Source organism: Electrona antarctica (assembly GCF_951216825.1).
Source record: "Electrona antarctica genome assembly, chromosome: 11".
NCBI lineage: Eukaryota > Metazoa > Chordata > Actinopteri > Myctophiformes > Myctophidae > Electrona > Electrona antarctica.
This window is the reverse complement of record NC_136792.1, coordinates 4274336-4346424: the sequence shown is the minus strand read 5'-3', so window position 1 is coordinate 4346424 and position 72089 is coordinate 4274336. Positions and strand designations below refer to the sequence as shown.

At 43.0% G+C, this 72089-nt stretch overlaps 1 protein-coding gene and 1 long non-coding RNA gene across 3 annotated transcripts in view; both read left to right on the top strand.

Moving 5' to 3' along the window:
• The window catches only part of LOC306932997 (high-affinity choline transporter 1-like), a gene marked incomplete at its 3' end in the record, with an annotated part of 27411 nt that extends 18370 nt beyond the window's left edge, over positions 1-9041 (top strand). Inside the window, exons 5-9 of the mRNA XM_079514967.1 lie at positions 767-915; positions 1957-2109; positions 6079-6232; positions 7518-7735; positions 8517-9041. Of these exons, the coding sequence (XP_079371093.1) occupies positions 767-915; positions 1957-2109; positions 6079-6232; positions 7518-7735; positions 8517-9041 (1199 nt within the window). The remainder of the gene's footprint in view (positions 1-766; positions 916-1956; positions 2110-6078; positions 6233-7517; positions 7736-8516) is intronic.
• Positions 9042-25146: 16105 nt separating this feature from the next.
• On the top strand, positions 25147-47947 carry LOC306932466. Of its 2 annotated transcripts, none has more exons than XR_013791106.1 (5): positions 25147-25446; positions 28769-28834; positions 42634-42924; positions 43889-44179; positions 44765-47947. It is a non-coding gene; the product is annotated as an uncharacterized lncRNA (long non-coding RNA). The 2 variants fall into 2 exon arrangements; XR_013791107.1 differs by having other exon boundaries at positions 25147-25454; positions 28792-28834.
• Positions 47948-72089: the final 24142 nt, after the last annotated feature.

The window sequence follows — 72089 nt, the reverse complement described above, 5'->3', positions numbered from 1 at the left end:
TCTGTTCATCATTGCATCTGTCAGTGCTACCTATAGAGCGTCGCAGTCCCGCCTCCTACCCTGGACCAGGAAATGAAACCCAATGCATTTTTCCCATAGACATTTCTTAAAGTATTTATTTAAAGACGGTTACGCCGCGGACAAAGCCAACTCGAGTCGTGACAACTCATGACAACACAAACAATATTTTGGACCAAAAAATAATTACAAAGAAGAAAAACAACAAAAAAAGTGTTGTAACCTGCCGTTTTTTTCTTCTTTCTAATTATTTGTTTGGTCCAAAATATTGTTTGTGTTGTCATGAGTTGTCACGACTCGAGTTGGCTTTGTCCGCTGCGTAACCGTCTTTAAATAAATACTTTAAGAAATGTCTATGAGGAAAATGCATTGGGTTTCATTTCCTGGTCCAGGGTAGGAGGCGGGACTGCGACGCTCAATAGGGCTCCGAACAGGTTTGAGGAGCAGAAACAAAAACAATGAACCAAAGGATATTTAACTAGGAGCAGAAACCAAAATGGAAACATCATAATCTTTAATTGTTCCAAATCCAAACTGAAATGACTGATTAAATAATGTTATGTTTTCTTTCCTACAATATCTTAACAACTACAAAAGTGTGGAAGGCATGTGAGCTTGTAAATCTGATATCTTCGCTGAAAGATAGCATATGGTTCACCTAGAGGATGACATGTGCAGAGGAGGGACACTAGGGTTCAATTGGCTTATAGACACGTGTTCATTGAGTGTATATTGTGTGTTTCTGCAGGCGGGACAGTCAGTGTGATCCTTGACCTTCATTCGTCCTACGCCATCGTCCTGTCTGCAGGGGTTGCCATCACCTACACACTGCTGGGAGGCCTGTACTCTGTGGCCTACACTGATGTCATCCAGCTGTTGATCATCTTCATCAGTCTGGTGAGAGCAGACGTGAATGGGTCAGGGGTGGCATAGCCTCACAAACCGAAGGGGAGGCGGGCTCATAGGTTGGTCAACCAATAAGGAAGTCGGTGTCGGTTTCCAGCGCTAGTTTGTTCTGCCTCTCTAATATCCACAGGCTCTTTCAGGATATATGGTGGCATAGCTTAATGGGTAGAGAGCATAGAGTATAAAGAAGGATAGAGACCGAACTGGAGCGTTAGCCCCGCCCCCCCGCTATTCATTTCAGTGGAAGTTGCTCAGTGGCGTTTTGAAGCACCCGGAAGACTTCCGGAAGTATAATTATTAACTCAATGGCTCGAGCGAGCGGATGTTTAGCCTAGCCCAGCCCCGGACCTCAATTTTGAGGTCCGGGCTTTTGCACGTGACGTCATGAACGTCCCCGTCCACTTCCATTAAAGTGCTGCAATTCCACATTTCGCCAGTAGGTAGTGGCATCTTCAACGTTGGATAGCCATGGTAGAGAGCCTGGCTGGGAAGCAGAGGGTCTCGGTTTATTTTCCCGTCGAGGTGCCCTGAGTAAGATTATTCACTCGGAACTCGGAACTATTTTCCCCATTTTTTTATTTTTTATCTTGGAAATATTATGGAAAATGTTGATTTTTATTTTATTTTTTCTTTCTTTTAACGAGTGTGGCAAGTTTTGATACATTTTGAGGAGGGAGTGGTTAATGCAAACTCCATCCCCCCCCCACCCCTGATAGCATTAGCGACTGTGGCTCAGGAGGTAGAGCAGGTGGTCCAATGATCAATGGGTCGGCGGTTCGAATCCCGGCTCCTCCTGTCTACAGTGTCATTGGGCAAGACACTGAACCCCAAATTGCTCCCGATGTGCTGGTTGGTGGTGCCTTGCATGGCTTCTGCTGCAATCGGTGTGTGAATGGGTGAATGTAAAGCAGGCGCTATATAAATGCACCATTTACCATTTTATTTACCATTAGCTATTAGCACTGGCGGTGAATATTATTTATGTTTCTGTTGACCCATTTCCTTGTTCTGTTGTATCTTGCCCTTCCCCAGTGGCTGTGTGTTCCCTTTGTAATTCTCCACCCATCATCATCATTATCATCATCATCTAATGTGACTCTCACACCTCTACACTCACCGCCCGCCTGGCTGGGGGAGCTCAAGACGGAGGATGTTGGAAAATGGATCGATGAATTCCTCTTATTGGTTAGTTGTTGTTTCCCGCCAAATCCTATAGAGGGTATGCGCGTGACATCATCATCAAACCCGGAAGTTATGCAGGAATGCCTACGTAGTGGCAAAAAACTACTTTCTGGCCTTGACAGCCCATACATCCAAACATAAAAGTCCTGTCTGATTGCATTAAACAACGTTAAACAATGTTAAACTCACATTTGCATGTTGCTTTGCCACTCGATTTGCCACTCGATGTGCCATTCACTTTAAGCATGCGCATACCCTCTATTCATGTACAGTATGCATCTGTGTTTACATATCTGCATTGTCAGGCAGAAACCTTCAATGTCCATCTTTTTATGTTTTTCTCTATTAACTGGCTGCCCTATTCAATACTTTGTGAAAGGACCCTCTGATAGAGGACAGTCCTCCCAGGGACTGCAGTGCCTCAGAATAGCCTTATGGTTTATGTGGGAACAAGAGCTTAATAACTGCATTGAATCCATTGGATCACAGGTTCTTTTTTCCATTAAAAGTAAATAGTTACAAGCTATAGTTACAAGCTTTCTGCACAAAAGCTGAAATGTGTGGGCGGCGGGCACGCACACGTCAGGGCGTCTGTGCGTGCATGTCTTTAAGAGTAATGGGTTGCATCAGCTGCAGCTGTTTATGCTGTGCTCATGGATGGCTAAATGGCATGAACTTTCCACCTTCCGTCATGTACAACCGGACCCAGCTGAGGCCTGATGGCAGTGACACCTCCAGGCGACCAGTGAACGGACATCCAGAGGATGCACGGCCCCGGGGTGCGTACGTTTGTTAGACATACTAACAGTCCGTCAGGCATTAGTTCGACAACATCGTTGCTCCCGAGTCGTCCCGACATGCACTGTCGGTTACATCTAACGGTACTAACCTGTGCGCGTGCTACGGGTTAAAACTCACCCATGGCTCCATGTGCAGCAGGTTAAAACTAACCCGTGGCGGGTGGCTCAGGGGTAGAGTGGCTGGATTGCAACCGCAAGGTTGCCAGTTCGAACCCGGGCTCCCCCAGAGTTAGTGTCGAAGTGTCCTTGAGCAAGATACTGAACCCCTAATTTCTCCTGATGTGCTGGTTGGTGCCTTGCATGGTTTCCGCCGCCATCGGTGTATGAATGTGTGCGTGAGTGGGTGAATGTAATGCACAATCTATGTAAAGCGCCTTGGATAAAGACGCTATATAAATGCACCATTTACCATTTTAAATCTAACCTGTGGCTCCCGACATGCGTGGCAGATTACAACTAACCCGTGGCAGATTAAAACTAACCCGTGGCTTCCTGTGAGGTTAGGTTTATGGTTGGGTTTTGGGTAGGGTGTCGGGCTCATGACCGTAGGACTGTTAGTAAGTAGGACCAAACACATGCACCCCCACGGCCCCAGTCGTCGCTGCCACCCAGCGGGGGACACCCAACCATAGACATGAAAATGTAGACGCCTCCTTCAGCTCTGGGGCTTGTGTATCTCCAGAGGAGGCAAGCATTTGCGGAAACATTGCGGAAGCTTGCCAAGCTTCTGCGTGCGTCGCGGAAGGGGACGTTCGGTAGGCCAATCAGACGGGCAATGTTAAACGTTTGCTTTCTCATGCCAATAAAGCTCCTTTGGATTTAATTGATAAGTCCCGGAACAGACACACTGTGATTGGCCAGTAGTCACTTGAGTGGCAGCAACGTAGCGTGCCGTGGAGACGCATGGCTCCAACGAACTGCAGCGGTCAATGAGGCATCTATTTCATTTTGTTTTATATCTATGCACCCAACGGCCACGGCAACCCGGAGAGGATCCCCGGCTCCAGACAGGTCTGCAACTATGTCCTACAGCAGTCCTACAACTATGTCCTACAGCAGTCCTACAACTATGTCCTACAGCAGTCCTACAACTATGTCCTACAGCAGTCCTACAACTATGTCCTACAGCAGTCCTACAACTATGTCCTACAGCAGTCCAACTATGTCCTACAGCAGTCCTACAACTATGTCCTACAGCAGTCCAACTATGTCCTACAGCAGTCCTACAACTATGTCCTACAGCAGTCCAACTATGTCCTATAGCAGTCCTACAACTATGTCCTACAGCAGTCCAACTATGTCCTACAGCAGTCCTACAACTATGTCCTACAGCAGTCCAACTATGTCCTACAGCAGTCCAACTATGTCCTACAGCAGTCCAACTATGTCCTACAGCAGTCCTACAACTATGTCCTACAGCAGTCCTACAACTATGTCCTACAGCAGTCCAACTATGTCCTACAGCAGTCCAACTATGTCCTACAGCAGTCCTACAACTATGTCCTACAGCAGTCCAACTATGTCCTACAGCAGTCCTACAACTATGTCCTACAGCAGTCCAACTATGTCCTACAGCAGTCCAACTATGTCCTACTAGGACAGCAGTCCAACTATGTCCTACAGCAGTCCAACTATGTCCTACAGCAGTCCAACTATGTCCTACAGCAGTCCAACTATGTCCTACAGCAGTCCGCGACCGGCTGCCACCCAGCACGGGCCACCCAACCGCCACAGCAACCTGGAGCCTCACAGCCTCCCCGAGAGGCTGCTCGACCCCGACCCGGCCGCAGGTGGGTCGGCGCCTACGACCTGCGGCTGTCAACCAAGTCAGATTACAAGGCAACATTCAGTAAAAAGGTCTGCACTTTTTACACAATTCTAACTCATTCGCCGTGCAGAAGGTTGATGCATTCTGAGATGTGCAAAGGCCACAGGCCTGGATGGTATAGCTCCTCGGGTGGTAAGCGACACTATGTTTCCCATACACGTGCCCCACTGTTATATCGCTTTGTATGCATGTCCTCATCGCCACTCTATCTGACAGGCTTCTAGGATCGGAGCCGGACACGGAGAAGCGAGGTGGAAGAGAGGCGGAAGAGGACGCCACCCACTCCTCGTCCCCCTGCCGCTAGTGAGAGAGAGAGAGACAGCGGGGACCCCTTGCCACCTCGGATCGACACCGCCTAAAACAAGGTCGTAAGAGAAACCTTACCACTGTTCACATATTCATTCACCTGACGAGTCAAGAGGAGCCTTTAAAGGCGAAGACTCCGCTCAGGCTATATATTGCCACGGATGGGAAGCTAGCGAGACCCTTTGGGTTGAAGCGGGGAGCACACCTGTATGATCATCATACCTGAGACCCTTTGGGTTGAAGCGGGGAGCACACCTGTATGATCATCATACCTGAGCGACACAACACCTGTCCCGGGGACCCGGCAGGAAGAAGAGGACGTAGCTAACGAACTGTGTTATTCTATGTTAGACCACCTGCCTGTATTTACCCGGACTCACCGGTGGAGCCGTTGTTTGCCGTAGAACCTAGAGGGCCGAAGAGAAGAGAAGCCTGTTTATTGTACCTCACTGTCATGGCCGCCTCGCCAGAGTGGCCTCGGGCCGGGAGACAGTGTTTAGCCCGAAGAGGAGGATTTATGTTAGATAGTTTTCTGTTGTTTATAAAAGACTAACTTCTGTCTCAAATCGCAGATACCGTCGAGGGACCTTTGACGCTACCGTGTGGCCAACGGACTGTGATTCACCTTCCAATTCCCTGGACTGTTATGATTTCCCCTCATAAATAAAAGAGGCTGCGCACCTCAATCGTGAAATTTCTCCACTGTCTCCGTCTCCCACTTCAGTCCGTCACACTAAATAGAACAACCTAAACAAACTTCTGAAGTCTAACAGACTTCAAGGTAAAACTAAAATCGGAATACATAGCAGCAAAATCATCAATGCAATACCTGGGTTGCATTTTGTAGGGTAAGTTAGACGGCCGACAAGCACATACACACCGCTAAATCCTGTGTGTGTGTGTGTGTGTGTGTGTGTGTGTGTGTGTGTGTGTGTGTGTGTGTGTGTGTGTGTGTGTGTGTGTGTGTGTGTGTGTGTGTGTGTGTGTGTGTGTGTGTGCGTGTGTGCGCGCGCGTGCGTGCGTGCGTGCATGCTGCAGTCCCTCGGAGGCCTGTCCTACCAGGCGTTCTACCAGAGGGTCCTTTCTGCTGCATCACCTGCTCAGGCCCAAATCACGTGCTTTGCATCAATGATCCTCTCCGTCATCTTGGGCATTCCCTCAGTCATTATAGGAGCGGTGGCTGTTTCTGCAGGTACTTCACACACACACACACACCTTGCGCGGGTTCATGTGTTTGGTCTGACGGAGCATTGGTCCGAACGACAACCTACCTCAAACCCTCACCCTAACCCTAACCTCCCCTAGGGGAAGCACACCTAAACCCAACCCTCTCCCGACCCCCAACGCACCTCGGACCAATGCTCCTTCCAACCAATGCTCCGTCGGACCATAGCTCCGTCGGACCATAGTATGCCTCCCACCTTGCGCACACTGCTAAAGCTGCAATGTGCAATCCACAACTCTTGTCCTTACCCACGGTTCGGACCCCGGACTCCGAATTTCTACCGGTGTGCTAAGACATAGAGCGTCGCAGTCCCTCCCCCTTTCAGAACGACGAGGGAACCAGAAGAGAATTCCTCCATTCATTTGTCCCATAGACTTTTCAAAAAGTATTTATTTAAAGACATGTATGCCTCGTACAAAGCCAACAGCCGAGTTTACAAATCATGACATAGACAATAAACGCATATTTTGGGGCCGAACAAATCATTAAGGCTCATGCATAGTCTGGCACCACCGAACTACAACATGACGTCACTGAGGTGACCACCGAACTACAACATGACGTCACTGAGGTGACCACCGAACTACAACATGACGTCACTGAGGTGACCACCGAACTACAACATGATGTCACTGAGGTGACCACCGAACTACAACATGACGTCACTGAGGTGACCACCGAACTACAACATGACGTCACGAGCCGCGGTGAAGAGCAAACCACCGCCCCAGCCCTTCTTTCTGTTTTTACTCACCACCGCTCAGCGTTATTTCAGCTCCGGTGGTCAGCTCACCACCGGAGCGGTGGTCAGCTCACCACCGGAGCGGTGGTCAGCTCACCACCGGAGCGGTGGTCACCTCACCACCGAAAATCCAGACTATGAATGAGCCTTTAGAAAGAAGAAAAAAAGGGCAGTGTACAACACCTTTTTAACCGTTTTTCTTCTTCTTCTAAATAAATACATTTTATATACATCTATGGAATTCTATGGAATTCTCTTCCGGTGACCTTCCGGAGACGTTCTGTGTTTGCATGGCCAGGGTGAATATTGCCCTTATGAGCTTCCAGGCAGTACCACTTGTCAACCAGTAGGGGTCCTACCTGACACCTGGGTCTACAAGAGTGATGGAAGAGTAGACATCCTCCAACCACAGCAGATGTACTATAGTTATAAACATACTATTGTTTCAAATGATGTCCACACGTTCTCGATTGCAGCTTTAAACTCACAGTAGGACTTTCCCCCTCTCAGACTGGAACCAAACAGAGTATGGTCTTCCACCTCCGTTTGAGCGCGGGGAGGCAGGGAATGTGCTTCCACTGGCCCTGCAGAACCTCGCCCCGTCCTGGGTGTCGGTGTTGGGCATCGGGGCATTGGCTGCAGCCGTCATGTCCTCCGTGGACTCTGCCATGCTTTCTTCTGCGTCCATGTTCACTCAGAATATCTACAAGAGCTACCTCAGGAAACAGGTTGGAAACCTTTCTGTATGTGCATGTGTTCAAGAAGTGCATGCACATCCAAGAAAATTCAACAGGTGCTCGAACAAAAGAGATAAACTGAAGAGAAGGAGGAAGTCTGCACACCTTTTTTGAATGCTCCCAAAATAATGTATTACCAAACAGCGGTAAAACAAAACAACGTTTTGGCCTACGTGGCCTTCAGTCAGGTATACTGAATAGCAGTGCATAAGACGGGTACAGGCAGATAAGTGGGCAGATACACATAATCACTGAGTTAGCACACCCGGGAGGCGGGGACATCGCCTCGATATGGGATTGAACTTGGCAATGACAGTCGACAAATAAGGCAGCCATTAGTGTCCCTGTGTATCCACCAGGAGAGAAAAAGCACAAATACCGTATACAGTGTGCAGAGCTTCTTCTTTCTGTTTTTTTGCTTTTGATCTTTGGTCGTTTTGAGTACCTGCTCACCTGCCTTGCTGGAAGGTTTGTCGATGTGTGTGACTTGACTTCTTTTGATCTCGTTCGAATCCCGGGTATTATATGTAAGTTATGTATTGCAACTTTATTGAATTAAATAAATACATTTGGGACCTTATCAGTGACCGAGTATAAACACTTCTGAGACCATAGTCTTAAAGCCTGATGTATACTTTGTGGCATGATGGTGTTATGCAACGCATTATGAGCTTGTAGATTTGCTATTTTCGGCATGTGACACCGTCTCAGGCACAAGAAGGAGATCACACGGCCATTCTGTAATAACGAGTCTTTTCCACTCTCTCTCAAGGCATCAGAGGTGGAGTGTGCATGGGTGATCCGGCTAAGTGTGCTGTTAGTGGGCTTGGCTGGCACCGGCCTGGCCTTCACTGGGGAAGGCGTCATGGCGTTCTGGCTGATGAGTTCAGACCTGCTGTACTGCATGATCTTCCCGCAGATCATCTGTGTCGTGCATTGTCCCTTCGCTAACGGATACGGTGCGAGCGCTGGCCTCTTCCTGGGGACCTTTCTGAGATTTCTGAGCGGGGAGCCTCTACTCCACATCCCCCCTGTCCTGATGTTTCCCGGTTGGAGGGAGGATGAGTTAACGGGGGACATCCACCAGTATTTTCCCTTCAGGTCTTTCATAATGTTGCTCACCGTACTCATCATTCCCTCTGCCTCCTTGCTGGCACGTCTGGTGTTCACCCGCCACATGCTGCCTCCTTCCTGGGACGTCTTTGGTGTCTTGAGGGAGACTGGGAATGCTGTAACGGGTGTAAATGGAGCGGGGAGAGCAGATGCTGCTGCTACTGAGACTACTGAGATCTACTGATCTCCTAGCACCTCCAGCTGCTAGCAGATCGGTAGCCCAACCAATGATACTGTAGGTTTAATTCCAAGAGACTACTAGACCACAGATTACTGATGTGACCAATGTTTTGAAAGAAAGAAAGAAAGAAAGAAAGAGAAAGAAAGAGAGAAAGAAATAAAGCAGCTCTTGAAATATTGGATTTAATTAAAGTTCTACTAACTTTTACAATGAACAAGCAATAATAAATATAAAATACTGTATACACATAAACTGCACTTCATTTTATTTAACCACTTAAGCCCTAATCATGAATGATAATACAAATCACACTTGTGTGAAGTGGGGGGCACTCTTATCATCATACATCAGCCAATCAAATCATCACATTCCGTGCTACAAACACACCTACACACAAAGCTGTACATAGGAGTGGCTAGCGCCCCTCAAAAACTAGAAAAGCAGTTCCTGCCGAAACGGCGTGGGCTGAGGTTTGTTGCAATACAATGGAGGTTTTATGTTCAACGGTACGATTCCACTTAACATTTTCTAGTGGAACATGTAGGGGAATTAGCTCAGATGGTAGAGCGCTCGCTTTGCATGCGAGAGGTGGCGGGACCGATGCCCGCATTCTCCAAAGCAGAATGTTCTATGCACAAGTCTGGTTTCTCTTTTCAGTGGAGTCAGTCAAGCACTGGGTCACTATGGAAAGGTATAGGCATTTTAGGCAGCTTTACTCAAAGGCAGCAAATCTTAAATGATAAGCATTGTATTCAAGCAGGGAATAATGTTCTTTCGCCTGAACAGGGACTTGAACCCTGGACCCTCAGATTAAAAGTCTGATGCTCTACCGACTGAGCTATCCAGGCTCTGCTTGGAAACCCAAGCAATCTAATCAGGAGCCACATGTGCATTACAAGCATGCACAGAACAATTGAAGGACATCTGTCCCTTTATTGTGCTTTCTAGTCCACATCCTTTTGACCGCAAACGGTGCAACTGAAGGGTCACACGACTCACACCATTAGTCTGACGATTGGCCTGCCGTTGATTGAGCTTCTGATACACCTGCACCAAAGGGGAATTAGCTCAGATGGTAGAGTGCTCGCTTAGCATGCAAGAGGTGGTGGGATCGATAGTACTGCTCGCTAATCGTGGTCTGAAAGGGGTGAGAGAAGTTGCAGACAAATGGGACTATAATCCTCAGAGTAATGGAGGATTCCAATGAGAGGTAACATGGCTGTATATGTCGGTGGACAAACCTAATGTTAACTACCACCAACTCAATCAATTCTGTCACATTTTTGTTGGGTCAGTCATTCATTTTGTATGTGTTTTGTTACGTAAAATGTCCAATGCAACTAAATTAGTTGACAAAACATGTTGTTGTCTTTCCAGACAGAAAAGCAATGTAACAACTGGGATTCAAAGTTCAAACGTGGGTCTCCCATGTTCAAAGTCCAACATCTTAACCACTGTGACTAGACTAAAGGGATATCCCTGGAAAAAAAATACCTAAACTAGATAAAGTGCCCCTCGGGGCACAGGTCTCCACCAGGTCAGGTCAGGTTGTGGCCTCCTGGTGGCGCTTTAATAGGCCAATGAATATTAAATATCGGACAGATCCGTCTTGAACACATGACTATACTGTAGATAGTGTGTAACGATTTGCGGGATTTATTTTGGACAGAATCTGGAGGAGTAATATCCAAAAATGGCCTCCTGATGGCACTATAACAGGCCGTTCTGGACAATTTGGGGCAGAGGTTCATCGTTGGCATCCAGGGAGTGTGTGTGCAAAATTTGGCATCGATGGATGGACACACACACACACACAGTGCAAAACATACTCTCTCCCCATGCCTTCGGCCTGGTGGAGACAAAAAAATATATATAGAACACACCACTGATTATACGCTGTGAGAGAGAGCTGTGTGGGACTTTGTTTATGTAGGTTTTGCTGCTAATAACCCTGTATTAGACATGCTAGGTCATCACCTCATCTAATAACCCTGTATTAGACATGCTAGGTCATCACCTCATCTAATAACCCTGTATTAGACATGCTAGGTCATCACCTCATCTAATAACCCTGTATTAGACATGCTAGGTCATCACCTCATCTAATAACCCTGTATTAGACATGCTAGGTCATCACCTCATCTAATAACCCTGTATTAGACATGCATCACCTCATCTAATAACCCTGTATTAGACATGCATCACCTCATCTAATAACCCTGTATTAGACATGCTAGGTCATCACCTCATCTAATAACCCTGGGTCATCATCTCACCTTGGCCTCCGCAACGCGAGGTGATACATCTGGGCGGACCGGACGTGCTGTTGTGGATCACAGGATATTTGTCCTGGACAGATAAGGGCTTGAGGAAGGATGTGTAATTTTCTGTATCAGAAAAGTAGAGCATTTTCTTGGACAGAGGAAATAATGTACGTGTTCCCCAGGTTTCCAAGAATTCCGACGAGCTCGGCCAAAATGGCTCTATGACAATTTTGACCGAGTTAAGGAAGAAGTATTCAGTAGCACAATGGAAAAATAAAAATAAAAACAGCTTTGGTGCACGTGGGTCTAGTCTGCCTATAGACCAATTCACTTTGGTGCACGTGGGTCTAGTCTGCCTATAGACCAATTCACTTTGGTGCACGTGGGTCTAGTCTGCCTATAGACCAATTCACTTTGGTGCACGTGGGTCTAGTCTGCCTATAGACCAATTCACGGAGGGGGTGCCCTGGGTGCAGCCATAGCTGAGGTGTCACATTAAGTGCAACTTGACACCTCAGCATTGACAGTGGTGTAAAGTAACTAAGTACTTTTACTTATAGATTTTGATCTATAGCCGATCTACAAGCTCACAATGTGTCGCAATGCGACACATTGTGAGCTTGTACAGTAGATCAGCTATTTTCAAAGGATCTTCAGACATTTAAAGATTTGAAAACTTTTAAATGGGACATTCTGCATATTAGTACTTTTACTTTTGGTACTTTAAGTACATTTTGAAAACAATAATTTTGTACTTTCACTCAAGTAAATTTAGAATTGTAGACTTTTACTTGTAACGGAGTATTTCTACATTGCAGTATTGATACTTTTGGTAAAGTAAATTATTTGAGTACTTTTTCCACCACTGAGCATTGATTGCCTACAGCTGGGGGCCACTAGACAGAGCCTACAGCTGGGGGCCCATGTCCCCACTAGACAGAGCCTACAGCTGGGGGCCCATGTCCCCACTAGACAGGGCCGCAGCCCTTCCATTCGGTACTTAAGTCCGACGTCATTTTGTAGTCCTACGTTACGTCCGGGTCCTAGTGGCACCAGCCCCCGTCCGCTTCTCATTGTAAATGCAATATCTAAACGCATGAATCTTTTTACAATGACGTTATTTTTCAGAAAGGAAGCCATTGAGGGTTAAAATGGGTGCTTTCAACTCGAGTAGAATTATTAATGTCCTGTACAAGTGTGGAGACAATAAAGACTATTATTATCATTATTATTGAAGGTGGTAAAAGTCCATTTGCTCAGTAGGCCTACAATATTTCGGGGGCATATTTAGAATGTGTGCAGGGTTGAGTATGTTGAATCTAGTAATCTAGTTTGCATTAATACGATCTCTAATGGAAGATTTAGTTACACAATGAAATAAAATGGCGATAGTATTCAGTGTGGGGCAGAAGGCCTGTCACAGCGATTTGGGAGACCAGTAGCTTTGTTGTTGCAAGGAAAGCGGTAAAATGAGACTTTCGTGGTTGTTTTCGTCTCAGATTTAGTCCGACGGAGGGACACAGTATAGCTCTATGGGGACACAAAGGCGACACAAAAGTAGGACCCGGAAGTATCTCTGGAGGGGGCGCTTACGACACGGCTAAAATACTGAATATAGCCGGAGCGTATAGGACAACTCATGTCACATGGGTTGTCCTATACGAAGTGGGCGCCCATGGGCGGCCAAGTGTGGGATTTAAGCTGGTGGTGTTTTACCGTGTTTACATCGCTGACATCATGAATGCAATGAGTAGTACATGTGTGGTACAGTAGGTGCTAGATATGTCCAGAACCAAACAGATACAGTATAGTATATATAGGATGTTTTAGGATGCGATGGAGCTCTTTGCGTGCATACAGTATGTGTGTGCACTTGGATCTGTTTCTCTCTATTTTGTAGTCTGCAATCTTCAATAAAGACTTCTCATGCATCTTTCTACAACACTTCGCCATGTCCGCTCCAAACGACACCACCTACCCTGTTTTCCTCCCTTTGTGCAGACTGTGTGTCGACTTTGTTTTTTTGTGTCTTATCTGCTTTTGGTTCTGCCAATTTTGCAAAAAGAAAAAAGTGTGTGTGTGTGTGTGTGTGTGTGTGTGTGTGTGTGTGTGTGTGTGTGTGTGTGTGTGTGTGTGTGTGTGTGTGTGTGTGTGTGTGTGTGTGTGTGTGTGCGTGCGTGCGTGCGTGCGTGCGTGCGTGCGTGCGTGCGTGCGTGCGTGCGTGCGTGCGTGCGTGCGTGCGTGCGTGCGTGCGTGCGGGGGGTGGCTTTTTTATTGCTGGACTTTGGGTGAGATATAAATGTAACTGTGCTGTGGTGTTGGGCCGGTGAAGATAATGTGTGCGTAGTGAAGAAGAGGTGGATTGTATCAAATACCTGAGAAGAATTAAAGACATTAAAGGTATACAGAAATGGCTCTAGATGGACCTTATGACCGTCAGCGTGATCTCCAAGAGATGCATGAAGATCTGGAGACCAAGACCAAGAAGGAGAGTGTTCTACAGCAGACACTGCAGTCTGGTAAGAGATGCTACTTAAACTAAACAAACAAAAAGTTGTGTAATGGTTTTCACCAGCAAAAATTTTAAAAAATCATCATTGAGTTAAATATAAATCAAAGTGTCTAGTACCTCTAGTCTAGAACAAAAGCCAAATCAAATATGTAAAATCTTAAGTAAAAAATAGTAAAAAAATAAACTTCACATTTTTCTAATTTTAATTTGTGTCCTCATCTCATTCAGTTGTGAAAACAGACACTTGGAAAAGAGGCTATTTATTGATTGATTTCAGCTTTGGGCCAAGCCCCTATAGGGCCTAGGCTTGTTTCCATTGTGGTCCTCTGTATAATATCGGAATCGGTCAGAATCGGTATCGGCAGATGTGAACCTGCAAATAATCGGAGATCAAATATCGGTCATAATTTCATAATCGTGCACCCCTAAAAAATGTAAAACATTCAAAATGGTGAAAGATCTATAGGAGTCAGGGGTCAAACTCTAGGTCAACGAGGCATACCAGAGTCTCATGGTTGTTCCATAGGCATACCACAGTCTCATGGTTGTTCCCTAGGCATACCAGCGTCTCGTGGTTGTTCCCTAGGCATACCAAAGTCTCATGGTTGTCAGGTCAAATGTGTTCCATAGGCATACCAAAGTCTCATGGTTGTCAGGTCAAATGTGTTCCATAGGCATACCAAAGTCTCATGGTTGTCAGGTTAAATGTGTTCCATAGGCATACCACAGTCTCATGGTTGTCAGGTCAAATGTGTTCCATAGGCATACCACAGTCTCATGGTTGTCAGGTCAAATGTGTTCCATAGGCATACCACAGTCTCATGGTTGTCAGGTCAAATGTGTTCCATAGGCATACCACAGTCTCATGGTTGTCAGGTCAAATGTGTTCCATAGGCATACCAAAGTCTCATGGTTGTCAGGTCAAATGTGTTCCATAGGCATACCACAGTCTCATGGTTGTCAGGTCAAAATGTGTTCCATAGGCATACCACAGTCTCATGGTTGTCAGGTCAAAATGTGTTCCATAGGCATACCACAGTCTCATGGTTGTCAGGTCAAATGTGTTCCATAGGCATACCACAGTCTCATGGTTGTCAGGTCAAATGTGTTCCATAGGCATACCAAAGTCTCATGGTTGTCAGGTCAAATGTGTTCCATAGGCATACCAAAGTCTCATGGTTGTCAGGTCAAAATGTGTTCCATAGGCATACCAAAGTCTCATCGTTGTCAGGTCAAATGGCTCATAGGCATACCAAAGTCTCATGGTTGTCAGGTCAAATGTGTTCCATAGGCATACCACAGTCTCATGGTTGTCAGGTCAAATGTGTTCCATAGGCATACCACAGTCTCATGGTTGTCAGGTCAAATGTGTTCCATAGGCATACCAAAGTCTCATGGTTGTCAGGTCAAATGTGTTCCATAGGCATACCACAGTCTCATGGTTGTCAGGTCAAAGTGTGTTCCATAGGCATACCACAGTCTCATGGTTGTCAGGTCAAAATGTGTTCCATAGGCATACCACAGTCTCATGGTTGTCAGGTCAAATGTGTTCCATAGGCATACCACAGTCTCATGGTTGTCAGGTCAAATGTGTTCCATAGGCATACCAAAGTCTCATGGTTGTCAGGTCAAATGTGTTCCATAGGCATACCAAAGTCTCATGGTTGTCAGGTCAAAATGTGTTCCATAGGCATACCAAAGTCTCATCGTTGTCAGGTCAAATGGGTTCCATAGGCATACCACAGTCTCATGGTTGTCAGGTCAAATGTGTTCCATAGGCATACCAAAGTCTCATGGTTGTCAGGTCAAATGTGTTCCATAGGCATACCACAGTCTCATGGTTGTCAGGTCAAAGTGTGTTCCATAGGCATACCACAGTCTCATGGTTGTCAGGTCAAAATGTGTTCCATAGGCATACCACAGTCTCATGGTTGTCAGGTCAAATGTGTTCCATAGGCATACCACAGTCTCATGGTTGTCAGGTCAAATGTGTTCCATAGGCATACCAAAGTCTCATGGTTGTCAGGTCAAATGTGTTCCATAGGCATACCAAAGTCTCATGGTTGTCAGGTCAAAATGTGTTCCATAGGCATACCAAAGTCTCATCGTTGTCAGGTCAAATGGCTCATAGGCATACCAAAGTCTCATGGTTGTCAGGTCAAATGTGTTCCATAGGCATACCAAAGTCTCATGGTTGTCAGGTCAAATGTGTTCCATAGGCATACCAAAGTCTCATGGTTGTCAGGTCAAAATGTGTTCCATAGGCATACCAAAGTCTCATGGTTGTCAGGTCAAAATGTGTTCCATAGGCATACCAAAGTCTCATGGTTGTCAGGTCAAATGTGTTCCATAGGCATACCAAAGTCTCATGGTTGTCAGGTCAAATGTGTTCCATAGGCATACCACAGTCTCATGGTTGTCAGGTCAAATGTGTTCCATAGGCATACCAAAGTCTCATGGTTGTCAGGTCAAATGTGTTCCATAGGCATACCAAAGTCTCATGGTTGTCAGGTCAAAATGTGTTCCATAGGCATACCAAAGTCTCATCGTTGTCAGGTCAAATGGCTCATAGGCATACCAAAGTCTCATGGTTGTCAGGTCAAATGTGTTCCATAGGCATACCACAGTCTCATGGTTGTCAGGTCAAATGTGTTCCATAGGCATACCACAGTCTCATGGTTGTCAGGTCAAATGTGTTCCATAGGCATACCAAAGTCTCATGGTTGTCAGGTCAAATGTGTTCCATAGGCATACCACAGTCTCATGGTTGTCAGGTCAAAGTGTGTTCCATAGGCATACCACAGTCTCATGGTTGTCAGGTCAAAATGTGTTCCATAGGCATACCACAGTCTCATGGTTGTCAGGTCAAATGTGTTCCATAGGCATACCACAGTCTCATGGTTGTCAGGTCAAATGTGTTCCATAGGCATACCAAAGTCTCATGGTTGTCAGGTCAAATGTGTTCCATAGGCATACCACAGTCTCATGGTTGTCAGGTCAAATGTGTTCCATAGGCATACCAAAGTCTCATGGTTGTCAGGTCAAAATGTGTTCCATAGGCATACCAAAGTCTCATCGTTGTCAGGTCAAATGGCTCATAGGCATACCAAAGTCTCATGGTTGTCAGGTCAAATGTGTTCCATAGGCATACCAAAGTCTCATGGTTGTCAGGTCAAATGTGTTCCATAGGCATACCAAAGTCTCATGGTTGTCAGGTCAAAATGTGTTCCATAGGCATACCAAAGTCTCATGGTTGTCAGGTCAAAATGTGTTCCATAGGCATACCAAAGTCTCATGGTTGTCAGGTCAAATGTGTTCCATAGGCATACCAAAGTCTCATGGTTGTCAGGTCAAATGTGTTCCATAGGCATACCAAAGTCTCATGGTTGTCAGGTCAAAGGGCATACCACAGTCTCATGGTTGTCAGGTCAAAGGGCATACCAAAGTCTCATCGTTGTCAGGTCAAAGGGCCCATGAGCTAGCTGCTGTATGCCTGTTCAAAATGTGCACGTTTTAATTGAGTGCTATAGCGCCACCCTTTGGCCAATTGTCTCACATGTTTGCCATTTTGCATGACCCTCTCTACCTCTTCTGCCAAGGTTCGTGAAAAGTGACTGCACCGTGTGTGTGCGTGTGTGCTTGCGTCCGTGCGCGCATGCGTGCGTGTGTGCGTGCGTGCGTGTGTGTGTGTGTGTGTGTGTGTGTGTGTGTGTGTGTGTGTGTGTGTGTGTGTGTGTGTGTGTGTGTGTGTGTGTGTGTGTGTGTGTGTGTGTGTGTGTGTGTGTGTGTGTGTGTGTGTCCTGTCCTCCAGACATGAGACGGTACAAGCGGGTTGCAGTCGGGGTTGGATTGCTCTGTGCTGTTCTAGCCCTCCTCGTCGTCGCGGTCCCTCTCTCTCTCTGTGAGTCACGTTTCATAACATTGCCTTTTATTACAATGTTTTGTGATACAATACATTAGCATATCGTTGCTGTCGGGAGGAAAACACCTAACCCCATTTTTTATTTTTATTTTTTTGCTATTGAACACCCTTTAAGTCTGTGTGTTGTTTCGAAAATATGGAACCAATGAAAAGTAGTAACACAATTTTACCGTTGGACTCTCAAACTGTCAAGCAACTAACTCCACCACCTCCCCCCCCCCCCCCCCCCCCCCCTCTCATGGAAGTAATTGACAATATAAAAAGTCACAACACCAACTTTGATGAGGCAGTATTGCTTTCTTTTCAAAATATACAATTTTCTTCTTTTCCTGAAAAACATTATAATTGGATTGGATTTAAGTGGTTTCTTCCCGACAGCAGAGATATGACGCGCCTACTCCATAAAAAAAACATTATTATCCATAGTAATAGTTGTAGTAGCAGCAATAAAAGCATTGGTTGTTGGACATAACACTTTACAAAATGCTGTAGGTGTTTTATAGGTATTTTATACAGTGGGTCCTATCGTTTTTACAGATCACTCCAACATGGCGAAGACATCCCACCTGCAGACCAGCCTCGACCAGTTAGAGGCCAGATATAAACTACTGACCGGAGAGCATGACCAATTACAAACCAGCAACAACAACCTGACCACTGAGAGAGATGACATGAAGAGGATCATGTGTGGTCAGTATAAGACATGGTCATATCATGTTGTTTATCATCTGTCATCAATGCAAAAATAGAAAAAAAAAAATATTGGATCAAAATAATATTGATTTGTTGTTGTCAGAATCTCCTGGATGGCAGACGGTTGACAGAGGTTTGTATTACATCTCTACTGAGAAGAAAAACTGGACGGAGAGCCGACAGTGGTGTAGAGACAGACAATCTGACTTGATTGTCATTATGAGCAAAGAAAAGCAGGTACCTATGATGTGTGGCTGTGCGTGGGTGTTCATGCGTACCTTGCACGCACGGCAAGTGTGTGTGTGTGTGTGTGTGTGTGTATGTGTGTGTGTGTATGTGCGTGCGTGCGTGCGTGCGTGTGTGTGTGTGTGGTCTATGTACGTTCTGTAACCTTGGTGGAGACACATCTATTGTTTGTAGTACATCAGTAACCATCAGTTTTTCTGTCCAGAACTTTGTTGAACGTGCCAAACAAAGAGTGTGGCTGGGTTTGTCTGACAGAGAGGTGGAAGGATCATTCCAGTGGGTCGATGGAACACCACTGACCACACCAACGTGAGACTTGTCATCTTTATTTTAACTTGATTAATCTAAATGGTATTATGTTACATACAATACAAACCCACAACACTGCCACAAAGAAATTATGTGTGTTGTCTACTACAGTAGCTTCACTATCTAGTTAATTTGCATCTAACATCTAGCGCCCTTAACTTGAGACCCCACTTGAGATCTACAAGCTCATACGAGCTTGTAGATCTGCTATTCTTTTTTTAATCGTGAAAATGTGGCGCAAATCTTTGAATATATATATTCTTTCGGAGTGAACGTTTTTAACCCAAATCTTTGCTTCTGGGGGGGTCCCTGGAACAACATATTTTCAGATGGGGCTCGGCGGCCAATTATATATAATATTTGGGGGTCTTTGACATGAAAATGTTTGAGAACGAACAAAACATTCTTGTTAAAGTGTATTATTGTATGCCCTTATCCAGCTACTGGCTGCGTGGGAACCCAGACAACGATGGAAAGTGGTACGGAGTCGACGACAAAGAAGACTGTGTGGAGTTTTACGACGGCTCCAACCGTGACCATCCTCCTAAAGGATGGAACGATGCGCCGTGTTCCTTTCCCAACTACTGGATCTGTGAAAGAGATGTGTGCTGAAACCATTTATTACGTCGGGTAAAATATATCCGGGGTTTTAGTGATGGTGTGACAAAGGTTGGGTTTAGTGTTCTCAGGTATAAGCACAGCTCAATATCTTATGAGTGTCAATTGAATAACTACCTTTTTAACAAAGATTGTAACTATAGCATTTTATGAGATGTATTGCTCAGCACCTTTCTTTTTAAACTATATTTAAAAAGAAACATTGTACTTTTTCTGGGGGAATATTCACCATAATTGTAAATTGTATCAAGCAAGTTGGACTGGCAGCCACATTCCAATTCCACAATGCACTTATCAGAGGGAATCATTTTTCAGATTATTCCCTCTGATAGATGCACGCACGCATGCACGCACGCACACACGCACGCACGCACGCACGCACGTGGTAAACATTGACCACAGCTAAGAAGATTCACGGGAGTAATGTCTTGCTGGTACAGAAACGTCCTATTGGCAATTAACACAAAACAAAAAAACATAAAAGAAAATACAACTAAATGTGTAATATGAAGTGAAATAAACTATCCATGATATGCATAATACTATGGCAAGTTGGCAACAGTATTACTACAATGACAAAGTCATAACGTTCCTTTTTGGTGTGTGCCAATAAAGAAATGGAAATACTTTGTCCGCCATTTATTTAATTTTTGGATGTGCTACCTTTTTGGAATTTTTTTAATTCATATTTTTTTATTCATATTAATAATGGTATACCCTACCTGTACCATGAGCACACAAAATATGTGCTTGTGAAGTTGTGATTGGCTAACACACTCTGTTAATATTGTATAATTGGACACATCAAACAAAGACCTGAACAAAAGTTTAATTATGTCTCTATTAATACATATATTAAACAGTTTAATCACCGCTCTGATTGTGTCAGGATGTGTTGCCTTGTAACTTTATTTTGTAGTATTGTCTTAGAGTTTTCTGTTTTGCCTAGTTGCTGATGCCTGCCTTGTCTCACCTACTCCTTGATCACCGATTAGTCATGTTCTCCAACTGTGTCCTGTTGTGGCCCAGCCTATCCCTGTGTTGATTGTCAGTTGTGTTCACCTGTGTATGGGTTCCCTGTGTGTATTTAAGGCCTCTGTTCCTTTCACTTCCTTTCAGTCCCTGATAGATTATAGATGTTCCAGTCCTTTTCCTGTGTGTTATATCAGAGCTGCTCTGCTCCTGCTTGTCTGTTCTGACAACATTTCTGCTCATGACTGTAGGAAGATAGAGTAGAGACAACTATTGTCTAGTAAATTTAACATGGCCTTCGGCACACTGGCATCCAGTATAAATAATACAAATCACAAGTGAGTTTGTTATTTGAAGTGCTCTAAGGCAGCAAACATAAAGGTCCATAGACTTGGCTGCAATTATGACAGTATTTCCGAAAGTCAGATGTTGGAGGGGCTATAAGAAACTGGAATACACAAATGCAATAAAAACACAATAGTAATTAGTCGACGGTGACCTCACCGTCCACACTTTGTGAGCCTATTCAGAAAACCCAAAATCCACTGAATGTTCATAGTTCTGTTTTTTTGGGTGCTATTGAGATCGGATTTTTTTTTCTTTTTTTTAATTTTCAGCAAATATAATTTACCATTTGGGCACCCATTTCCCAAATAGCAGAAAGTATTGGATGTACAATTAGTTGTGGTTGGGAAAGCTTATGCGGTCGCAATTATTTATTTATTTAGTTAAAATACAAAGTGTATATAGGCCTTCCTGCCCTTTTTTGTTCCATTCCTAAGCCAATAATGCTGCTGCTCTGACAAAACTCTGTCTAATCACTAATCGGCACAACTGATATTTCTAACGTGATTAATCCGTTCTCAAATCTTCTATTAACGGCTAGGTGTACTGTCGTGCTCATTGTCGTGCTCATTTCTGACCAATTGCTTGGTCAGAAGAACTACCTGTAGTAATGTAAATATTTCATTCCACTTTTGTCTTTTTGAGTTCTATTGTTGTTTTAAAAATGCCATTGACAATGAAGGGACGTCATTTTGTCCCTAACACAAACATTAAATGCCATTTATACAAAGATATTTTTTTTTGTTTTGACACCGTTTGTTTTACCAATACATCACCTAATCAACATGAGTTCGACTTTAATATATTAGCGCCCCTCACTTCACACGGGTGTGATTTTTTTCTCCTTTTTTGTGCGACTCCTCTGTGTACCACCAGAGGGGGCTGAAGTACCACCAGTGGTACTTGTACCAGTGGTTGGGAACCTCTGAATCAGAGGCTCTGATCTAGAGTTACAATACCAACCCTTGACAGCCCATTCATCCAATCAGAAAAGACTAAGGCCCTTTCCCAATTCCTTTTTTAACCCTACCCCTCATCCCTTGCCCCTACCCCTCAGCCCTTGCCCCTTCCCCTTGCCCCTACATAATGAGTGTCAAGGGGTAGGGAGATAAATCATCACCCTAGGAATTGGAACGTCCCTAAATATTGAACGTCCCTTGTAGATATTAATATATTGATATACAACCTGTTCTCAGAAAATAGCTGATCTGCAAGCTCACTACAGGCTAGTGGTCCCCAAACTTTTTCATGTCAAGGACCCGCAAATTGACAATTAGCCCGCAGACCCCCATTTGAAGAGATATGCCAGGGACCCCATAGAATCTAGCAGTGTCACGGACCGCCAGTGTGACATGCATTAGTCCATGGACCCACATTTGATGGCATTTCTGTCTCTGGGAGCCCCAATTTATATTGTGAAATCAATGTTAATTAACTCAGAGTGTACAAATGGACCCTTATGGTCCATTTGGTTCCAAACTATCATTTAGCTGGGGACCCCCTGGAACTCTCTCAAGGACCCATGGGGGTCCCCATAACCCACTTTGGATACCACTGCTATAAGCTGTAGATCGGCTATTTTGGGAGAAGAGATGATGATGTATTGTAATTGTAATTTTGTCTCATCTTGGTAGCCCACCAGAATGTAATTCAGATATAGCTCATTCTGACACCTGCTCAACAGTTGTACCTGATTCATTGATTATTGTATCAACAGTTTGTATAGAATGGGTACAGTTATATATCATAGCCTACAGGGTTAGAAAAAGGAAAAACAATTTACAGTATAGAAAGAAGGGGCTGTGGTCACTGTCTTCATTGTTTTTAACATCATTAAGAACAGAGTCATTTTCTATCATGGAAGTCGTGGTATGCTACATAATATGAATGATAATGTTTAAAATTCAACAACATTTAGGACAATCGTGATTCATCTCCATCCATCCAATTTACAGGCTGTACAGCAGCTTGCAGTCTGTTCCATAGCTGGTTTGCCTGGGGGGGGGGGAAACAACACCATTGCTAATTAGTTATGTAACTTTTGCAACTTGTGGGGATTAGCATAACATTGGTCATGATAAAACCATACCAGCTATCACTGCAGCGAGTAGCCAACGTTATGCAGCAACAGCGTTATATAGGTACAGTAGGCTATTTCATCACGGCTTTTAAGAGCTCCAAAACTGCAGAATGTTGACATATCGGGGTCTGGGGGGTCAGACTGATGCCTGCTAGTTAAGATAGTAGTTTGCATCCGAGTTGTTCCACCGGGGCACCGGCGGTAAATCAAAAATAATAAAGCGCCGATGCGAAATGAATGGGTAACGTTACCGTAACGTTGTATGAATGCAACGCCGTAGCATATCGTTAGTTCAAGTGAGGTAACGTTAACCTTTGCTAGAGATTGCGATATTTTTGGCGATGCAGATTGTTAACACATTCAAATAATATATCATATTCTTCCATAAGTTCCATAATAAAGGACGGAAAAGGCGTCTTACCTCGTCCGCCTTCCGCCCTCTGTGATGTCCCTCTGTTTTAAGTCTGGTCGCGAATCCCCTTCGTTTGAAGGGGATCCAATCCCTTGCCCTCGGCCCTACCCCTCGCTCCAAAGAGAATTGAGATAACCCTTCCTCCTCACGTGAACGCGCATCAGCAAGGGGAAGGGCTAAGGGCCATGGAGAAGGGGGGAATTGGGAAAGGGCCTAAATCTGATCGTATTAAACGGGGTTTCCAACATCATATGATGTGACCCAGCCGGGGTGATCAAGTCCCGACTTACGTCCCAGTAGCTACCCTCGATCAGTCCCTTAGGGAAAAACCAGGGACACACAATCCGCTGCTCCAGAACTACTCTGCCGGTACTGGGCGTGCCATCCGACGCGTGGAGGGACTAGGCACTGTGGGTTGACTCCTGGCCGGGCCCCTCCTACGTCTCACCAGGTCCTCTCCTGCTCTCACCAGGAGTACGACCAGGACCTGTGCGTTGCACCAGATTCCAGCACCAGACACTTCATTCGGGAGTGGTGGATTATGCAGGCTCCACCGGCAGGGCGACAGAGGTGCGGCAGGCTCCACTTAATGCGGCTTGAATGGCCCTCCTAAAGGCCTCACATGGGTTTTTTGGGCGTCCTCCTGATTGATTGATTGATTGAAATATTTATTAACAGTTTGCAGAATTACAGTACATTTCAAGCACAAACTCAATACAAAGGCTGTTAACTGTGAGTGGACGACCCAATTAAGCATTACACTTGTTTCCAATAGGGTCCACCATGTTCAATTCATCAAAAACATTTAGAGACGTACAAATAGACACTTCTATATAGACAAAGGACAGAACAGGAATTCATCATAAAGGAGGTAAAAAGGGAAAAGAAACATATACAGTGAGGGAAAAAAGGGGGGGGGGGCGGTGGGGGGGGATTCAGATTTTACGGGGGCCAGTTTCGAATTGCAGCCATCCGTAGGTGCCCTTTGAGAGCGGTTTTGAAGGAGTCAAGGGATTCGCATGTCTTAATGACTGTTGGTAGGGCGTTCCACATTTTGGTGGCATAGGAGCGAAAAGAACGAACACAGGCTGGGGCGCTAACCCAAACTGCTTACCCGGGTGTCGTCTACATTCCGGCTGCCAACCATCTATCGGGTGGTCACCAGACTATTCCCGGTTGTCACATAGCCTAGTCTATTCCTATGAGTCACTATAAATAGAAACTAAGAACTAAAAAACATCGCTAGGATGCAACTGGGACGAGATTAGACCAAACTAATACATATCTAATAATTTATTATCTGTGTTTTTTTAATTATTATTAATCTGTACATAGGCTATAGTGTATTTTATGTGTTGATGGTAGGCCTATTGTAATTTGGTGTTATTTGTTGTCTGTCTGTCTGTCTGTCTGTCTGTCTGTCTGTCTGTCTGTAAAAAAGCCCTGCCTCAGGGCTTATTATGTTATCCTTTTAGATGATTGATTTTAGATCATTTATTTTAAATTATCATTTTAGATTATTATTTTAGATTATTGTATTACTGTACCTCTGTCCTTTCTTTCGCAAACTGTTAATAAAGTATTCCATCCGTCCGTCCAGTTACACACCTCCTCCACCAGGGGGCGAAAGGTAGAGCCTTTGCATTGAGCAAAACGGCCTGGAGGATCCTTTGCTGCGCATGCGCTCGAAACACTTCAGCCGGAAGCGGAAGTAAGTGTGTGTTCTAAGGTTTTAGGCGCGGCTGTTGTTGTTGCTGTGACGGTCTGACAACAAAGGAGCTCAAATGTCTCATAAAACGAGTTAAAATGTCTCTTAAAGAAGGTAAAACGCGCCACATGGAGTATGTACGGCTGGAGATAAATGGACACATGACGTCGGTGGGAGAGCAGATATTGTGTGTTTTGGACAAACACACAACAAGCAGTGATGTCGATCGGCTCAAAGTGTTTGTGTTGGAGCGCCTCAGCGCGGCCGCACACTTCATGTGCAGCCTCTTCGAGAGAGATATGGAGACACCGATTCACACCGCTGCAGGTTTGTGTGTGTGTGTGGGTGTCCGTGTGTACATATGTAAATGCCAAAGTGTGTGCACACTGCACACTATGACATTTCTCACTCATTTTGTTGTCTGTGTGTGTGTGTGTGTGAGAGAGTGCGTGTGCGTGCGTTTAAGTCATTTCTCAAACATGTTCATGTCAAATTATAGCTTCGTTTGTAACCTCATATAAAACACTTTAGCTCCGAGAAGAGGTTCCGCGTCAGGATATCCCTGCATCGGTAGAACGAGGGTTGAGCCGTCCTAAAACGGTGGCGAAAACCCTTTTCGCAGTATCGTTTCCAAAATGTAAAGGTATCAGAACCGAGCTACAGGCACTTAGAATAGGCACGTAACAATGTTAGATATTGGTGAAACTGAAACAACCAATTGCAAAGCTTATGAAGTCAGCCAGAGTACCATGTTTTCCCAATGCAATCCTACGGAAGCAGTACTGCGCATGTGGACAGGGGTTTGCTGGACGTTTCTTTTTTTAAAGCCTGATGTAAGCAGTTGTTTAGCCCCTCGCGGGACCCCGGTTGAGCTCTTTTCCTCGTCACCCGGAGGAATACTGGACAACTCACCCCGGTGCTTGCCCGTTTTTCCTCCCGGAATTTTCCCCAGTGAGGGGGATAACTTTGTAATATGCTATTGGCTGTTTGTATTCTTTTTGGAAAAATATAAAAAGATACTCCTATGGAAAGGCTATATTATTTTACTTATATTGACCCTATAAACAATTTAGTATTATTTAGTATATGTAAGGTTTTTCCCACTCAAATGGTACCTCGTCAGATAATCCCCACATAGCCTACACCAACTTCTGTGAACAGACTTCACTGTAGTAGCTTTTCATAAATATATTTGTACTTAGGCTGTCTGCTGTCGTGAAAGTATATAGTTAGAGAAATTCAAAGTCCAGCCGTCTGCTGTCCAGCCTCTCCCACCCCTCACTGGGGAAAATTCCGGGAGGAAAACAGAAAAGGGGTGAGTTGTCTTGTTACCACCCGGAATGTCCCTTCCCATCGGTGTCATGCTAAATGTAAATTATAGAATGCAGACTGACTTACCGTCACATATGCCTTTGCTGCGCTGTGTGTGTGATAGTGACAGGTTCCAAAATAAGCATATATCTGCTATAGGAGCCGTTAAGTATTTTTAATCTTTGTGTGACCGTTTTGGCAGCTCTGAAATTCTCTCTTCCTTGACTTCCTTATTGACATCCCATTGTACCGCCTCCAGCGCCGGAACTGGCTATCTGCGCGTCAGGGTCAGTCCCTACGTTCCTGCCTCTGATCTGCTCTGTCGCAGATAGCCGGGTGACGAGCTCAACCGGGGGGTTCCGAGAGGGGCTAGCAGTTTCACCCTATGTAACATTTTTACGTGCCTATCCTAAGTGTATCATCCATAGCTCAGTTCTGATACCTTTGCTTTTTGGAAACGCTACTGCGAAAATGGGTTTCGCCACCGTTTTTGGACGACTCTTCATTCTACCGATGCAGGGATATCCTGACACGGAACCTCTTCTCGGAGATAAAGCGTAGATATATGAGGTTTACAAACGGAGTAAATTATGTATGTGGTTATTTGGCCACGGACCCCCATCTGAAAATATGTTGTACCACGACAGAACGACGAGGGCCCAGGAAATAATTCCCCGTTCATTTTCCCCATAGACTTTTCAAAAAGTATTTATTTAAAGAAAGCCAACTCTTGTTGTGACAAATCATGACAATAAACACAATGCTTTGGGATGATCAAAAAACGAGTAAGAAGAAAAACAAAACAAAAAGGGTTGTACCCTGCCTTTTTTCTTCTTCTTACTAATTATTTGATCTGCCTAAAACATTGTGTTTATTGTCATGATTTGTCACAACTCGAGTTGGCTTTGTCCGCGGCATAAACATCTTTAAATTAATATTTTTTTGAAAAGTCTACAGGGAAAGTAAACGGGGAATTATTTCCTGGGCCCTCGTCGGGGGCGGGACTGCGACGCTCTATTGAGCTTGTGGATCCTGAAGTATATACAGGTCTAAAGTGGTTAAACAGATTTTGACCCTCTATTGATTTAGCTGGGGAACCCCCTCAAGGACCCCTCTGTGTTCCCGGAACCCAACATGAGAACCACTGTTATAGGGAATAAATCTGTCTCGAGCTATTTGACTTGCTCTATGGCAGGGATGGGCAACTTTGAAGATGGAGAGAGCCACTATATTTCTACACTCACTCCAGATGGGCCACATTGCCTAGCAAAAATAGCCGATCTACAAGCTCAAAACGCGCCGCACTGTGACGCGTTTTGAGCTTTTAGATCCACTATTTTTGCTATTATTTGAATGTAAATCCTAAATATTTTGCTATTTTTCCATTGGAGTCCTGAAAAGTTTTATTTAATTTCAAGTGCCTTTCAAATGCTATTAATTATAGTTACGTTAACTTTATAAACTAATCACAAATACATTGGACATTAAAAATAGACAACATTTTAATACTACTCCATTAAACAACAAATTTAGACTAATTTAGTAATTAAAGTGGGTCATGTTTTCAAATCATCAGAATTCTTAACCTGAGGGCCACATTAACCCATTTTGGGGCGGGAACCCCTTTTGGTGTTTTAACTTAAGCATTATGTTATACTTTAGCTATTGAAAAATAGCAGATCTACAAGTTCATAGCGTGGCACTCGGTGCCGTGCTATTCTGTCTGCTATTTTTGAAAAATCGTGAAAATGTGCCTAAAATCTTTGAATATATATTATTACACAGTGAACATTTATGTCAAATCTTTGCTTCTGGGAAGGTCCCTGGAACAACATATTTTCAGATGGGATAATTTTTGGGGTCCTTGACATGAAATATTGAGCACCACTGATACAGAAACATAAGGTTTTTCAGAAAACTGCCAGGATTTTGAAGACATTTTTTAAATTTCGACGTCGGGCCTAAATGGGTTAAGTGAAGGTGGGGGCCGGATGTGCCCCCCCGGGCCGCCAGTTGCCCATGTATGCTCTGGTGTGCCTTGGCCACAAAAAGTTAAATAAATACATGTATACAGTAAAAATCACTGCTACACACCAGTGTTTCTCAAAGTGTGGTCCGCGGACCCCCAGGGGTTCAAAGATGGGTCGTTAACCTTTTTGACAGTAAGTTCCATGTTTTCATTTGAGTGTAAAATGGAACCAAATCGACACAAAAAGGTTAATTTGGTTAAACTTTTTACACTCAAGTGAACTAGTCCTTATTTTTTGCTGGGATCAATAAGCTTACATTGCATGAAGTTTATGCAAATGCCTTTTGTTTTTTGTTTTGGTGAACATAGGTGGAGGAATTGGTGAAGAAAAGAAGAAAGAAATAAAGAAAAGGTCCAAAGGAAAGCAGAAGACAGGTGAGAAAGAAAAAAACATTACTATTACTTCTACATGTATGTGAATATTGCTGCTAAAAAACAATACATTCTTCATTGTTTCACCTGAAGATGGAGTGACTCAATGATTGTTTGATCTGGGTTAGACCAAGCAATAATTCCCACACACATTTGATTGATTGGGGCCCATGACTCCAGGGGGCCACGACTCCAGGGGCACTGTGGCTCCAGGGGCCCGGGACTCCAGGGGCCCTGCGGCTCCAGGGGCCCTGCAGCTCCAGGGGCCCAGGACTCCAGGGGCAGGGCTTAAAGTTCTCCGTCCTAGGGACGGAAATCCGTCCTGGGGATTTCATAGCGGTCATTTATGAGATCAGCGCAGATTTGCGCAAGATAAAGGGGGAGTATGTGTATAGTGTAGTGATATGATGGCCAAAGCCGTGAAAACGCAGCCTGTCTCCTCATTCTCTGCTCTGCACTCAGAGAGATGGAGGCACGGTGCTGTTGTCGTACTGCTGACGGAGAGAGAGACAGAGAGAGCCTGCCCTAAATACCTTCATATGTCCCTCTACCCAGGCCAGAACAGTGACGGTCAGAGTGTCTCTTTTAACCCATTCTGGGCGGGAACCCCTTTTGGTGTTGTAAGCAATTATGTTATCCTTTAGCTATTGAAAAATAGCAGATCTACAAGCTCGTAGCGCGGCATCGGTTCAACGGTTTCATCTAGTAAACCGGATTAATTTATTTAAACCGACCGAACCGTTTTTTATGTTTACCGATGGAAGCTGTCGCTACTCTCGCCGTGGAGCTCAAGCTTCAGCTTGACTGCTGCTACTGTAGGCAGTGCTGGCTGCCTGTTGTAGCCTGCAGAGCGGAGCCCAGCACACACACGAGGTGTCAGGTCTCAAGTGAATGGTGGCAGGGGGGTGTAGCTGGGTGGTCCGCGCACGCACTCAGGGTTGTTTGTTTACAATAAAGTTTCAACAGTGTACAATACTTTAAAACAGTTGGCATGTTGCACACATGCCTAAAATTGCTCTTATTTGCGCCGCCCTCGTTGAAAACAATGTATTTCAAACTCCAGCTTGTCACTCTCCAGGCTGCATGAACAGCGCTCGAGCACTCAAGTTTTCTGCCCCCTTGCGCTCACTCTCACTGAGTCTGGCTGAGTCCGGACCCATGCAGTTCTGTTTAATAATAATACAGTCACACCAGAATGCACACTGCTGTCTCGTGTCTCATCACAACCCAATAAGAAGAAAAAGTGCAGGGTAGAACACTTTTTTTTTTAGTTTTTCTAATTATTTGATCGGCCCAAAACATGTGAATTTATTGTCATGATTTGTCACAACAAGAGTTGGATTTGTCCGGGGCTTAAAAGTCTTTACATAAATACTTTTTGAAACGTCTATGGGAAAAATGAATGGGGAATTCTCTTCCAGGCGTGCGGCGCTCTATAGAGCCGCTCGCTGTGAAATGGTCCATGCGTTCCTTTTTTCTGCTCCGTTGAAAATGTAATGATGGTCACGGCGGAAGTGGGACGATACAGGAAAGGAGAGAGGCGTTCTAGAAAATGCTCTAACGTGGGGGTGGACTCTCTGTCTCCCTCTAGTGGATGGGAGCTGTGTGGTATCCTGGTTTCAAGGAAGCTTTGAGAAGGAAAGGAAATGGTCACGTGACTGGGCATGACATGACACTTACATGGACGCTTTCATGGGAGCCAAACTCACACCGGAAGTTCAATGAATACAATACAATCATTATTTATGAACAATAAGACCTTTGTCATATAATCAGTTCAGGAATATAAACGACATATGAGGTTGTTTTTTAATCACTTACTTTTCGATGTGCACAGTATATAATTTTATCTGAGGATTTAAACGGCAGCAGGTATCGTTTCTGACTCTGAGGTATTGTGAGATTTGGCTGCCAGACAGGGAACAGTGGGAAGTCTCGCGGCACTTTGTGCTCGTTTATCAACATGGCGTAGGCCAAAATATGGGTGCACGCCGAAATTACCGCAATTGTCGGCATTTACCATTTTGTTGCAAGTTAGATGCTTAAGCCATTTAAACAGTGTTTTGCATGAGCGCATACATGCGCGGGCAGCAAGGGAAGCCTCGCCCTCGCAAAAACGAGGGCGAGGCTTGATTTCATAGGGCGTGCCAGATAAATTTCAGCCGTCACATTTATTAACGTCGGAACGAAATTAAGGAATAAATGCCGTGGCGACGTGGGTGTACTACGAAACCTACACTCGAATTCGGGGCAGATTTTACACTCGATTGATAAATGAGGGCCCATACTTCTATAAAAATTACAGTGTACACATCGAAAAGCAACACAGCAGACAATAATGTGTTATATGTCTTCTGTTGTTTTCCAGAAGCGATTACCTTACAAAAGGTCTCAGTCATTCAGAAATAGTGTTTGTTCATCGACTCCAATGCATTCAGCCGAACTTCCGGGTGTAGTTTTGCTCCCATGAAAGCATCCATGAAAGTGTCGTGGTGCAGCACAGTCACGTGACCATGTCCTTTCCTTCTCCCTTGGTTTCAATGGGAATGGAACGGTGAATCATAGCTTAGCTAAGAGAAACAGACAAGTATTAAATACAATATTACTTTTAAGTTTTATCATGAGCATGAGTGACGACCAATTATATGAAGATAAGATATAATATGCTAATGAGCATGAGTGAGGACCAATTATATGAAGATAAGATATAATATGCTAATGAGCATGCGTGAGGACCAGTTAGCTGTGGGAATAGGTATCGATTCCGGTTCCTAACGGTTCCCTATTTCGGTTCCAAAATGGTATAAAATACCAATAAAACAACTTAAGCCATTATGTTCAAGCAACTTTACAGGAAAAACAAGCCCAAAGTCGCTTATAATAAGCGGACATGGCAACACTGAACTCAAGAGCAGCTGCCGTGTGCAGTGAGTGACACACACACACACACACACACACACACACACACACACACACACACACACAGAATAGATGTGGGGTTAGTGGGGCGAGTCAGACCATATAGAATAGATGTGGGGCGAGTCAGACCATATAGAATAGATGTGGGGTTAGTAGTGGGGCGAGTCAGACCATATAGAATAGATGTGGGGTTAGTAGTGGGGCGAGTCAGACCATATAGAATAGATGTGGGGTTAGTAGTGGGGCGAGTCAGACCATATAGAATAGATGTGGGGTTAGTAATGGGGCGAGTCAGACCATATAGAATAGATGTGGGGTTAGTAGTGGGGCGAGTCAGACCATATAGAATAGATGTGGGGTTAGTAGTGGGGCGAGTCAGACCATATAGAATAGATGTGGGGTTAGTAGTGGGGCGAGTCAGACCATATAGAATAGATGTGGGGTTAGTAGTGGGGCGAGTCAGACCATATAGAATAGATGTGGGGTTAGTAGTGGGGCGAGTCAGACCATATAGAATAGATGTGGGGTTAGTAGTGGGGCGAGTCAGACCATATAGAATAGATGTGGGGTTAGTAGTGGGGCGAGTCAGACCATATAGAATAGATGTGGGGTTAGTAATGGGGCGAGTCAGACCATATAGAATAGATATGGGGTTAGTAGTGGGGCGAGTCAGACCATATAGAATAGATGTGGGGTTAGTAATCAAATCAAATCAAATCAACCTTTATTTATATAGCACGTTTAAAACAACCGAAGTTGACCAAAGTGCTTCACAACAATACAATATAATACATCAAACATAGAAAAATAACATATAGATTATAGGTTAAAATCAGTTCACATTAAAAGCCAGGGAAAAAAGGTGCGTTTTAAGATGGGATTTGAAGATGGTGATTGATTGAGCAGCTCTAATATGGGGGGGGAGGTTGTTCCAAAGCTCGGGGGCCGCCACGGAAAAAGCGCGGTCACCTCTTGTTCTGAGGGTCCGAGCCGTTGGGACGGTCAGCAGAGACAGGTCCGCAGACCTCAGAGCTCTGGAGGGGTTGTGTCGTTGTATAAGTTCGGCCATATAAGGGGGGGCCAGGCCGTTTAGAGATTTAAAAGTGAATAAAATAATTTTAAAATCGATTCTCTGTTTTATGGGGAGCCAATGGAGTGAGATTAAGACGGGTGTGATATGGTCATATTTTTTGGTACGAGTGAGGAGACGGGCAGCAGCATTTTGTACCAATTGGAGTCGTCTGAGGGAGGATTGGGTGATACCATGGTATAGGGCGTTGCAGTAGTCTAGTCTAGAGGAGATGAATGAGTGGATGACTGTTTCGAATTGTTTGGGGGGGAGGTAAGGTTTGATCTTGGCAAGTAGGCGTAGATGGTAAAAACTTGTTTTGACAACTGAGCTGATCTGTTGGTTGAAGTTGAAGTGGTTGTCGAATATAACGCCAAGATTTTTAGCACTGGTATGGATGTTGGATGTAAGGGGGCCGAGGTTGGTGACAGAAGGGGTGGGATGTTGTCCAAAGATGATGATTTCAGTTTTGTTATCATTAAGGTGTAAAAAATTTGCATCCATCCAGGTTTTAATGTCCTCTAAGCAGTTGGTTAAGGGGTCAAGTGAGTTATTGCTGGCGGAGGTGAGTGGCATGTAAATTTGGACGTCGTCAGCGTAGCAGTGGAAGGAGATGGCGTGTTTGGAGAGGATGGGTCCGAGGGGCAGCATATATAATAAAAATAATAGTGGGGCCAAAATCGAGCCCTGGGGGACCCCACAGGTAAGGGGGGCAGCGGGTGAGGAGAATTCACCCAGCTGGACGGAGAAAGTCCTGTCTGTCAGGTAGGATCTGAACCAGGCTAGGGCCATCCCGGAGATGCCAACCTGCTGTTCCAGTCGTGTGACCAGGATTCGGTGGTCGACCGTATCGAAGGCAGCGGAGAGGTCCAGCAGAACTAAAATGGCAGGGCTACCGGAGTCCACTGTTAAAATGAGGTCATTAAAAACTTTTAGGAGGGCTGTTTCCGTGCTGTGGCCGGGTCTGAAACCAGATTGAAATTTCTCATATAGGTCGTGAGTGGTTAAAAAGGATTGCAGTTGTATATATACTATTTTCTCCAGGACTTTGGAGAGGAATGGTAGTTGGGAGATGGGCCTGAAGTTTGAGAGGTTAGATGGGTCAAGGTTTTTCTTTTTAATTAGGGGGTGGACTACAGCGTGTTTGAAGGGGGCGGGGACTTGTCCTGAGAGAAGGGATGTATTTAATAGTGAGACTAGGGTTGGGCCGACAGCGAGGAGAACTTCTTTGAGAAGGCGGGGGGGAATACTATCAGTGGGGCAGTTTGTAGGCCGGAGGTGGGTAATTATGTCAAGGAGTGAGGGGAAAGATATCGGAGTAAAGTGATCAAGTATAGCGGGGCAGGGTGAGATTGCGGGGGGAGGGGGGGTATAGGTGTGCAGTGCCCTGAGGTCAGATATTTTTTCTATAAAGAATTTTTGAAAATTCTCACATAGAGGAAGTGATGGGATGAGAGGGGAGGCATCACGGGGATTAACAAGGGAGTTGAAAATGTTGAACAGTACCTGGGGTTTATGGCTATTTTCAGAGACGGTGTTGGAAATGAAGGCCGATTTAGCAGCTTTAACAGCTCGTTGGTATGTAACCAGGCAGCCATTTAAAATCTCGCGGTTGACGTGGAGTTTGTTCTTATTCCAGGATCTCTCAGCGCGCCTGCATGCGCGCCTGAGGGATCTGGTGTTGTCATTTAGCCAAGGCTCTGAAAGTGCAGTAGTGCGTTTTTGCCTGAGGGGGGCGATGGAATCAAGAATTAAAGTGCAAGTTGTGCTGAAGTCAAGGAGGAGCGCTTCTGCGGTGGGAGTTATGTTCGTGGTAATGGGCGCAGAGGTATTGAACATAGTGGAGAATTGTGAGGCAGTAGATTGGTTAAAGGTGCGCGTGAGGCGCACAGGGTCGGTAGGTTTGGGAGGTAGGCAGGGGATTGTTATAGTGAAAAGAATCGGGAAATGGTCAGAGGGACATGGGGGGGCACATATGTCAGATATGGTGATGGTTAGCCCCTTTGAAAGGATGAGGTCCAGAATATGTCCTTTTTCATGGGTGGGATTTGTAACGGATTGAGTGAGGTTGAAGGATTCAATAAGGGTAAGGAAGTCTTTGACAAGGGGTTTTGATGGACAGCCGACGTGAATATTGAAATCACCCCAGAGTGAACAGTGGTCGTATTTGATCATCGTCCGTGACAGGAAATCAGAAAATTCATTTATAAAATCTTTGCTTTTTGGAGGGCGGTATATGAGTGCGCAAAATACTGGGGGGGACATTTTTAATTCAAAGCACTGCAGTTCAAAGCTAAGGTAGGTAGCTACGGGCTGAATCAGGGTGCAATTAATATCTTTTTTAAAAATTGACGCTAGACCCCCTCCCATCCCTTTCGTTCGGGGGGTACTGAAAAAAGAACGGTCCGGAGGGAGGAGTTCAGAAAAAGAGGTTGAGTCACCCATTGGGACCCAGGTTTCTGTTAAAAGCATAAAATCCAAATCATGGGTGGTGATGAAGTCTTGTAATAAAAATGTTTTTTCTTTCATGGATCGTGTGTTAAAAAGGGCCATATGTAGTGTAACGTCTGGGTTGGGTGATGGTGTAGATGAGACGCGTTTTAGCGGCCGGAGATGTGCGTGCACAATGTTGCGCCTAAAGTGGGCGCCAGGAGCTGATATTATCTTAATTTGTCTGGGTCTGATTAGTGGATTTATCTGATTAATAATAAATAAATGTTTTGGGAGAGGAGCAAGATTAATTAAATTAATTGTGAGAAATGTGCGAGGAATGGAAACTGTGAGTGGTGTGGTTATTATAGGTCCGAGCCCGATGAAAAATGGACTGGAATTAGGAAGGGGGGCGGAACTGTAGAGGCTTGGACCGGGGGGACGTCAATCAATGACGGACGTATCCGGGCTGGGCAATGTTATTGTGGTCAGGCATGGAGAGAAGTAGTGGAGGCTGACAGCGATGTTGGTCGCTAGAGCATCACTTCCCCGTCTGCTCGGGTGTAATCCGTCTTTATAAAAGAAGGACGGACGGTCCCAGAACAGGTTAAAGTTATCAATATAACCAAGGTCAAAAGAGCGACAGACGCGATGGAGCCAGGCGTTCAGACTAACGAGTCTGCTGAAATGCTCGTCACTCCGACCAAATGTCGGGATTGGCCCGGAGAGGATGAATGGTATTCCATGACTGCGAACGAGATCAATTAAATGTAAAAAATTATCTCGTAGTTTCTCGGATTGGCGGTGAGCTGTATCGTTGGTCCCAACGTGAACTATGATGCGTTTAATGGAGGATGGAAGGGTCGGGAGCAGATCTTGGAGGGCTTTGGAAACTGTAGTTATCGTGGCTCCGGGGAGGCAAACAGTGGTGCAATTAAAATAACGGACCCGTTTTATAATGCTATCTCCAATTAAGAGTGAAGTTGGCTTGAAAAGTGGTTGGGGGGGCTGAGTGGATTTTACTGGGGCGTCTGTGCTGGAGCAGGGGGAAGAGGGCGGCTGGATGGAGTGATCTATTGGCGACTGGTGGTGGGGAAGACCCACAGAGTGAATGTTTACAGCAACCTGCAGCATCTTATGTCGAGCAGATGTGGACTTCCGCACCGATCCATTGGTAGCTCGAACCGGCGCGGGATCAAGCTGGGTGGATGGAGCTAACCCATGGGAGCAGTCAGTGGCCGGAGAGGACAAAGTGACTGTGGTGATGCAGGCGGGGAGTACGGGGGGAGAGATGTATCCAGGGAGCATGGGGAGCTCTTGCTCGCCAAGAATGGAATGGTGGTTACTGGAGGAGTTCGACGGAGCAGGACGAGGTTTATTTGTGTGGGAGTGTGATTCTTTCCCTATTTTTCTCTTATTCCGAGAGACTACTGTGACCCAGGAGCCGGGGGTAGAGCTTGACTGGGGTCGGGTTTTAGGCTTGGGCTTGGCTCCCTCCTTGTCCCACTGGTCGAGCGGCTCCATGTGGACAGTGTCGTCCAGGTCTCGCCTGATCTCGGTTGGAGCGGCAAGGCTTGTGGGCACCGCCACCGACATCGGGACAGTGAGGTCCAGGTCACCCGCTGCCTGGGAGGAGATGGCAGGGCCAGTACGCACTTCTGGATCGGAGTCCATTTCCAGGGCTGGGGAGACGGGATCGGGACATAAGGAGTCGAGGAGCTGCTCGTCTTCTTTTATTTGTTGGAGAGTGGTTATTCTTCCCTCCAGCTCAGCTATACGTCGGGTCAGGAGGAGGCATCCGTCGCAGTTGGAGGTAAGAGGCGGCATGGTGGTGGTGGTGCTGGGGAAGAAATAAATCTTTGGCCGGTAAAAGGGTAATGGCAATGGGCAGGTGTTGTTTACAGGCAGGATGAGAGGTAGGCAGCAGTACAGTTCACTGTGGAAAACGTACCCGCGAGGGCTACTTAACGTAGCCCACAGCGATAAGTAGACTCAAAACATTCAGCACAGCAGGTCCCAACTGGAACGGCACTCACCGGCAAAGGCCCAGAGAACTGGGCCTATTGCGTTGAATCTGCGTCTGGTTTGTAGATCTCCTCTCGGTGCCGGGTGTGGGTGTTCTGAGAAGCTGGATAGCTGTCGGGCTAGCAGTCAGCCGGCGCCCGGTAGGCTAGCTGTCAAACTAGCCCCGGGGCTAACGTCGGTACCCTTCCAGACCACAGCCGTCAGTGTAAAACAGTGACAGAAGTCGTGGTCTGAGCATCCGTCAGCGTGGATCAATTGTTCTATTAAAATAAGCTGGATACGTAGCTATAGTCAAACATGACAGGACAAATAAATGCTAAAAAATTGTTAAAAGTGTCGGGTCTAGCGGGAGCTGCTGTCAGACGCTGCTGTCAGACGCCAGCGCATGCGCATGAGAGAGGTAGCCGTTGAAGGCACTGTGCAGTATACAATATACATTACAAATGTAGTAATGGGGCGAGTCAGACCATATAGAATAGATATGGGGCGAGTCAGACCATATAGAATAGATATGGGGTTAGTAATGGGGCGAGTCAGACCATATAGAATAGATATGGGGCGAGTCAGACCATATAGAATAGATATGGGGTTAGTAATGGGGCGAGTCAGACCATATAGAATAGATATGGGGCGAGTCAGACCATATAGAATAGATATGGGGTTAGTAATGGGGCGAGTCAGACCATATAAAATAGATGTGGGGTTTGTAATGGGGCGAGTCAGACCATATAGAATAGATATGGGGCGAGTCAGACCATATAGAATAGATATGGGGCGAGTCAGACCATATAGAATAGATATGGGGTTAGTAACGGGGCGAGTCAGACCAACGCAACGTTGGAAAACCACGCTGTTGGAACAATGCCGCACCGGTCGTTGCACCGAAGCTTGTGCGTCGCAGCCACTTGGGAAGCCTTTCTCTCTTGGTGTGGGGATGCCTTTCTCCAACTGAATGTCTCAAATACTAGGGATGCTCAGATTAGGTTTTTTGGGACCGATACCGATCACTGATTGTTTTTCTCATGATCGGCCGATACCGATACTGATCTTGTGAAATGTTGCAAAATGATTCCAAAATTATTATATCATCTCAAAACCTGTTCCTGTGTGTGTGGGGAGGAAGGGAGAATGTTCAGGCCTGTCACAAAAATGCAAAATGATTTATACTCTATCTGATTCACATTTATACCACTTAAATTGTGTAAAAGATCAATTTCTCCTGATAGGGTAAATTGCCGATCACAGATAGTGTAAATGCCGATTACCGATCAGAGTGAATATCGGTCGATATGGCCGATCGCTGGCAGATTATCGGAGCATCTCTATCAAAAACCAAGGAGATGTGTGTCGACTTCAGGAATCCCCCCTCCCCGTTCCCCAGAGCAGTGTTGTCCATGGTGATGTGTGTAGACTTCAGGAATCCCCCCTCCCCGTTCCCCAGAGCAGTGTTGTCCATGGTGATGTGTGTAGACTTCAGGAATCCCCCCTCCCCGTTCCCCAGAGCAGTGTTGTCCATGGTGATGTGTGTAGACTTCAGGAATCCCCCCTCCCCGTTCCCCAGAGCAGTGTTGTCCATGGTGATGTGTGTAGACTTCAGGAATCCCCCCTCCCCGTTCCCCAGAGCAGTGTTGTCCATGGTGATGTGTGTAGACTTCAGGAATCCCCCCTCCCCGTTCCCCAGAGCAGTGTTGTCCATGGTGATGTGTGTAGACTTCAGGAATCCCCCCTCCCCGTTCCCCAGAGCAGTGTTGTCCATGGTGATGTGTGTAGACTTCAGGAATCCCCCCTCCCCGTTCCCCAGAGCAGTGTTGTCCATGGTGAGCAAGTTGACCTGGTGACCACCTACAAATACTTGGGCACTACATATGACAGCAGGCTGAAATTCGATGTAAACTGTGTTTTGCTGTGTAAGAAAGGTCAACAATGCCTCTTTTGTTTGAGGAGGCTTGCCACATTTCAGGTCGATAAATCTCTAATGAAACTGTTCTACAGTGCATTAATTTGAAAAATACTTATTTAAATTGGCAAATTATCTAGAGAAAGCATGGGACCTGAGGAAAAAGGCCATGTACAGCCAGTAAGAAATACGTATGCTAGTTACGGTGTTTTGTTTTATGTTTTGTTTTGTTTTGATTTATTGTATTTGTATTTGATGCATATGTTGTATGCGATCAGTAGCATGCGATCAGCAGTATAAGTAAAGAACTATAAGTGTATAACTGTTTATTGTAACTTGTGTGAAAAGGTGTCATATAATCCCATGAGGGATGGGCCACAAGGTGGCATGACACTTAAATAAATAAAATCATTCATTCATTCATTCATGTACTCAGCTCTGAGTACAGGCTGCTTCCTTACGGCCTTCGCCTAAAGGTTCCAGGGGCCTAAACCTAACCAGCTCGTACCTCAGACATTGGAGGTCCTTAAACCAGAAACCTAACCCTAACCTCCCACGGGGCAGCACACCTAAACCTAACCTTAACCCATGTCTAACCAATGACTAGTCTAAACTAAGTATGCACCCCGTTCTCCTTCATGCCTGACTTTGTCTATCCAGGCTTTAAATGCCGATAGGAGGAGGAGGTAACTTTGTCGCTGTTATGAAATCCCATTGCTACACTGATACCCTGAACTCCCATCCTGTTTTTATTTTCTGTGTGTACCATGTTCTTTTTTTGAGTGGTGTAAACCACTCCTACAACTGGCTTTGTTAGTTTACGTGTCTGTTCGTACCAAAAAATGAGCATGGTTGCTATGGTCACCCAGTTCACATGGGTGTGATTTCATTACGTCAGACATTATGTCAGACCACAGTCTATATAAGACCTTACACCACTCAGTTCACACGGGTGTGATTTTTTACTGTGTTGTATGTGATTCATGTTGTCTTGCCTGTTATGCTTTGCTGTACACCAAATCGCCCTTCAAGGACAAATAAATAAATGAACTTGAATCTGATAGGGACATGGGGAGAGTCGGAGACGCAAAGCACTCTGATCACGTTCAAGACAGATATATCTCCATATGTCTCTACGTGACTGCGCACGTCTGTAGGAACCGATAGGGAGAACCGAAATTGAATTATTTTACTGGGGAACCCAAGCATGTTCGGTTCGGTACCTACTTGGTCCTGAGGTTCGGTATCTGCTTGGTCCTGAGGTTCGGTACCTACTTGGTCCTGAAGTTCGGTATCTGCTTGGTCCTGAGGTTCGGTATCTGCTTGGTCCTGAGGTTCGGTATCTGCTTGGTCCTGAGGTTCGGTATCTGCTTGGTCCTGAGGTTCGGTACCTACTCGGTCCTGAAGTTTGGTACCTACTTGGTCCTGAGGTTCGGTACCTACTTGGTCCTGAGGTTCGGTACCTACTTGGTCCTGAGGTTCGGTATCTTCTGGGTCCTGAGGTTCGGTACCTACTTGGTCCTGAGGTTCGGTATCTTCTTGGTCCTGAGGTTCGGTATCTGCTTGGTCCTGAGGTTCGGTATCTTCTGGGTCCTGAGGTTCGGTACCTACTTGGTCCTGAGGTTCGGTACCTGCTTGGTCCTGAGGTTTGGTATCTTCTTGGTCCTGAGGTTCGGTATCTGCTTGGTCCTGAGGTTCATTATCTTCTTGGTCCTGAGGTTCGGTACCTACTTGGTCCTGAGGTTCGGTATCTGCTTGGTCCTGAGGTTCGGTATCTTCTTGGTCCTGAGGTTCGGTACCTACTTGGTCCTGAGGTTCGGTACCTACTTGGTCCTGAGGTTCGGTACCTACTTGGTCCTGAAGTTTGGTACCTACTTGGTCCTGAGGTTCGGTACCTGCTTGGTCCTGAGGTTCGGTACCTGCTTGGTCCTGAGGTTCGGTACCTACTTGGTCCTGAGGTTCGGTACCTACTTGGTCCTGAGGTTCGGTACCTACTTGGTCCTGAGGTTCGGTACCTACTTGGTCCTGAGGTTCGGTACCTACTTGGTCCTGAGGTTCGGTACCTACTTGGTCCTGAGGTTCGGTACCTACTTGGTCCTGAGGTTCGGTACCTACTTGGTCCTGAGGTTCGGTACCTACTTGGTCCTGAAGTTCGGTACCTACTTGGTCCTGAAGTTCGGTACCTACTTGGTCCTGAGGTTCGGTACCTACTTGGTCCTGAGGTTCGGTACCTACTTGGCCCTGAGGTTCGGTACCTACTTGGTCCTGAGGTTCGGTACCTACTTGGTCCTGAGGTTCGGTACCTACTTGGTCCTGAGGTTCGGTACCTACTTGGTCCTGAGGTTCGGTACCTACTTGGTCCTGAGGTTCGGTACCTACTTGGTCCTGAGGTTCGGTACCTACTTGGTCCTGAGGTTCGGTACCTACTTGGTCCTGAGGTTCGGTACCTACTTGGTCCTGAGGTTCGGTATCTTCTTGGTCCTGAGGTTCGGTACCTACTTGGTCCTGAGGTTCGGTACCTGCTTGGTCCTGAGGTTCGGTACCTGCTTGGTCCTGAGGTTCGGTACCTGCTTGGTCCTGAGGTTCGGTATCGGCTTGGTCCTGAGGTTCGGTATCGGCTTGGTCCTGAGGTTCGTTACCTGCTTGGTCCTGAGGTTCGGTACCTGCTTGGTCCTGAGGTTCGGTACCTGCTTGGTCCTGAAGTTCGGTACCTACTTGGTCCTGAAGTTCGGTACCTACTTGGTCCTGAGGTTCGGTACCTACTTGGTCCTGAGGTTCGGTACCTACTTGGTCATGAGGTTCGGTACCTACTTGGTCCTGAGGTTCGGTACCTACTTGGTCCTGAGGTTAGGTACCTACTTGGTCCTGAGGTTAGGTACCTACTTGGTCCTGAGGTTCGTTACCTACTTGGTCCTGAGGTTCGTTACCTACTTGGTCCTGAGGTTCGGTACCTACTTGGTCCTGACGTTCGGTATCTTCTTGGTCCTGAGGTTCGGTACCTACTTGGTCCTGAAGTGCGGTACCTACTTGGTCCTGAGGTTCGGTACCTACTTGGTCCTGAGGTTCGGTACCTACTTGGTCCTGAAGTTCGGTACCTACTTGGTCCTGAAGTTCGGTACCCACCCCTATGTGGGAGTGGGACGGACAGGATGTTGTTATGTGGGAGTGGGACGGACAGGATGTTCTGTGGGAGTGGGACGGGACAGGATGTTGTTCTGTGGGAGTGGGACGGACAGGATGTTGTTCTGTGGGAGTGGGACGGACAGGATGTTGTTCTGTGGGAGTGGGACGGACAGGATGTTGTTCTGTGGGAGTGGGACGGACAGGATGTTGTTCACTCCTCTGTCATCCTCCATGGACCGCTTTGTTGGATCTCCTGTGTCTTAAATGACTCAACCTAGTCTATGGCAACCCAGTGGAAAATGTAAATTAATCAATTGTTAATTTAATTTTTTCCCCTAGACGTCCTCGCCTCCACAGAGGAGGTTCCTGATGAACACCAGGAGAGGAGATCCAGTCTGGTCAAGGAGGAACCACATGATCAGGAGAGGAGATCCAGTCTGGTCCAGGAGGAACCACAACACCAGGAGAGGAGATCCAGTCTGGTCCAGGAGGAACCACAACACCAGGAGAGGAGATCCAGTCTGGTCCAGGAGAAACCACAACCTCCACACATTAAAGAGGAACAGGAGGAGGCTGATGTGTCACCATTGACATCACTAGACTGGGAGATGAGCTGTGACACTCTATCAGGTAAATACAATAAAATATCACTTCATCGATTCTAATCTAACAAGTGACATGTTGTGACCTTGTAGATCTGCTATTTTTGAATAGCCAAAGTATGAAATAGGGCTTTTAAGTGTTTAATGTAGCCTAGAACAAGGAGAGAATAAAAAGAGAAGACACATTTGTTGTCCTTTTTTAAAGGAGCATTCGGTGATTTGTGTGATTTGGAACACCCCCCGGTCCGCCCCGGTAACAAGATGTGCACATGTGTACTCTACAGTGGGGGGAAGTGCAACAGGCCAACAGCACGTGCACCACCAAAGTCATACGATTTGTCACACACGTGAGCAGTGAAATTTGTTCTCCACATTTGACCCATCACTTGGAGCGGTGAGCTGCAGCCGTGTCGCACTCGGGAATCAACTTGATTAGTTGATTTGACCCCCCAAACCAACCCTTTGATTCTGAGTGCCAAGCAGGGAGGCATTGTGTCCCATTTTTACAGTCTTTGGTATGACCCGGCCGGGGATCGAACCCCGACCTCCCAGTTTTAGGGCGGACACTCTAACCACAAGGCCACTGTCTGGCGTCGTTGATAACATGATGTACGTTTGGTCCTTCCTGTTTACATTCCTAACGTACCTAACTCTGCATGTTGTAGCAGGAGCTGCTGACAGATTCTGCTGCAGAGCTCTGAATCCGTCTGGATAAATTAAGTTGTGCTAGTCCTCTAGTGGCGCAAATAGCCGATCTACAAGCTCACGGTGCCACACATGTTGTATTTACTTTCTGACTTTTCTTTCTTTCTTTTTTAAATATAATTGTTGTTGTCCCCTGGTGTTTACATCAGGATGGGGACAATTATTTTAGCACTTAGAACAACTAGTGACTGCTCCTCCCAACTGAACAGGACATGGTCCACGTCTTCTATAGTTTGATTTGATTACGTGGGTATAATGAAAGGTCTTTCTACTGGTGATTTCCACAGAGCACCACATGGACAGCTCTACAGTATCTAGAGAGATGGTCTCCACAGAGCACCACATGGAGAGCTCTACAGCATCTAGAGAGATGGTCTCCACAGAGCACCACAGGGAGAGCTCTACAGCATCTAGAGAGATGGCCTCCACAGAGCACCACAGGGAGGAGAGCTCTACAGTATCTAGAGAGATGGCCTCCAAAAGACATTCAACGTTGTCAGAGGAACAGCCAGAGATGGACCAGAGACGTGGACTGTTTGATGTGAAGATGCAACCTGTAGTGAAGTTGTGCAAGATAGGTATGTATTTCATTTACTGTGGTTTAGACCTGTAGTAAAGAACGAGAACGCAAGCCCATAAAAACACACTCAGTAGGCTACTAAAGATCTGGTGAGACACACACACACACACACACACACACACACACACACACACACACACACACACACACACACATCCCTGCTCCAACCCCACTCGGCGCTCGACTTAATTCGCACACCGGTCGCTCTCCGATCCGCTCAGCAGCAAATAAGGATGACAAAATGTAAGTATTTTTCTGTGTGTGCAGCCATGTGTCTGAAACACGGAGAAAACACACACACGCATGCATGGAGTGCATGCTGCGCAGCCGTTTAAGACCAGACCACACCAACGATTTGAGACGCAACAAAACCGTTTAAAGGTCCTACAACATGGACTGGATATATCAGATTGGTGTTTTAGGCTCAAAACATTAACTGTAGGAAAGAACTTGTGCACACCTAGAAATCAGGCGTCTGCACAGGTGCGTAGGCCAGTGGACATCAATGAAAGGAATAGAATACACCCGCACACTGTGTATTTGCTCATTACATGAGTATTTTCTTTTTAATGTCTGTTTGCAGCGACCCTTCCTGCTCCAACGCGTGGTGTCCCTGTGTGTAAAGAGGTGGTTCCACCTGAAGAGGAGCGGAGCTCCAGTCTGGTCCAGGAGGAACCACAACCTCCACACATTAAAGAGGAACAGGAGGAGCTACTTCAAAGACCAGAAGAGGCTGGTGGGTCAACGTTGACATTGAAAAGTGAAGATGATGATGAAAACAGAGAGACAGAGCCTGTAGCCGGCACCTCAACTGGTTACGCAGGTAACTGTGGAACATCACAACCATCTAGTGATGAGCAGCTCCTCTCTTCACACTGTTCTGAATCTGACACTGAAGACAGTGAGTGGGAGATGTCTATGGGTGACAGTGACAGTGATGGGTGGGAGGAGACATGGGGAAATCAGTCGGCTTTAAACACACTGAAATCACAAAACACACAAAATGTGGGAGTACAGCACGAGCTGTCCCAGGACCTGGGAGGACAGCACGAGCTGTCCCAGGACCTGGGAGGACAGCACGAGCTGTCCCAGGACCTGGGAGGACAGCACGAGCTGTCCCAGGATCTGAAATCATCAACACAAACTGACTCCATGAGGAGTCACACAGGGAAGAAAAGCTTTAGTTGTACAGAGTGTGGCAAAATGTTCAATCACAAGATAAATCTAACGATGCACATGAGGATTCATAGAGGGAAGAAACATGGCTGTACGGAGTGTGGCAAAATGTTTAATCGGAAGGAACATCTAACAAAACACATGAGGTTTCATACAGCGACGAAGAGTTTCAGCTGTACAGAGTGTGGCAAAATGTTTAAATCAAAGTCTTGTCTGAAGAGTCACACAATGGTTCACACAGGGAAGAAACGTTTTAGCTGTACAGAGTGTGGCAAAATGTTTAGTCACAAGATAAGTCTAAGTAAACACATGATGACTCATACAGCAGAAAGGCCATTTTCTTGTACAGAGTGTGACAAAATGTTTAAGCTCAAGCAACATCTGAAGAGACACATGATGACGCATACAGCTGAAAAGCCATTTTCTTGTACAGTATGTGGTAAAGGCTATCTTAACACAAGTCATCTAGAAACACACATGCTGACTCATACAGGCGAAAAGACATTTTCTTGTACAGTATGTGGTAAACGCATTGTTGATGTAAAAAGCCACATGAAGATTCATACAGGTGAAAAGCCCTTTTTGTGTACAGTATGTGGTAAAGGCTTTGTTTGCGCAGGTGATCTAAAAAAACACATGAGGGCTCACACAGGTGAAAAGCCATTTTCTTGTACAGAGTGTGGCACAATGTTTAAGACCAGGCCACATCTGAACAGACACATATTGACGCATACAGTTGAAAAGCCATTTTCTTGTACAGTATGTGGTAAAGGCTATCTTAACACAAGTCATCTAGAAACACACATGCTGACTCATACAGGCGAAAAGCCATTTTCTTGTACAGTATGTGGTAAAGGCCTTGTTAGTAAAGATGGTGTAAAAAGCCACATGAAGATTCATACAGGTGAAAAGCCCTTTCTGTGTACAGTATGTGGTAAAGGCTTTGTTTGCGCAAATGATCTAAAAAAACACATGAGGACTCACACAGGTGAAAGGCCATTTTCTTGTACAGAGTGTGGTAAAATGTTTAAGACCAGGCAACATCTGAACAGACACATAGTGACGCATACAGCTGAAAAGCCATTTTCTTGTACACTATGTGGTAAAGGCTGTCTTCACACAACTCATCTAAAAACACACATGCTGACTCATACAGGCGAAAAGCCATTTTCTTGTACAGTATGTGGTAAAGGCCTTGTTAGTAAAGATGGTGTAAAAAGCCACATGAAGATTCATACAGGTGAAAAGCCCTTTTTGTGTACAGTATGTGGTAAAGGCTTTATTTGCGCAGGTGATCTAAAAAAACACATGAGGACTCACACCGGTGAAAAGCCATTTTCTTGTACAGTATGTGGTAAAGGCTGTTGTGATCTAAACACACACATGATGACTCATACAGGCAAAAGGCCATTGTCTTGTACAGTTTGTGGTAAAGGCTGTCTTAACACATATCATCTAAAAATCCACATGATGAGTCATACAGGCGAAAAGCCCTTTTTGTGTATAGTATGTGGTAAAGGCTTTACTATTAAAAGTCTTCTAAAAACACACATGAGGAGTCATACAGGTGAAAAGTCATTTTATTGTACAGTATGTGGTAAAGGCTGTGGTCACAAGGGTGATCTAAACGCACACATGAGGACTCATACAGGTGAAAAACCCTATTTGTGTACAGTGTGTGGTAAAGGCTTTGTTTGCGCAGGTGGTCTAAAAAAACACATGAGGTCTCATACAGGTGAAAAGCCACATTCTTGTACAGTTTGTGGTAAGGGCTTTTCTACTTCGGGTAATCTAAAAATGCACACGATGACTCATACAGGTGAAAAGCCATTTTCTTGTACAGTATGTGGTAAAGGTTACAGAGGTAGTCTAAAAAGACACATGAGGAGTCATACAGGGGAAAGGCCATTTTCTTGTACAGTATGTGATAAAGGCTTTTTTCAGAAGGGTGATCTAAAAAGACACATGAGGACTCATACAGGGGAAAGGCTTTAGTTTAAGACATATGATCAGTCAATCTAATCCAGAATGAACGATGCAAAAGCAGAGGAATTACATAATCTGACAATATCAACAAGACTGAATCAAATACACATTAATAGTTAATTGTGATGGATTCTTGTTTTATCTTGTGTATGGATCTTATTTTCTATTCAACATGATGGAATTTAATTTGTATTGTATCTTGCATTATTCCCTCCAGCTCATAGGTTACTGGTAGTACAATATGAGCATCAGTGTGTGACCACATTGGTCAGGATTTAACAAGTCATATTCATGCAATAATCCTTATGTTCATTGTCAGATATGCAGTAAATAATGGTGCAGTAAAGTGCTGACACTTGGCTGCTGGGTTTCTGTAGCTGTTCGCTGTGTGTTGACATTGTTACATTATCATAGTACATAATATGGTAGATTCCAGAGAGACAGTTGAGTTATTTTGTTTGATCATTAATATTCTACAGAGTTTTGTGTCTTTATTGAGGTGTTTTTCTGAACTTAAAGTAACTCTTTTATGTAGACCTGATTTAGGGTTATAGAAATATTGATGATGTTTTCTTTTCTTGGTTTAATAAAGGTTTCAACACTGCAGGTCCTCTGTGTGCTTTTTATCGTTACATAAATGTTACCCCATGACTACCGTTTGATTGATTTGAATAGTTTATTAGACATAAATGTATAAACGGCAAAAGAGCAGTGTTTTTGGCAGCAAGTTTTTATTTTTGTTTTAGTCATAGTCTCTTGAATAGTTTTAATTTAGTTTCAGCCACGTTTTAGTCACCTGGAATGTCTGTGTTAGTCTAGTTTTAGTCGACTAAATATCACAAGATTTTAGTTGACTGAATCTACAGTTGATTTAGTCGACTAAATGTATTTTGGTGGTCCTTGATGCCGTCTTAATGACTGTTTTTACACTTGCTGAAAATAGCCGATCTACAAGCTCACAACGCGACGCGTTGTGAGCTTGTAGATCGGCTATTTTCAGCATGCAACCAAGTGTAAAATGACTTATACTTGATCTCTTGTCCACTATAGTCCTAGTTAGGTAAAGTTACCGTAAGTTGTGGCAAATCTGGGAAAAAAATGCTTACCACTAGCTTTCTTCACAGATGTGTTCATAAAGGTGTCTATTATCACAGAAAAATGTGTTCCAACCCAACTCCCTTGTCATCACAAATGTGATGAGGTCAGCACATTTGGGCAAGTGGCTATGGCCGAATTTAGCCCAAGGAGTATTTTATGCACCACACTTCTGATAGATAGGACAAGGGATGTGTTTTTGGAAGGCTAAATAGAGAACCATTAAATCAGTATCTCCAGAAGTAACATAATACCGCTTGTGTGTGTGTTATCTATAAGAACGGCTCGGGCTGTTAGCCGCGCAAGTTTGTAAACGATATAAAACTTTCCAGCGTCTACATTGCGGTTATGTTAATTATGCATGCTGTATACACAAGGCCGGTAAACTGCTCCGGATTCAAGAGAAGCTGTAGTACACATGGCCGGCCTGTAGATGGCCATGTGAATGCATAAATGTAGCTAATGTTTTTCTTTCATTGCATTACTATTTTAATGATTTTACAACATAGGCCTACTAAAACTACCCTCTTCTGCAAGAAGTATAGGATACAAAGTATACATAAGCATGAGATTCATAGGTTGCAGATCTTAAAGCTGACAACAAGGGCGGCATGATCATGATGCATTGTGAATTTTATGAGTTTGATTTAGGAGATTATATTCGGGGCGCAACACCGCTGAATGTCAGATAATTGCTCGTTAATACATTGATTCCACCTGCTGCCTGCATAGCGCTAAACATTTTGCTTAATCTGCAGCTAGTTAACAAGATAAATTGCACATACTGTATAGGCTATAGGCCTACAGGCCGTTTATCGAGGAATATGGACAGTAAACGATGGGTTTATCCTACATGGGGTCTCTCAATGCAAAGCCGGTTTGAAGTTACACAAAGGCTTTGCCTGCCGATTTTGGCTGCTTGCTTGCAAAGAATATAATTTAGAGAGCAAGTTGAAGCATGGATATCACCTTCAGAATGTTTAATTTCCACCCAAGAAGACGAAGCACTTTGACGAGGTGGGTCAATGCTGGCTGTTCTGTGCACCTCGCAGAGGGACCTGCCTGGCTGTGCTGCCTATCTTAGATATAGCCTATAACAATCTATTCTACACTACACCAATATAGTAACAATAATGGCAAGGCAAGGCAAGGCAAGGCAATTTTATTTATATAGCACCTTTCATACTCAAGGCAATTCAAAGTGCTTTACAGGATAAAAACAAATACAGAGTGCAACAGTGCGCTTTAAAATTAATACATATTATAATAGATACAATTAAAATAAGATATAGGAGCATATACATTACAACAAATACTCCCACCTTTGATAGAAACAGAAAACACAGCTAATTTAAAGCCCAGGCAAGACATAGCTGTTATTAGACATCACTGGGATAGGCAATGTTAAATAAATACGTTTTTAAATTGGACTTAAACATGGCTATGGTTGGGGATTTCCTAATGTAACCTGGAATATTATTCCAAGTTTTTGGTGCATAATAGTGAAATGCTGCTTCACCATGTTTTGTTCCAACTATCGGGTGAACTATCAGTATGCAGATTATCCGTTTTTTTCTTGTCTTCCCATATTGGTAATTACCATAATTTATATTTTATAGCATGCATGCGGGCTGCAGATCGGCTATTTTTGGAGAAGAGATTTTTAGACATTATGTGCAAATATAAAATAGCTGTGATACTTATATGTAAGTGGTTATGGTGAAATAAACCATTAACACTGGTTAGTTTGGAGGGGGCGAGGGGACTATGACATCACCGTTTCAGCAAATTAGGCGGCATTTGCTATACACACGGAGACGAGAAAGTTGCGTCTCCAAACTTTCCCACTCTGGAAGGTGGTTTCAAAATTAGCCCAAAAGTCCCCCAAACGGCGTCTCCATGTGGCAAAAAGGGCAGATCGGCTAAATACTTGCCCGAGTAACACAGAATACGTCCTTGTGTAGACGGCACATACGTCTAGTTGTGTGATCCTCATTTACATGTATTACATGGTTTCCTGAGTTGAGTTGTGTGCTGGGGTACAACCTTGAGTTTGAGAGTTCCTGACTCTACAAGGTATATATCCTGAGTTGAGTTGTGTGCTGGGGTACAACCTTGAGTTTGAGAGTTCCTGACTCTACAAGGTAATAACTAAAAGGTTTCTACATCCTCATAAAAAGAGGTATCACTCATGATTCTATTATGTTTTAAGATGTAGCCTACCTTGTTTCAGAAAGGCAGCCATTGTGGATTTTCCCGGTATGGCTACCAGAAGTATAATTCAGCATGTCTGTTGTTATATTATGAAGTTGGTCATGTCCATTCATCGTACAAACATCAGAAATGTGCATACATTTGAATACTTTTGGAGTTTAGACAACAATGAATTATGTGGTTTTGCCGAATCACAGTATACCACTAAAATGGTATTCAGCTTCCCTTCTGAAACTGCTATCACACATTTTCTCACTCCTGGATATCAAACGAACACAATTATACCACACATATCTTGTCCCTTTTAGTGGTACCGACATCTCATTCGGCCCATGGACTAATATGGGAATGGGTGGTGGTGCCCCCCTGATCGTTTCGGACAATAAAATGAGGTGGCTATGAAACTAAAATCCAGATCTTTCTGAAATATTAATACAAGGAGAGAGAGGAAGGGGTGTGGTGAGAGATAGAGAGGAAGGGGTGTCTCAACCTATTTAACTTAAACGCCCAATGCATTCTCAATGGCAATAGCACAAACTTTGGCATGCTACTAGTCCTACATACTTACACCTAGAAACCCCATTCAAACCTATTTAGGTTCATCTTACGGTGGACATGTTTGCCTGAAAAGGAATCTTTGAAATGTTTCATAGTTTTAGAAATATAGTGCTTTCAAATTTGAGAAGTTTACAATGGGGCTCAATGGCAGATATTGGCACGTCAAAAAAGTACTTTCACCTAGAAACTCCATTCACACTTTTTATAATTCAGCTTACTGTGGGCACACATGCTGGAAATTTTTACTTTGAAATGTTTTGTAGTTTCTGAGTTATTTAACTTAAACGCCCAATGCATTCTCAATGGCAATAGCACAAACTTTGGCATGCTACTAGTCCTACATATTTACACCTAGAAACCCCATTCAAACCTATTTAGGTTCATTTTACGGTGGACATGTTTGCCTGAAAAGGAATCTTTGAAATGTTTCATAGTTTTAGAAATATAGTGCTTTCAAATTTGAGAAATTACAATGGGGCTCAATGGCAGATATTGGCACATCAAAAAAGCACTTTCACCTAGAAACTCCATTCACACTTTGTATAATTCCGCTTACTGTGGAGACACATGCTGGAACATTTTACTTTGAAATGTTTTGAGGTTTCTGAGTTATTTAACTTAAACGCCCAATGCATTCTCAATGGCAATAGCACAAACTTTGGCATGCTACTAGTCCTACATACTTACACCTAGAAACCCCATTCAAACCCATTTAGGTTCATCTTATGGTGGACATGTTTTCCTGAAAAGGAATCTTTGAAATGTTTCATAGTTTTAGAAATATAGTGCTTTCAAATTTGAGACATTTACAATGGGGCTCAATGGCAGATATTGGCACGTCAAAAAAGCACGTTCACCTAGAAACTCCATTCACACGATTTATAATTCTGCTTAATGTGGGCACACATGCTGGAGCTTTTTACTTTGAAATCTTTTGTAGTTTGAGTTATTTTCGACTTTTTTTCAAATCCTCAAAAATGATGTAAAACGGCATGCTATAGTATGCCGTCCGTCTCGGACGGCGTACTTAGCCCATTTATGCATGCATGGGCTATAAATTATGAAAAATGAGGATTTGGGAAAAAAGACGAAAATCACTCCGAGACCATGGGCTATAGTCCATGGTCTCGGAGTGATTTTCGTCTTTTTTTCAAATCCTCAAAAATGTAGAAAAACGGCGTGCTGTATGCTGTCCGAGGCCATGAGCTTTTGGCTGAACTTGAACCCACGACCTGTGGCTTACAGAGAGCCACCATGCTCTCTGAGAATCTCCTCAGCTTTCCATTGTTCTTCTGGGTGTTATTCTCCAAAACATGGTCCACATTGAAGGAACTCAGCTAGACTTGAACCCACAATCTGTGGCTCACATAGACAGCAGCTTATCACAGGGTGCCACCATGCTCTCTGAGAATCTCCTCAGCTTTACATCTCTTTCCAGTGTTCTTCTGGATGTTATTCTCCAAAACATACTGCAGAGTGAAAGTAGGAGGAACTGAGCAGGATTTGAACTCACAACCTCTGGCTCACATGGATGTCATCTTAACAAGGGTGCCACTGAGCTCTCTATGATTTTAAGTTTTAAGTTGTTCATCTTGGTGTCACTTTTCAAATGGGGCCTTGGGATCATGTACAGAGCATTTTAATCATAGATATTAACAAATAGATGCCTCATTTGCCGTTGCAGTTCATTGGAGCGACGTGTATCGCAATGAAGGCGGAAGTGCAGTGCTGAAGGCTTTTTTTTTTATTTTTTTTTTAACAAATCTTTATAACAGTCATGACAATATACATTACAATACAACACAAGACAAACAAACAAACAAACACAAACAACAAAGTTATTAACAATACAACATCAGAGCCAGGGGGGATTAGATTACTAACAGAAAACATTAAAGAGTGAACACAAAGCAACAGTTCTCCGCAGCTTTCTTATTTCTTATTTAGAAGTGCGACTGCGTCGCTGCCTAAGTGACGTCACTCATGTGACTCCTCCATGTCTCTCGCTGTCACTCAAGTGACTACTGGCCAATCACAGCGCGTATTTTCCGGGACTTATGTTACGCACGCGGAAGCTTGACAAGCTTCCGCTTTGCTTCCCCTATTCTTCGCAAGGAATGTCGGGAAAATAGTGCCTTCAATTTTGACACACGCCTCAGAGCCGGAAGGGGCGTCTATGTATATATGTCTATGATTTTAATGGTGTTTGCTGTGCATCAAAGGTGTCTTTAGCGCTTTTAAGTGTTATCAGGGGTAGAGTGCCTGGATGGTAACCGCAAGGTTGCCAGTTCAAACCCGGGCTCCCCCAGAGTTACTGTCGAAGTGTCCTTGAGCAAGACACTGAACCCCTAATTGCTCCTGATGTGCTGGTTGGTACCTTGCATGGTTTCCGCCACCATCGGTGTATGAATGTGTGAATGTAATGCACAATCTCTGTAAAGCGCCTTGGATAAAGGCGCTATATAAATGCACCATTTACCATTTATCATGGATGTTAATCAGATACAGAGGAGAAACCATGACAGGACACAGACAGCCTGGTAGCTCAAAGTGTAAAGTGGCTGTACACATGATCCAGACGTTGTGGGTTCAAATCCCACTCTGGTCTTTACTCTGAAACTTTGCTTTGAAGAAAGAAGATGAAAGCGCCCGGAAATCTCATTCAGTCTAAGGTGAGTGATAGTGCAGTTGGTAAAGAAAATGACATTGAAGTAAAACAAAAAAAACTTTCACCTAGACACTCCATTCACATGATTTATAATTCAGCTTACTGTGGAGACACATGCTGGAACTTTTTACTTTGAAATGTTTTGTAGTTTCTGAGTTATTTAACTTAAACGCCCAATGCATTCTCAATGGCAATAGCACAAACTTTGGCATGCTACTAGTCCTACATACTTACACCTAGAAACCCCATTCAAACGTATTTAGGTTCATCTTACGGTGGACATGTTTGCCTGAAAAGGAATCTTTGAAATGTTTCATAGTTTTAGAAATATAGTGCTTTCAAATTTGAGAAATTTACAATGGGGCTCAATGGCAGATATTGGCACGTCAAAAAAGCACGTTCACCTAGAAACTCCATTCACACGATTTATAATTCTGCTTAATGTGGGCACACATGCTGGAGCTTTTTACTTTGAAATCTTTTGTAGTTTGAGTTATTTTCGACTTTTTTTCAAATCCTCAAAAATGATGTAAAACGGCATGCTATAGTATGCCGTCCGTCTCGGACGGCGTACTTAGCCCATTTATGCATGCATGGGCTATAAATTATGAAAAATGAGGATTTGGGAAAAAAGACGAAAATCACTCCGAGACCATGGGCTATAGTCCATGGTCTCGGAGTGATTTTCGTCTTTTTTTCAAATCCTCAAAAATGTAGAAAAACGGCGTGCTGTATGCTGTCCGAGGCCATGAGCTTTTGGCTGAACTTGAACCCACGACCTGTGGCTTACAGAGAGCCACCATGCTCTCTGAGAATCTCCTCAGCTTTCCATTGTTCTTCTGGGTGTTATTCTCCAAAACATGGTCCACATTGAAGGAACTCAGCTAGACTTGAACCCACAATCTGTGGCTCACATAGACAGCAGCTTATCACAGGGTGCCACCATGCTCTCTGAGAATCTCCTCAGCTTTACATCTCTTTCCAGTGTTCTTCTGGATGTTATTCTCCAAAACATACTGCAGAGTGAAAGTAGGAGGAACTGAGCAGGATTTGAACTCACAACCTCTGGCTCACATGGATGTCATCTTAACAAGGGTGCCACTGAGCTCTCTATGATTTTAAGTTTTAAGTTGTTCATCTTGGTGTCACTTTTCAAATGGGGCCTTGGGATCATGTACAGAGCATTTTAATGGTGTTTGCTGTGCATCAAAGGTGTCTTTAGCGCTTTTAAGTGTTATCAGGGGTAGAGTGCCTGGATGGTAACCGCAAGGTTGCCAGTTCAAACCCGGGCTCCCCCAGAGTTACTGTCGAAGTGTCCTTGAGCAAGACACTGAACCCCTAATTGCTCCTGATGTGCTGGTTGGTACCTTGCATGGTTTCCGCCGCCATCGGTGTATGAATGTGTGTGTGAATGGGTGAATGTAATGCACAATCTCTGTAAAGCGCCTTGGATAAAGGCGCTATATAAATGCACCATTTACCATTTATCATGGATGTTAATCAGATACAGAGGAGAAACCATGACAGGACACAGACAGCCTGGTAGCTCAAAGTGTAAAGTGGCTGTACACATGATCCAGACGTTGTGGGTTCAAATCCCACTCTGGTCTTTACTCTGAAACTTTGCTTTGAAGAAAGAAGATGAAAGCGCCTGGAAATCTCATTCAGTCTAAGGTGAGTGATAGTGCAGTTGGTAAAGAAAATGACATTGAAGTAAAACAAAAAAAACTTTCACCTAGACACTCCATTCACATGATTTATAATTCAGCTTACTGTGGAGACACATGCTGGAACTTTTTACTTTGAAATGTTTTGTAGTTTCTGAGTTATTTAACTTAAACGCCCAATGCATTCTCAATGGCAATAGCACAAACTTTGGCATGCTACTAGTCCTACATACTTACACCTAGAAACCCCATTCAAACGTATTTAGGTTCATCTTACGGTGGACATGTTTGCCTGAAAAGGAATCTTTGAAATGTTTCATAGTTTTAGAAATATAGTGCTTTTAAATTTGAGAAATTCAAAATGCGGGTCAATGGCAGATTTTGGCAAGTAACGATTTGAGTGGGGTTTGAACCCACAACCTCCGGCGCGCGGCCGTCGCGTATTGTTTAGCTAAACGGCCCTAAACGAGGTCCCATTCATTCTCTACGGTAGTGAATTTTCACTACGGGCGCAGTACCGCTTCCGGCCGCAACGTGGGTGCGGACGGCGGCCGCGGCGCTGTCCTAAACTTCGGTACCGATGTAATATATGTCTGGCCACAGAGTGGGTGTGGATGGGCTGGCTGTGGCGCTGTCCTAATCTCACTGCCGATGTAATATACGTCTGGCCACAGAGTGGGTGTGGATATATATATACTCTATGGTGTGGATGGGCTGGCTGTGGCGCTGTTCTGAATGTCACTGCCAAATGCCTCTGTTCTTCTTCTCTCGAGTTATGTTTATCCTCTCGTCTCGTTGTATTTTGTCCTGCTCATCATCATCATCACCTTTGTGTTACTTTATCACAGCGAACAATCACATCAAGGTCTGTGAAATATTATGTAATGAATAGCTGACTCTCTCGCGATTTTGGCGTTTACGTTTTATATATTTTTGGACGAGATTAATGCCTGGATTCATATATGTCTCTCTGCCTGTTTAATGTTTACGTCATATACATGAAGTCCCGAGCAGCAGCAGAAACTGACAGGTCGGTACAATGCATTGTCTCGACCACAGAAACGCCGATAAAGACGTGTAACATAATGTGTATACATTGACAGATTTTTTATTTTGCACGTCTTTGACAAAGGAAGGGATGCTAATCGAATTAGCGTGTTAGCATCATCGTAACGTAAACAGACGTTGTATGGCTCAATGGGGCACGAACAGATCACTCTCTGACTTGTCAAAGGAAACGTTTTAATGCTTATATGTCTTGGTGATTTGGTGAATGTAGTGGATTCGTTTTTAGATCGATCAGGGATCTGTTAATTGAGTACTGTGCTGAGCTGTTATTGTACATGGAGCTGAACTCATGCAACCAGCAGACAAAATAATAACTCACTGTATCAGTGTTTACTCCTTAGACCCTACACAAGACCCGATGTTATATTTCATGATTTAACATTTATTTGACTGAGTTTAATGGTCTGATTTGTTGAAAATAGCTGATCAACAAGCTCGTAGATCGCCTAGTTTCAAATAGGCTTTATAGTGGCTTTAGCTGATGTTGATGCTATTTACAAAATATGGGGGTCCCCGGACCCCTCGCTGTGCTATTGGAGGCTATATTGTTATTATAGGTCAGTCAGTAAACACTGAAGTTGGTGCTTTCATTTAAGTACATTGATTCACAATACCAGAATGCACTTTTAATTATAATACATGAAGCAGACAGCCCTGTGATTACATCGTTAGCATTACACTGCAACCACACTGTGGTTAATATGTTTTATTCACAATGCAAAGTTATTGTACTCCTATCATGGTGTCATCAATAATTCACATGCAAGTAAAGGCATGGTGTTGCAAAGCAAAAAAAGCACTGGTAGAGTACTATCCGAGCTTCTGCTGGATATAGGGTTCGAAGCCCTACAGCGCTGTGACCTGCTGACTGCCTCACCTTAGTCCTCTTTGTATGTTTACATTAAATATGAAATGCACTATTTCACTAGAGTGTAAAGACGCTGTGTTCAGATGACCACACTTGAAACCCAAATATATTGTCTACCATACAACAGTAATACAACATAATTTGTGTGATATACATATTGATATGACAATTAAAATTGTATTGCTATAACACCCAGACAGCTAATGCAGTGTTTTCCAAACTGTGGGTCTCTCACTCAACAGTAAACAAGCCAACATACAGTTTAAGTGTACACTTGAGTTTTGGTGTTTAGTAAGAGTCATGACTGTACTTTTCAAGGTGTATAGCTTGCTGCAAGTCGTCTTCCCCCGTAAGCAAAGATTGGAGTTTAAAACGTTCGCTCTGAAAGAATATATATTCTAATATTTGCGCCACATTTTCAAGATTTTCCAAACATAGCAGATCTACAAGCTCGTAGTGCAGCACTGCGCTATGAGCTTGTAGATCTGCTATTTTTCAATAGCTAAAGTATAACATAATCCTTAAAACACCAGTCCCTGTGCCCCTTTGCCACACAGGCTCAGGAACGGCTTCACACAACACCAGCTGACACCTCCAAGGCTTCCTGGGTGATGGCGAGATGGAGGGATCAGTGCAAGGCAGCAGAACATCCAGGCTTCACCACTACATCAAGGATCCCACAGATGTTCCTGGCCAGCCAGCACCTGCCCTGCATGGAGTGGACAACCCTCAATCGTCTGAGGACAGGTGTGACGTTTCAGTACAGCAATGCAGAAGTGGGGTCTGACAGATGTGTAGCCTGTATAGTACACACACTGCCCACGCTTGATGAGTTGAATACATAGAACCAGAATGGAAACAAGGCCTGTGTTATCCTTTTAGCATTATCTGTATCTCTGTACTTCTTTGCAAGCTGTTATTAAAGTATTCAATCAATAAATCAAACAAACCATTAGAAGAATCCATTCTGTATCTCTACTCAGCCGACACGTTTTGTGATTTGATGCATGAGTTATAGGGACAATGCAGAACTTTCTAATCAAACTAACCGGTCATTTAAAAAACAATATGCTTTCCCTGCCTGTTTTAGGTGTTTTTGTTAACGAGTGAGTGAGCGGCAGACCTTGGCGACGCAGTGCAGGCGTTGGGCGCTGCCTTCATGGACGCACAGGTCAAAGTCTCCTTCTGGAGGCGAGGAGGAGGGCTGCCACATCACCTCACAGTCCAACTGTCTGTCTTTGATGAATTGAACATGGTGGACCCTGTTGTAAACAAGTGTAATGCTTAATTGGGTCGTCCACTCACAGTTAACAGCCTTTGTATTGAGTTTGTGCTTGAAATGTACTGTAATTCTGCAAACTGTTAATACAATTTTCAATCAATCAATCAAACGCCTCTACTGTGCCTGAGGAACACACACACGCATGCACACACGCACTCACACACATACAAGTGTTGATAAAAACAAATGACTAAAACTTTTTTCCTAGAGAAAGAATGCACTCTGAAAAGAATGGAATGGAAGCACCTTAAGGAATACAAATCATTGTGTGTACACTGTTTATACCCACTGCTTACAGCAAATTACATCTGTATAAAGAAATTCTGTTACATAAACAGAGCAATACATTCAATACGTTTTATTTTTAGGATGGGATTTCAACTGCTGCTAGCCGATACATTTGCACTATATATTGTATCCCACAGTTTTTTGATATTTTATCTATTTTCTAATACTATTTATCTTTATCTTTGTATGTATATAAGAGTTGTGTAATTTCACAGAGTTCAACAGAAATGTTTTGTTGCTAATACAAAATAATAATAAAACTTTATTTGTATAGCACCTTTCATGACATGAAATGCAGCTCAAAGTGCTTTACACAAAAAAGAAAGAACGGCAGGGCATAAACAATACAGTGAGGACATGAATAACATTTTTTTTTAAAAGACAAATAAATCAATTAAAAGCAAGGGTGTAGAAGTGGGTCTTGAGCTGAGCTTTAAAAATGTCTACAGAGGCTGCCTTCCATTTGCTGTGCTATGATTTATAACAGCCACTAGATGGCAATGATGAGTACTACTGCTATCTACCAATGGTTCCCAAACTTTTTCATTTCAAGGACCCCCAAATTGACACTAATTAGCCCGCAGACCCCCATTTGAAAACATATGCCAGGGACCCCCCATAAGAGATATTCTTTCCTTTTTCCCCCGGCTATAGCAGTGATTCTCAACCCGTTTAATTTCAAGGACCCCCCCAGTTTGACATGCATTAGTCTACGGACCCCCATTTCTGGTATTTCTATCTCTGGGTCCCCCAATTTATGTTTTTAAATCAATGTTTATTTAACTATGAGTGTACAAATGGAACCATTTGGTTCCATTTGTACACTCTGAGTTACAGAACCATAACGGTCCATTTGGTTACTAACTATCATTTAGCTGCATGGGGACCCCCTGGAACTCCCTCAAGGACCCCTGAGGGTCCCCGGACCCAACTTGGTCATCTAGATGGAAAGATTTATCCAAATTCATCAATTCAATCATAACTACTGACAATGTAAATTTACAGCAGTATAGAAAATCAAGGGCAGAGAAATAAGTCACAGACACAGTGGTACAATTACAACCCAACATATTTTATTATTATTTTACATCCAGGTATGCAATTACCAGGCAGTTAACTGGTCAATAACTAACTTTAACTATGGATCTATCTTCCATGAGGGGGAATCGAACACCAGTCTCCAAATCCCTACAAAGAAAAGTGAAAAATTCTGATTGGGTGAAAAAGATGGCAAAACTGCCTGGCAACAAAGGCAAGCCTTCGTTTCATTGGCTGTCCGGCTGTGCCGACTATACACGACCGGCCAGATCATGCAGCCAGTGTGCTAAGTCACTGATCTACTTGTTACCTGCCACAACACAGTCTGCTGTTCCCTTTGAGTACAACATTGATACAAAAATGAAATACAAAAAATAAAATAACAGGAGATTTGTCTATTGTTTCTTTTGCTGTTGTTTATCTCTAGACGTTTGAATGTTTATGAACCACAATGGAAACAAGTCTCTGGCTCTTCTGTCATTATCTATTCGGCCTTTTAAGAACAGCATGCACAGTGGCTCACTGGGTACAGAGCCTGCCTGGGAATCAGGAGGCTGCAGGTTCAAGTCCTGGCTCTGACATAGTGTCCCAAAATCATGAAAATATGACAAAATATATTATGCCGTCCCAAACCATGGACTATAGTATGTCATTTTTTCATGATTTTCATATTTTTTTCAAATCCTCCAAAATCATGAAAAACGACATGCTATAGTATGCCGTCCGAAGCCATGAACTATAGTATGTCGTTTTTTCATGATTTTCATCTTTTTTTCAAATAGTCCAAAATCACGAAAAACGACATGCTATAGTATGCTGTCCGAAAAAAATTACAACTTTGGCATGCTACTAGTCCTACATACTTACACCTAGAATCCCCATTCAAACCTATTTAGGTTCATCTTACGGTGGACATGTTTGCCTGAAAAGGAATCTTTGAAATGTTTAATAGTTTTAGAAATATAGTGCTTTAAATTTGAGAAATGTATAATGGCAGATAGTGGCACGTCAAAAAATCATTCACCTAGAAACTCCATTCACACTTTTTATAATTCAGCTTTCTGTGGAGACACATGCTGGAACTTTTTACTTTGAAATGTTTTGTAGTTTCTGAGTTATTTAAGTTAAACGCCCAATGCATTCTCAATGGCAATAGCACAAACTTTGGCATGCTACTAGTCCTACATACTTACACCTAGAAACCCCATTCAAACCTATTTAGGTTCATCTTACGGTGGACATGTTTGCCTGAAAAGGAATCTTTTAAATGTTTCATCGTTTTAGAAATATAGTGCTTTCAAATTTGAGACATTTACAATGGGGCTCAATGGCAGATATTGGCACGTCAAAAAAGCACTTTCACCTAGAAACTCCATTCACACGTTTTATAATTCAGCTTTCTGTGGAGACACATGCTGGAACTTTTTACTTTGAAATGTTTTGTAGTTTCTGAGTTATTTAAGTTAAACGCCCAATGCATTCCCAATGGCAATAGCACAAACTTTGGCATGCTACTAGTCCTACATACTTACACCTAGAAACCCCATTCAAACCTATTTAGGTTCATCTTACGGTGGACATGTTTGCCTAAAAAGGAATCTTTTAAATGTTTCATCGTTTTAGAAATATAGTGCTTTAAATTTGAGAAATTCAGAATGGGGGTCAATGGCAGATTTTGGCAAGTAAAGATTTGAGTGGGGTTTGAACCCACAATCTCCAGATCATGCAGCCAGTGTGCTAAGTCACTGATCTACTTGTTACCTGCCACAACACAGTCTGCTGTTCCCTTTGAGTACAACATTGATACAAAAATGAAATACAAAAAATAAAATAACAGGAGATTTGTCTATTGTTTCTTTTGCTGTTGTTTATCTCTAGACGTTTGAATGTTTATGAACCACAATGGAAACAAGTCTCTGGCTCTTCTGTCATTATCTATTCGGCCTTTTAAGAACAGCATGCACAGTGGCTCACTGGGTACAGAGCCTGCCTGGGAATCAGGAGGCTGCAGGTTCAAGTCCTGGCTCTGACATAGTGTCCCAAAATCATGAAAATATGACAAAATATATTATGCCGTCCCAAACCATGGACTATAGTATGTCATTTTTTCATGATTTTCATATTTTTTTCAAATCCTCCAAAATCATGAAAAACGACATGCTATAGTATGCCGTCCGAAGCCATGAACTATAGTATGTCGTTTTTTCATGATTTTCATCTTTTTTTCAAATAGTCCAAAATCACGAAAAACGACATGCTATAGTATGCTGTCCGAAAAAAATTACAACTTTGGCATGCTACTAGTCCTACATACTTACACCTAGAATCCCCATTCAAACCTATTTAGGTTCATCTTACGGTGGACATGTTTGCCTGAAAAGGAATCTTTGAAATGTTTAATAGTTTTAGAAATATAGTGCTTTAAATTTGAGAAATGTATAATGGCAGATAGTGGCACGTCAAAAAATCATTCACCTAGAAACTCCATTCACACTTTTTATAATTCAGCTTTCTGTGGAGACACATGCTGGAACTTTTTACTTTGAAATGTTTTGTAGTTTCTGAGTTATTTAAGTTAAACGCCCAATGCATTCTCAATGGCAATAGCACAAACTTTGGCATGCTACTAGTCCTACATACTTACACCTAGAAACCCCATTCAAACCTATTTAGGTTCATCTTACGGTGGACATGTTTGCCTGAAAAGGAATCTTTTAATGTTCCATCGTTTTAGAAATATAGTGCTTTCAAATTTGAGACATTTACAATGGGGCTCAATGGCAGATATTGGCACGTCAAAAAAGCACTTTCACCTAGAAACTCCATTCACACGTTTTATAATTCAGCTTTCTGTGGAGACACATGCTGGAACTTTTTACTTTGAAATGTTTTGTAGTTTCTGAGTTATTTAAGTTAAACGCCCAATGCATTCCCAATGGCAATAGCACAAACTTTGGCATGCTACTAGTCCTACATACTTACACCTAGAAACCCCATTCAAACCTATTTAGGTTCATCTTACGGTGGACATGTTTGCCTGAAAAGGAATCTTTTAAATGTTTCATCGTTTTAGAAATATAGTGCTTTCAAATTTGAGACATTTACAATGGGGCTCAATGGCAGATATTGGCACGTCAAAAAAGCACTTTCACCTAGAAACTCCATTCACACGTTTTTTAATTCAGCTTTCTGTGGAGACACATGCTGGAACTTTTTACTTTGAAATGTTTTGTAGTTTCTGAGTTATTTAAGTTAAACGCCCAATGCATTCCCAATGGCAATAGCACAAACTTTGGCATGCTACTAGTCCTACATACTTACACCTAGAAACCCCATTCAAACCTATTTAGGTTCATCCTACGGTGGACATGTTTGCCTGAAAAGGAATCTTTTAAATGTTTCATCGTTTTAGAAATATAGTGCTTTCAAATTTGAGACATTTACAATGGGGCTCAATGGCAGATATTGGCACGTCAAAAAAGCACTTTCACCTAGAAACTCCATTCACACGTTTTATAATTCAGCTTTCTGTGGAGACACATGCTGGAACTTTTTACTTTGAAATGTTTTGTAGTTTCTGAGTTATTTAAGTTAAACGCCCAATGCATTCCCAATGGCAATAGCACAAACTTTGGCATGCTACTAGTCCTACATACTTACACCTAGAAACCCCATTCAAACCTATTTAGGTTCATCTTACGGTGGACATGTTTGCCTGAAAAGGAATCTTTTAAATGTTTCATCGTTTTAGAAATATAGTGCTTTCAAATTTGAGACATTTACAATGGGGCTCAATGGCAGATATTGGCACGTCAAAAAAGCACTTTCACCTAGAAACTCCATTCACACGTTTTATAATTCAGCTTTCTGTGGAGACACATGCTGGAACTTTTTACTTTGAAATGTTTTGTAGTTTCTGAGTTATTTAAGTTAAACGCCCAATGCATTCCCAATGGCAATAGCACAAACTTTGGCATGCTACTAGTCCTACATACTTACACCTAGAAACCCCATTCAAACCTATTTAGGTTCATCCTACGGTGGACATGTTTGCCTGAAAAGGAATCTTTGAAATGTTTCATCGTTTTAGAAATATAGTGCTTTTAAATTTGAGAAATTCAGAATGGGGGTCAATGGCAGATTTTGGCAAGTAAAGATTTGAATGGGGTTTGAACCCACAATCTCCAGATCATGCAGCCAGTGTGCTAAGTCACTGATCTACTTGTTACCTCCCACAACACAGTCTGCCGTTCCCTTTGAGTACAACATTCATACAAAAATAAAATACAAAAAATAAAATAACAGGAGATTTGTCTATTGTTTCTTTTGCTGTTGTTTATCTCTAGACGTTTGAAAGTTTATGAACCACAATGGAAACAAGTCTCTGGCTCTTCTGTCATTATCTATTCGGCCTTTTAAGGACAGCATGCACAGTGGCTCACTGGGTACAGAGCCTGCCTGGGAATCAGGAGGCTGCAGGTTCAAGTCCTGGCTCTGACATAGTGTCCCAAAATCAGGAAAATATGACAAAATATATTATGCCGTCCCAAACCATGGACTATAGTATGTCGTTTTTTCATGATTTTCATCTTTTTTTCAAATCCTCCAAAATCACGAAAAACGACATGCTATAGTATGCCGTCCGAAAAAAATTATAACTTTGGCATGCTACTAGTCCTACATACTTACACCTAGAATCCCCATTCAAACCTATTTAGGTTCATCTTACGGTGGACATGTTTGCCTGAAAAGGAATCTTTGAAATGTTTAATAGTTTTAGAAATATAGTGCTTTAAATTTGAGAAATTTATAATGGCAGATAGTGGCACGTCAAAAAATCATTCACCTAGAAACTCCATTCACACTTTTTATAATTCAGCTTTCTGTGGAGACACATGCTGGAACTTTTTACTTTGAAATCTTTTGTAGTTTCTGAGTTATTTAAGTTAAACGCCCAATGCATTCTCAATGGCAATAGCACAAACTTTGGCATGCTACTAGTCCTACATACTTACACCTAGTAACCCCATTCAAACCTATTTAGGTTCATCTTACGGTGGACATGTTTGCCTGAAAAGGAATCTTTTAAATGTTTCATCGTTTTAGAAATATAGTGCTTTCAAATTTGAGACATTTACAATGGGGCTCAATGGCAGATATTGGCACGTCAAAAAAGCACTTTCACCTAGAAACTCCATTCACACTTTTTATAATTCAGCTTTCTGTGGAGACACATGCTGGAACTTTTTACTTTGAAATGTTTTGTAGTTTCTGAGTTATTTAAGTTAAATGCCCAATGCATTCTCAATGGCAATAGCACAAACTTTGGCATGCTACTAGTCCTACATACTTACACCTAGAAACCCCATTCAAACCTATTTAGGTTCATCTTACGGTGGACATGTTTGCCTGAAAAGGAATCTTTTAAATGTTTCATCGTTTTAGAAATATAGTGCTTTCAAATTTGAGACATTTACAATGGGGCTCAATGGCAGATATTGGCACGTCAAAAAAGCACTTTCACCTAGAAACTCCATTCACACGTTGTATAATTCAGCTTTCTGTGGAGACACATGCTGGAACTTTTTACTTTGAAATGTTTTGTAGTTTCTGAGTTATTTAAGTTAAACGCCCAATGCATTCCCAATGGCAATAGCACAAACTTTGGCATGCTACTAGTCCTACATACTTACACCTAGAAACCCCATTCAAACCTATTTAGGTTCATCTTACGGTGGACATGTTTGCCTAAAAAGGAATCTTTGAAATGTTTCATCGTTTTAGAAGTGCTTTAAATTGAGAAATTTATAATGGCAGATAGTGGCACGTCAAAAAATCATTCACCTAGAAACTCCATTCACACGTTTTATAATTCAGCTTTCTGTGGAGACACATGCTGGAACTTTTTACTTTGAAATGTTTTGTAGTTTCTGAGTTATTTAAGTTAAACGCCCAATGCATTCCCAATGGCAATAGCACAAACTTTGGCATGCTACTAGTCCTACATACTTACACCTAGAAACCCCATTCAAACCTATTTAGGTTCATCTTACGGTGGACATGTTTGCCTAAAAAGGAATCTTTTAAATGTTTCATCGTTTTAGAAATATAGTGCTTTAAATTTGAGAAATTTATAATGGCAGATAGTGGCACGTCAAAAAATCATTCACCTAGAAACTCCATTCACACTTTTTATAATTCAGCTTTCTGTGGAGCCACATGCTGGAACTTTTTACGTTGAAATGTTTTGTAGTTTCTGAGTTATTTAAGTTAAACGCCCAATGCATTCTCAATGGCAATAGCACAAACTTTGGCATGCTACTAGTCCTACATACTTACACTAGAAACCCCATTCAAACCTATTTAGGTTCATGTTATGGTGGACATGTTTGCCTGAAAAGGAATCTTTTAAATGTTTCATCGTTTTAGAAATATAGTGCTTTCAAATTTGAGACATTTACAATGGGGCTCAATGGCAGATATTGGCACGTCAAAAAAGCACTTTCACCTAGAAACTCCATTCACACGTTGTATAATTCAGCTTTCTGTGGAGACACATGCTGGAACTTTTTACTTTGAAATGTTTTGTAGTTTCTGAGTTATTTAAGTTAAACGCCCAATGCATTCCCAATGGCAATAGCACAAACTTTGGCATGCTACTAGTCCTACATACTTACACCTAGAAACCCCATTCAAACCTATTTAGGTTCATCTTACGGTGGACATGTTTGCCTAAAAAGGAATCTTTGAAATGTTTCATCGTTTTAGAAATATAGTGCTTTAAATTGAGAAATTTATAATGGCAGATAGTGGCACGTCAAAAAATCATTCACCTAGAAACTCCATTCACACGTTTTATAATTCAGCTTTCTGTGGAGACACATGCTGGAACTTTTTACTTTGAAATGTTTTGTAGTTTCTGAGTTATTTAAGTTAAACGCCCAATGCATTCCCAACGGCAATAGCACAAACTTTGGCATGCTACTAGTCCTACATATTTACACCTAGAAACCCCATTCAAACCTGTTTAGGTTCATCCTACGGTGGACATGTTTGCCTGAAAAGGAATCTTTGAAATGTTTCATCGTTTTAGAAATATAGTGCTTTTAAATTTGAGAAATTCAGAATGGGGGTCATTGGCAGATTTTGGCAAGTAAAGATTTGAATGGGGTTTGAACCCACAATCTCCAGATCATGCAGCCAGTGTGCTAAGTCACTGATCTACTTGTTACCTGCCACAACACAGTCTGCCGTTCCCTTTGAGTACAACATTCATACAAAAATAAAATACAAAAAATAAAATAACAGGAGATTTGTCTATTGTTTATTTTGCTGTTGTTTATCTCTAGACGTTTGAATGTTTATGAACCACAATGGAAACAAGTCTCTGGCTCTTCTGTCATTATCTATTCGGCCTTTTAAGGACAGCATGCACAGTGGCCCACTGGGTACAGAGCCTGCCTGGGAATCAGGAGGCTGCAGGTTCAAGTCCTGGCTCTGACATAGTGTCCCAAAATCATGAAAATATGACAAAATATATTATGCCGTCCCAAACCATGGACTATAGTATGTCATTTTTTCAAGATTTTCATTTTTTTTTCAAATCCTCCAAAATCATGAAAAACGACATGCTATATTATGCCGTCCGAAGCCATGAACTATAGTATGTCGTTTTTTCATGATTTTCATCTTTTTTTCAAATAGTCCAAAATCACGAAAAACGACATGCTATAGTATGCCGTCCGAAAAGAATTATAACTTTGGCATGCTACTAGTCCTACATACTTACACCTAGAATCCCCATTCAAACCTATTTAGGTTCATCTTACGGTGGACATGTTTGCCTGAAAAGGAATCTTTGAAATGTTTAATAGTTTTAGAAATATAGTGCTTTAAATTTGAGAAATTTATAATGGCAGATAGTGGCACGTCAAAAAATCATTCACCTAGAAACTCCATTCACACTTTTTATAATTCAGCTTTCTGTGGAGACACATGCTGGAACTTTTTACTTTGAAATGTTTTGTAGTTTCTGAGTTATTTAAGTTAAACGCCCAATGCATTCTCAATGGCAATAGCACAAACTTTGGCATGCTACTAGTCCTACATACTTACACCTAGAAACCCCATTCAAACCTATTTAGGTTCATCTTACGGTGGACATGTTTGCCTGAAAAGGAATCTTTTAAATGTTTCATCGTTTTAGAAATATAGTGCTTTCAAATTTGAGACATTTACAATGGGGCTCAATGGCAGATATTGGCACGTCAAAAAAGCACTTTCACCTAGAAACTCCATTCACACTTTTTATAATTCAGCTTTCTGTGGAGACACATGCTGGAACTTTTTACTTTGAAATGTTTTGTAGTTTCTGAGTTATTTAAGTTAAACGCCCAATGCATTCTCAATGGCAATAGCACAAACTTTGGCATGCTACTAGTCCTACATACTTACACCTAGAAACCCCATTCAAACCTATTTAGGTTCATCTTACGGTGGACATGTTTGCCTGAAAAGGAATCTTTTAAATGTTTCATCGTTTTAGAAATATAGTGCTTTCAAATTTGAGACATTTACAATGGGGCTCAATGGCAGATATTGGCACGTCAAAAAAGCACTTTCACCTAGAAACTCCATTCACACTTTTTATAATTCAGCTTTCTGTGGAGACACATGCTGGAACTTTTTACTTTGAAATGTTTTGTAGTTTCTGAGTTATTTAAGTTAAACGCCCAATGCATTCTCAATGGCAATAGCACAAACTTTGGCATGCTACTAGTCCTACATACTTACACATAGAAACCCCATTCAAACCTATTTAGGTTCATCTTACGGTGGACATGTTTGCCTGAAAAGGAATCTTTTAAATGTTTCATCGTTTTAGAAATATAGTGCTTTCAAATTTGAGACATTTACAATGGGACTCAATGGCAGATATTGGCACGTCAAAAAAGCACTTTCACCTAGAAACTCCATTCACACGTTTTATAATTCAGCTTTCTGTGGAGACACATGCTGGAACTTTTTACTTTGAAATGTTTTGTAGTTTCTGAGTTATTTAAGTTAAACGCCCAATGCATTCCCAATGGCAATAGCACAAACTTTGGCATGCTACTAGTCCTACATACTTACACCTAGAAACCCCATTCAAACCTATTTAGGTTCATCTTACGGTGGACATGTTTGCCTAAAAAGGAATCTTTTAAATGTTTCATCGTTTTAGAAATATAGTGCTTTAAATTTGAGAAATTTATAATGGCAGATAGTGGCACGTCAAAAAATCATTCACCTAGAAACTCCATTCACACTTTTTATAATTCAGCTTTCTGTGGAGCCACATGCTGGAACTTTTTACGTTGAAATGTTTTGTAGTTTCTGAGTTATTTAAGTTAAACGCCCAATGCATTCTCAATGGCAATAGCACAAACTTTGGCATGCTACTAGTCCTACATACTTACACCTAGAAACCCCATTCAAACCTATTTAGGTTCATCTTACGGTGGACATGTTTGCCTGAAAAGGAATCTTTTAAATGTTTCATCGTTTTAGAAATATAGTGCTTTCAAATTTGAGACATTTACAATGGGACTCAATGGCAGATATTGGCACGTCAAAAAAGCACTTTCACCTAGAAACTCCATTCACACGTTTTATAATTCAGCTTTCTGTGGAGACACATGCTGGAACTTTTTACTTTGAAATGTTTTGTAGTTTCTGAGTTATTTAAGTTAAACGCCCAATGCATTCCCAATGGCAATAGCACAAACTTTGGCATGCTACTAGTCCTACATACTTACACCTAGAAACCCCATTCAAACCTATTTAGGTTCATCTTACGGTGGACATGTTTGCCTAAAAAGGAATCTTTTAAATGTTTCATCGTTTTAGAAATATAGTGCTTTAAATTTGAGAAATTTATAATGGCAGATAGTGGCACGTCAAAAAATCATTCACCTAGAAACTCCATTCACACTTTTTATAATTCAGCTTTCTGTGGAGCCACATGCTGGAACTTTTTACGTTGAAATGTTTTGTAGTTTCTGAGTTATTTAAGTTAAACGCCCAATGCATTCTCAATGGCAATAGCACAAACTTTGGCATGCTACTAGTCCTACATACTTACACCTAGAAACCCCATTCAAACATATTTAGGTTCATCTTACGGTGGACATGTTTGCCTGAAAAGGAATCTTTGAAATGTTTCATCATTTTAGAAATATAGTGCTTTCAAATTTGAGACATTTACAATGGGGCTCAATGGCAGATATTGGCACGTCAAAAAAGCACTTTCACCTAGAACCTCCATTCACACGTTTTATAATTCAGCTTTCTGTGGAGACACATGCTGGAACTTTTTACTTTGAAATGTTTTGTAGTTTCTGAGTTATTTAAGTTAAACGCCCAATGCATTCCCAATGGCAATAGCACAAACTTTGGCATGCTACTAGTCCTACATACTTACACCTAGAAACCCCATTCAAACCTATTTAGGTTCATCCTACGGTGGACATGTTTGCCTGAAAAGGAATCTTTGAAATGTTTCATCGTTTTAGAAATATAGTGCTTTTAAATTTGAGAAATTCAGAATGGGGGTCAATGGCAGATTTTGGCAAGTAAAGATTTGAATGGGGTTTGAACCCACAATCTCCAGATCATGCAGCCAGTGTGCTAAGTCACTGATCTACTTGTTACCTGCCACAACACAGTCTGCCGTTCCCTTTGAGTACAACATTGATACAAAAATAAAATACAAAAAATAAAATAACAGGAGATTTGTCTTTTGTTTCTTTTGCTGTTGTTTATCTCTAGACGTTTGAATGTTTATGAACCACAATGGAAACAAGTCTCTGGCTCTTCTGTCATTATCTATTCGGCCTTTTAAGGACAGCATGCACAGTGGCTCACTGGGTACAGAGCCTGCCTGGGAATCAGGAGGCTGCAGGTTCAAGTCCTGGCTCTGACATAGTGTCCCAAAATCATGAAAATATGACAAAATATATTATGCCGTCCCAAACCATGGACTATAGTATGTCATTTTTTCATGATTTTCATCTTTTTTTCAAATCCTCCAAAATCATGAAAAACGACATGCTATATATTATGCCGTCCGAAGCCATGAACTATAGTATGTCGTTTTTTCATGATTTTCATATTTTTTTCAAATAGTCCAAAATCACGAAAAACGACATGCTATAGTTTGCCGTCCGAAAAAAATTATAACTTTGGCATGCTACTAGTCCTACATACTTACACCTAGAATCCCCATTCAAACCTATTTAGGTTCATCTTACGGTGGACATGTTTGCCTGAAAAGGAATCTTTGAAATGTTTAATAGTTTTAGAAATATAGTGCTTTAAATTTGAGAAATTTATAATGGCAGATAGTGGCACGTCAAAAAATCATTCACCTAGAAACTCCATTCACACTTTTTATAATTCAGCTTTCTGTGGAGACACATGCTGGAACTTTTTACTTTGAAATGTTTTGTAGTTTCTGAGTTATTTAAGTTAAACGCCCAATGCATTCTCAATGGCAATAGCACAAACTTTGGCATGCTACCAGTCCTACATACTTACACCTAGAAACCCCATTCAAACCTATTTAGGTTCATCTTACGGTGGACATGTTTGCCTGAAAAGGAATCTTTTAAATGTTTCATCGTTTTAGAAATATAGTGCTTTCAAATTTGAGACATTTACAATGGGGCTCAATGGCAGATATTGGCATGTCAAAAAAGCACTTTCACCTAGAAACTCCATTCACACTTTTTAAAATTCAGCTTTCTGTGGAGACACATGCTGGAACTTTTTACTTTGAAATGTTTTGTAGTTTCTGAGTTATTTAAGTTAAACGCCCAATGCATTCTCAATGGCAATAGCACAAACTTTGGCATGCTACTAGTCCTACATACTTACACCTAGAAACCCCATTCAAACATATTTAGGTTCATCTTACGGTGGACATGTTTGCCTGAAAAGGAATCTTTTAAATGTTTCATC